This window comes from Mixophyes fleayi, chromosome 5 (genome assembly GCF_038048845.1).
Source record: "Mixophyes fleayi isolate aMixFle1 chromosome 5, aMixFle1.hap1, whole genome shotgun sequence".
Taxonomy (NCBI): Eukaryota; Metazoa; Chordata; class Amphibia; order Anura; family Limnodynastidae; genus Mixophyes; species Mixophyes fleayi.
Window position 1 is genome coordinate 160,079,380 of NC_134406.1, and position 72,089 is coordinate 160,151,468.

The window sequence follows — 72,089 nt, forward strand, 5'->3', positions numbered from 1 at the left end:
ACCTGTGAGGTGGTCAAAATTGACTGCAAATGACTTGAAATTAGTGTTATTGAGGTTAATAATAATGTAGGCACAAAAAAGAGCAAAATTATGTGATTTTAGCATATTTTAGCATAATCAAAACAAAAACACACAAGGGCGGTTTTGACAAAACCAAAACTATAACACGAAGTTAATCCAGATCCAAAACCAAAACCTCAACCAGAACACGGTGGTCAGTGAACATCTCTACAATGAGATATGGAATGGAAGGAAAATTATCAATTCTTATGCAAATGCTCCAAAATATACTTCTAACAAACAAGTTTTATATTTGAACAGGGGGTTGTGCTGCTCTGAGCCAAAGATGGGAACACCCTGTTTACTTTTTGGGGTGTGTATCTGCTGCTAACTCTTACACACAAACAGCCTTTTTTAAATATAGATTTCATTGAATGCCCTTTCAAAATAGACAAGTATTAAAAAATAGAAAAGATTAGAAAATATAGCATTTTTGGGGGGTGTGCTGCTGCATTCTAACCCTCAAAAACAGCCTTTTTTAAATATAGATTTAACTAAATGACCCTCCAAAATAGACTAGTATTGAAAAATAGAAAAGATTAGAATATATAGCGTTTTTTGGGGAAGGGTCCAGCTGCATGCTGACCCTCACAAAAAGCCTTTTTTAAATATAGATTTCACTGAATGACCCTTCTAAAATAGACAAGTATTGCAAAATAGAAAAAATTTAAAATATAATAATACATAGCTTTTTTGGGGTGTGCAACTGTTGCTGAAGCTCGCACGCAAACACCCAGTTTTTTTTCAAAATTATTTCAGTTGTCACTGCCACACACAAGATTACTTTCGCTAGAAATAAATAAAATGTTAGAATAAAGATATCTGTTTGTTTTTTTGGATTCTGCTGCTACTAGTCTGATAGCAAAAGAACTGTATTTCTCAAAGAATATTTTAGTTCAGAATGATAGCTATTTAACTCAGTCTGTATATACTTTTAGTACTATTATATATATGCAATGCAATGCTTTAACAACAACCAGTAGCCAATAGTCTGTGTAAAGTCTATTTATGATTGAAATTAAAAGTAATTGATCAGCAAACTATTGTAGCTGGTTCACCCTGAAAGCTATTTTATGAGCAGAGCACCACAGCTAACCTCCTCTCTACACGCTGTCTGTTCTAAAATGGCACTTGAGATAATGAGGGCGGACTATATATACACATTATAACAAGCCAAAACTCACAAGAGGTTTTTTTAAAAAATCATACAAATTACATTTTGCTTCGTTTTGACATCCTAGTTTGGTGGGAGAAACAGAGTCACGACTCGGTTTCCTTCAGATCCACTACATCGGATTTCAAGTAATCTAAACCGCGCATCTCTAATTTTTATGTTTATTAATTTCAATAGTGAGGGCATTTTATTTCACCTTCACTAATGGTGCCACATACCCCATACCACAGGGCAATTGATACTCTAAGTCATAATGCTCATAATGCATTACTATTTTATTTATGTGTTCTGGTCATATTGATGTCTGTTTTTGAAAATGCAAAAAAATAATTGTATTTTATGCAAGTGAAAATTTCATATAAGAGATGAAGAATTTATCTCTGCAGTGTTTAGCTATACAAGTCCAATAGTGTACAGCATTGTTGAGCATCTCAGTCTTTACATAGATGTATGTTATTGTCATTTGTATACACTTTAATTGCTTGCATTCCCATTGTTATTCATATCGTACTGATAGTGTTCTTCCTGAACCCAAATGAATTTTCATTTATCATATCTATTGCAGGTCTACCTGCGCTATTGTGCTCTTGCATTTGCAATGTATGTATAAATGTATTATTAATTGTTATATGACCTGTGTAATGCAGACCCACCTTCTAAAAGAGCATGCTCAATGGTGTTCGCCTAGATTAATACATTATTTGATTGATTTATTGATTTGTTTAAAATTCAAATGTAATGGATATTTTTAAGACCTCCAATATGTATAGTCACAGAAGTTTAAGTCATCCCTGCATCCTATGAAATATATAATGACATTCTTTGTCCCTGATACATTTACTTTACTTTCCCACAATAAAGAAAAAAATTAAATTGTAGAGAATTAACAAAGGTAAAAAATACTGTAAGATGATTGACTATCAATCATACTGTACATAGCCACACAATGATAAACGCTACTATGTTTACATATTTCTTGTTTGAATACATCCTATATTTTTTATCGTGCATGTCTCTGATTGAAGAATTTCTATACTGTGTACATTAATATTTTTTTTAATCTTGTTTGCACATTTCATATATTGAGTATATAACAGCCTTTGAGGTAACATCTATTTGTTTAATAGTACATCCATTTAATTTAAAAAAAAAATGTTTTATATTATTATTATTATTATTATTATTATTACTATTATTATTATTTCTGTTTATTAATATATTTTAGTTGTATTTGTAACTGAATGTGTAATCATTGCTGTATATATAAATTTGTGGCACAACTGTGCATTTGATGAGCACAATTCCTTGCACTAAAATGTCACTACTAACACTAAGCTACCACATTTGATGTATGTCCCTCATTAATTAAAACTTTTATTTTTCAAATACACTTCTTGCTTGACCATCATTTATGCTTCATATAACTCTTGAAAGAGGGTACATTGGGACTGTCTTTACTTCAAGTGACCAATATTTTAATCGCCTTTATAAGTATGTTGTTTTTTTATATTTATATTTATGTGCATTGTGACCTTATTTGCAACATGTTATTGAAAATCTACTTCTTTTAGCAGCTCCAAGGTGATGTGTGCTTCAGGCTGCTGTTAAACAGTCCTGAGGCAGGACATAATAAATCATATTTAAATTAGCACAAGCTCTATTTCTATCTGATAATTTACATATATTGTCTGATAAAAGGGAATGTAATATTTGTTTAGGCACATAGCTGTTGTGCTTATTCTGCTTTGGTGAGGAACTCTTCTCATAAGAGATCATATGCTGAGAGAATAAAAGAAAGAAGATTAAAACAAAAGAGCAAAAAAAGAAGCTAAGGAAATATATAGATGAAAAACAAGGGAGGTAAAAGAAAGAAGACTAAAAGGAAACAGGAATAAGATTAAAGTAATTGTGTTTAAAGCAAAAAACTTGGAGAATACATGTTTATTAAAGATTATTTTTCATTGTAAGCCACTGTAATGGTATTATAGTCACATATACTATTTTTTTTAAATGACAGAGACCAGGGACACATGTATATGCTGAAAGAACTAGGATTCTTCCCACACCCCTTGGCAGTGGGTGTGTGTAATAAAAGTGTTTTTAATACCCAATTTGTGCACTACAGGCCTTGGGTATGCACATTACTGTGTCACTGTTGGAGGTCACTTATGTCACATTAGATATTTCCCTGGCTGATGGTGTTCTGTCTCTAATCTACAGGGAGGATAAGTCTTGTGCCTTTCCTTTGCCATCTACCTGTGTCTCGAATTTTCTTCTTTCCTTCTCTCTTTTTTCTGCTCTTTGCCCTCCTGCTCTGTCTACCTTCCTCCATCTTTCCTGATTTTCATTTGCATTTTCTATCATCATCATCATCATCATCATTTATTTATATAGCGCCAACATATTCCGTAATGCTTTACAATTGGGGACAAACATAATAAACTAATAAACAAACTGGGTAAAACAGACAAAGAGGTGAGAAGGCCCTGCTCGCAAGCTTACAATCTATGTTATCCTTTCCCCTTTTCTATTTGCCTTTCCTCCCTCTGTTCATTCGTTACCACTTACCCTAAGCCCCCCCATTAACTGTCCTCTCATTGTCCAAAGTTTGCTCATCTCTAGTGACTGTGTAGGTTCAATACAGAGCCCTGGTGGTGACTCTATGGACGTGGCTTCGGTTGAAGGTACCCCCCTCCCTCTACACTCACCTGGCTTGGACACTCTGATGTGTGACCACTGTTCTGCCTCCAGATGAGTGAGTGGTTTTGTCCCTCATTTGACGGTATGGTCTGTGGTGGAAGGGCAACCTTACTTTAGGCATGCACCTAGTGGTGGGGAAGTACATCTTGCCACTCTTAGTGTACAAGTGAGCACACTAGCAGTACAAATGAGTAGGGTGCTTACGCCCCTGCTCCCCCAGCCTTGATTATTAAAGAGGGTAGGCATGTAGTGCAAAATATGGCCAAGGGGGAATGATGTTGGGATTTGGTCAGTTGTGGAGGACACCGATTTACTGGGTCGTTATGTGGACATGTTCATCATTACTGAAAAGGCTAAGAAAATTTTGTCCATGGTGCATGCTAGGGGTAGCGGTGTGAAAGCCAGTTAAAAGACCTATCATACCTGGTGCAGTGTATGTTTTTGTAACCTGCTACTTGGATGATGCCACATGGATCAGTAAATGGATGTGTTTAAATATATCCATATGATCCATGACATGTACATGATATTTAAGCCTAGGACATGGCTGGATTACAATAAGGAATTAAATTACTATCTAATCAATGGAACAAGCATCTGAGACTACCCTTTAAAAATGGACCTAACCCATACTCACTTTGTCTTTGAAAAAATTTGCCTGAGCCGACCGAAATGCATCAATAGTGAGAAGGGAGAAGGAGTGCTAATTACCAGTCTCTCGAGTCTGACGCTTTATTGACAAACTGGCTTCTTTGCTGTTAATTCCTTTTCTACTACAGGGTCCACCAGGCAGTGTTGTTTTTCCTCCAAGCCTCTATTGACACTGAACCTGCCAAATTACTTTGTTTGCGGATACGCGCTAGATTTAATTGATGGTGAACATCTATGAGGGAACATATGGTCTACAGACACATCCCTTCATCACCAGTGTCATTCCTATGACATTGGCTTCATATCACCTCCATTTTGGGATTGTGTCCAAATTTATTGGTTACTGTTGGAGGCAGGACTAATACTGCAACACAGAATTATTTTAAACAGCGGATCTGTCTATTAGCCTAAGGGCTGCTGATTACTTGGACTTTAAATGCATCAAGACTGGTCTCGTTAGTTTTATATTTACATATTTCTATGGATTATTTTATTACTTATTTTTTATTTGAGCTGTAAATGTTATTGCTATTTTAGTATTAAAATCTAAAATTTTTAAACCTTTCCCAGTTTGCACAAATGTTTTCGGCCGTAGGATAGTTCATTAGAACAGCCACTATATTTATATTTTGGCTTATCATTATATTTTCTTTTGTGTAGGGCCAAGAGCCCTTTCATGGTTGTCACTCAGTAAAACGGATTAACCGATTCAAATGGTCAGCCTGGGTAGAATGCTACCTGAAAAAGGCAGAATTTTTTCATTCTGGTTTTGTTTCTGGTTTTTGCTATTGATCAATGGGCCCATTCAGACATTGTCAGTTAAAAATTTAAACTCGCATTTTGTGTTTCCTGAGGTGCTGCTGGAGAAGGTTGACAGGGAGGTCTTGTTGGGGCTTATGTGTGGCCCTTTCTTAGATTTGCCTTTTTAGGATTTTGATATTTTCCAGATGGGGGAAGTACCTTACAAAATGGTGTGGAAGTTCAGGTTGATCCAGCATATGTCATTTCTGCTGAGTGGGTTGGTTAACTACGCTATCCCAGAATGGTTCTGTAGTGTATCTTATCATTTGTTCGATTTTGAGAAGTTTAAAGGTTTTGCTAGGGGGGCCTTGCTGGTGAAGGTGAATATCGACTCCACTTTGTGATTTCTTCCGTTGCACCCCGGGTTGTTCCTGTTCATGGCTTTTAAGTTGGATGATGGTTTTTATGTAGGTAAGTGTCTCCCAATGGGATGTGCCATTTCCTGCTTGTTTTTCAAATGCTTCAGTACTTCCTTCCTGCATAGGTGTGTTGAAGCGGGGACAGATCATTATTTGGATGATTATTTGGATGATATTCTGGTAGTGAGGACAGATCAGTCCACGACCTGTTTGGACACCTTTAGCCTGTGTCATTAAGGCAATCAACAAGATCAAAAGATGTGCGTAGTGTTCAAAAGAATGCACAGCATAAAAAAAAACAATTAATTTTATTTGTCAATAATATAGTGATTCTTGATTATACAAGGAAATTAAAAAATATATATATTTTTTTTCTATTGGAAAAACATTTATTAGACTGACCTTAATGTCTACTGTACATAACAGACATTTTTACAGTTGCTCTTGATTGTAGACACAATATAGCATGCAAACGATATTGAAATGACTAGGACTCAGGACTTCGACTAGTCCTAAAACAGGTGCAACAAAAACAAGTAACTGTGAGATGCCCAGAGCTTGATTTAGACATGGCTGCATGCACTCAAGCTTGGCATTTCACTACTGTAAAATTGAATATGGCCAAACGTCTCTCCCTAGCCCCGTTCCCTCCCCAAAATCCTAGGCTATATAAACTGTCCTTTGCACACGAAGATGGAGTGGACTGGGCTGTGCTTTCTAGCATATGGGTCGGTTGTGGGCACGCGCAGACTGATTTTGCATGTGATCCGCTCAAAATCAGCAGATACGTGTCTTAATGACTCAGGTTCTTTGTTTCTGTTATCATGCTGATTTGTTTGCTGAGGTTTCCACTTGCCTGTTTTAAGAACTAGGGTCCTACTATTCCTATGTCTTACTTGGGCATAGAGATTTGATACAGTTTTAGGGCTCTGTTGGCTGCCCAACAAAAAGATCAGTAAACTACACTCGTGATCGTGAATGCTCAGGGGTCCCCAACAGTGGTAGTGAAGTCGGAGAAATCTTTTTTTGGACTGTTCAATTTTGCCTGCGTGAAAACCCTTACTGGTAGGATTTTGTGCCATAGTTTTGAACCAGGTCTTATAAGCAGATCATCTTCTGGTGTGATAACCTAGGTGTTGTGCAGGTCATTAATAAGCATGGTGTGTTCTCCCCCGCAGTTATTAGTTTGCTGCTTTGGTTGGTTTTGTGTTGTCTGCATTTCAATATTAACTTTCTGGCAAGGCACAATACGGGTGTTGATAACGGACTGGAAAAAGCCTTATAGTGAGGGTTTCAGGCTAAGTTTAAAGCTCTGGCACCTTATGCGACCCTTATTGTTTCTCCTTGTCCTGCTTATGTCTGGAAGATTGTCAAGCCAGCATAAAAGTTTTGGTTGAGCTGTCACTTCCCCTAACTTGCCCCTAACACCCTGAGGGAGTGTCGGTTGGCCTGGTGGGAATGGGTTGAGTTTCAGGATTCTGAAGCCTGTAAATTCAGGGGTTTACACCAGAGCATGCTTTCTTTCATTTGGGCTAACTCTCAAAGTGGTAACTCCAAGGCGGCGAAGTCTGCTGCCTTGGCGTTTATGTCCGTCTTTGCTAAGCATCATGGGTAAGTGGGTGTATCTCAGAGTTTTCTCATCAGCAAAGCCTTGAGGGTCTGGTCACGGAAGCAACCGGTCCAGCCTCATTTTGCTTGTTAAGTCCATCGGTTTAATTTTACTTATACAATCAGACCTGGCTTGGTTACATTCCTTATGGCTTGACCTGGTCCTTTACTGGTTTGATACAGTTCCCTGTGGGAGGTGCTTTCCCAATGCGAGGGTTGTTAAAAAGATGTGTAGGAAAATAGATTTTGTGGTGGCCAGGAATGTGATCCCAATTGGTGGTTTGTGGATTGAGCATTGTTTAATTAAACTCCATTGTGCTCTTATAAGTTGGATGGAGTTTACTAGATGGAGAAGGGTATCGGTTTGTTCATTGGGCTGATTTATGGGAGTTAAGCGAGTTTCCGACTAGGTACAGTGGCAGTCTAAATTCCCTAACATGCACACACGCACACACACAAAGATTAGGATCGATTTGATAGCAGCCAATTAATCTACCAGTATGTTTTTGGAGTTGTGGGAGGAAACTGGAGCACCCGGAGGAAACCCACACAAACATGGAGAGAACTTTAAAACACCAAACAGATAAGGCCATGGTCAAGAATCAAACTCATGACCCCAGTGCTGTGAGGCAGAAGTGCTAACCACTAAGCCACCATGCTGATATACTGTGAGGAGAGTCACTGGAGGGCCTTCCAGATATTTGAATCTTATCCAGAAAATCTGTCATGTTTCCAGAATTGGTCAGTTTCCCCTGCATTAGTGAGTAACCTGCCTAACACTTCACTGCTCCACACACATAAAGCTATTTGCCATGTGTTAGTCTGCATGACACAGAGATATTACCTTGTATTGCCCTATACTACTGGGTCTTCTCTACCCTCAGCTATCCCTACCATATATTTAGTAATGATGGTTGTTTAATGGATTACTCCCACCTTTTACCTACACCTTTCCTTACTGAAGAACAGTATATACTCACTGTGCACTGAATCCCAAGTTGCCCCACACTTTGTGCATGCTGCCTGCTACCACAAGACCTTTCCTCTTATTAACCTAACATATGGACAACAACCCATATTCTCAGTATTTCTGACATCTTCAAGGTATGCTTCTTGAATAGACTGCCTTAAGACTGAAATACTCATCTTAACCTGAAATTGTGATAATGCTGTTATTGCACTGCATTCTTCCAAATTCGATCTCACGTTAGTTACATTTTAATGTTAACTTGTTAATTTGTGTTATTTCTGAGACACCAATGTCACATGCATTATATTGTTGATTCAAGGTGCAAATCTGTAGGTAAATACATAGGGCCTTATGCTTTTCAGCATGGGTCTGGTTATACATGAGGTGCACTCTTTTGCTGTTGCAGGCTCAATCTTCCGAGGAAATCCAGTCTCTTGCTGAGCAGCCATGGGTTAGGCATTATGGCAGGGGTACCACATGCAGTGGGATTCCCTGATATAGTGCCACCAGTCCATGCTGGCAAGACCTAGTGCTAGTACTAGGAAATTTGGGGAAGGAGCTACACTTTTTGTTCACTGATTTTGCAGGTACCACCCTAGGATGCCTGCACTATGGCTGGTTAAGCTGTTTTTGGGGGGTGGGTTCTATTTTTTTTTATTATTCATTTAATTTTTTTTAACTACAACAAGGTTTGTGCTGATGGTCATCATTATCAGCATGGATCTTGCACCAAGGGGAAAGCGGCCACAATAGATAAGCCTCCTAGAAGTGTATTTGCAGCTACTTCCTACTCTGAATATAATAAAAAGTGTTTACACCCCCTTACTTTGCTAGACTCACCCACTACCTTCCCCGTTTTTCACCTCTCAAAGTGTAGAGAGATGCAAGGGGGCGATACATTTCAGTTTGAGAGCAGACTGTGACGTATCCTTGGCTATTGCATAGGTGCAGTTTTGACAAGCACTTGTTGCATTGACAAGTTGGACCTGTGTGTTGAATCTACATCAGTCCCTCTTATTACTATGTGGTGTTAAGCACAACAAAGAGGTATTTTCAGTGTTTAATCAGAACTAATCATTACACAGAGACATCATATTTTTTATACTAATCCATACAATAACAATGAACATGGAATGACACTGTCCTTTATTCCGATGACTTTTGTGAGAAGATCCTCCCCACACCACCTAGCAGTATTGTTGACAAAGTTCAGAACATTATAAAGTACCTCAAAAGCCAAAATCCTGAGCCAGAGTCAGTTAAGGAAGAGCCAGTCATGACTTCTCAGGCACAAGGTCCCCATGCACAGCCATGTAATTGCAAAGTCAGCAGCTCTAGTCTCATTAGAGGAAGTGGAGCAGGCTGGGAAGGCATGGCTCTTCTACATCATGGAAGTTAGACCAAGATGGGCTGCATTCAGTTTCTTTTCTCTATTTTAGAGTTTGCAACAAGTCAACCCATAGCACATAGCACAAGACCTGGACTTGTAAGACAAGCTTTTTTTGAAGCTATCCCACCAGGTGCCCATTTTACGTTCCAACTCCGTTCCATAGGAGCGAAACACTAGAACTCTAATGAGACAAAGATTTCTTCCTGATATACAACAACTTGTCAGAGCAAACATGTCCAGCGGCCTCTTGGAACCCCTGTTTTGGGCAGAAAGAGTTTGCACATTTGCATGATATGAAGAAACTTCACCTTTTTATTTTTGTTTTTCTTCTCTGCTCATTTAAGAGGCACTTCTAAGTATTTCTATCATACATTTCATATATTATTAATATATAAATATTTTTTTTGTTATTGTACGACTCGAGAGCCTTCCCATGTAGTAAGTTTACCCGAACAAGATAACAAAGTTAGGAAACCATAGAAACTAAATTTAGGATTTTTTCTTATCATGCTTATTGCACATTAAGACAACACAACTCATACTACTTTGTGCCAGTGATCGTTTTATATTGAAATACCTTTTCAGTTTTCCATTTACATTTTTTATCTATTGCAACAGTGTTGTTCTCAGTCTGGCCACAGCTGCAATAAAAACATCTTCATCAAAACAGCAAGTGCAGCATTCAGAACTGTGAGCATACACAACAGATGGCTGCCGCTTTGCCCTGATTATTTTTTTTTTAAAATATATACAGTGCCGCGTGTGATACGCCTTGATTTTTACAAAAAAGAAAAAAAATAATTCAATACATTTGTTGAATATCAATCCAGTCAATTTGATCAACTGTGAAATATATTATAATATAATAAAAACCAGATTGCCTTCCTTATAGTACAGATTGATGATTATGGTATTTTTAACACCAACTTATACTGTAAACAAATGTCAATGAAAAGCTTAGTAGATACTCAAAGTGCCTAGATCATAATAACTAACACAGAGTTTTAAGGAATGGTGATATAGCTCAAAGGCCCTCATAAAGCATATACTATAGTTGTTATGGCTACCAGCTATAATCATAAAGCTTACAGAACTAGTAGCAGAGGTCTTCACCTATAGCAGCTGCCTTTCCTGTAGAGCTTGATATGCTCACAGATACTCAAATGCCCCCAAGTCTTACACTCAGCATAGTGCAAACTTATGAGTAATGCGGCAGCAGGGAAATAGGAGTGGATGATAGAAGGCAATGATGGTCAGGAACATGCCAGGGTCCAAGAAGAGTAGCAAACAGTGTGGTCAGGTACAGGCAAAGATCAGTGCCGGCAGCAAACAAGGGTATCTGAGTCACAAGCAAAGAGCAGGTCAACAGCCATGAACTCAACGCTATAACGGGCAGCGAGGCTAAGCTCTCCCTGATTTATGAAACCGGAAGTGATATAGCGACGACCGAGACATATCTAGAGGACAACAGCGAGTCGCGGCGGTTATGAACACCGCAGCGGCTCGTAACAGTAGTGTTAAGAATTGATAGAGATAGGAGCATAGGAACAAAGATTTTAATAGGGTGGCAAAAGGCCAAGGACTACTATAGGGTTTGGAGTCACCATTATGATACATATTAAACTGTCTAGATACTGCATGCAACTCAGATTTATTTTTAATAACCCTAATATGTTCTTGTATATGCAATTTCAATGTCCTTTTGGTCCTTGTATACGCAATTTCGATGTCCATTTAGTCCTTGTATATGCAATTTCAATGTCCTTTTCAATGTCCTAATGGTGATCCAAATTGCCTTAAATTTAAGGCTTTGGAGCATGTGGTTTTAAGACCTAGAGTGTCACTCACCGGACTGTGAGTGCCATTTCCCGTGTGTTCAGGAACCGTGGCCGTCCGCCATCCTGAGAGTCTGCGCATGTGCAGCCCTTATCAAACCTTCAGTACCTGTTGCTTTTAATTGATTGGATGATCAGGCAACCCTCCCTATTTAAACCACCTGTGATCATTACCTGGTTGCCTGATCTTGGAGTCTCATTCCCCATGAGCCTCTGAAGGTGTTCCTGTGTTTCCTCGTGTATTCAGCTCCTGCTGATTCCTGTTTACTGCTATTGTGGTTTCCAGACCACTTCAATTCTCCTGTGTTCATCGTGCCTGCACTCAGCTGATTCCTATCTGCTATTACTACCGGACTCCTGTTCGTTTCAACTCTCCTGTGTTCATCGTGCCTGCACTCAGCTGATTCCTATCTGCTGCCTCCGTTACTACTACAGAGTTCCTGATCGCCTCAACTCTCCTGTGTTTATCGTGTCAGCTCTCCGCTGCCTCCGTTACTACTACAGAGTTCCTGATCGTCTCAACTCTCCTGTGTTTATCGTGTCAGCTCTCCGCTGCCTCTGTTACTACTACAGGGTTCCAGACCACCTCTACTCTCCCGTGTTCAGCGTGCCTTCTCTCCGCTGCCTCCACCACTACTACTGGATACCAGACAGCCTCAACTTTACCATGTTCATCATGTTTCCAGTTTCACTTACTACTGCTTCCTGAGTATTGCTTCGTTGATTCTGGATTGCCTGCCGTGCGCTGCACCAACCTGATTACCGCTTCCACCCTCCAGTGGTCTCTCCTCCTGCCGGCCTTCAGCCGTTCAGGTATCCCTGCACGTCTCTTTGACAGCCTGCTCTCCTGAACCGCGGTATGCATACTTTCCATTGACTTTGCTTTTGTATTGCATATCCATCTGGACTGAGTTGTGTTCTCCTCCGGAGCCTCCTATCCACTGAGGCTATTGTTACCATTGACTTTGTTTCCTATTGCCTGGATAGCTAATGTGACTTTGTATACTTCAAGCAGTGCTTGCCAGTTATCGTTGTATTGTGGATATCATCGTGGGATCAAGCTCTGTGTGCCCCGTGTATACTCTGCATTCATCTCCTCGTGCCCCTCCTCACATATATATATCAGTGGTACAACTTGCTGATGCAGACCACTGACTCCTGTTCCCTGTGACACCAGTTTCAAGTATCCTCTCACATAAGCAGTGGTACAACTTGCTATACGCAGACCACTGACTTCCCCGTTACCTCCTTTCACCTGGATTCCATTCCTTCACTATAGACAGCGGTACAACTTGCTATACGCAGACCGCTGACTCTCACTACCTCCTCGCTACTCCTGGACATTCCTCCTCACTATAGCAGTGGTACAACTTGCTGTACGCAGACCACTGACTCTCCTCACATTTCCTTGTCCATCTGGTTCCTCGTGTACATTCATCTACTCATTACCAGTTGCTGCTAGTCAAAGACTTTCCTTGAGCATTCTCTCACTATCTGCTGTTTCTCCTGTTCCGTTGTCACCCTGCTACCTGAGAACCATAGTACCAGCTATATTACTCTGGTAAGTCCATCATCTGGTGATATCCTGGGCAAAGACTCCTAGTGCCCGTGACATAGAGGAGGTGACCTTAACAATAAGCTGGCCAGTAGAGAGATGTTTTGGATCTTTAAATTAAGCACCCTCACTCCGCAAGGTCTAAATGAAGCCTCTGAGTTAGCCCCTTTTATTTGATCTTGTTTTATTATTGTGAATATTAATCATATTTTTTACTGTTTTCCTTCTCCATTTTATATTATTTTCATATATTTTCATGTCCTTTTATATATTTGCATATTATGTACATTATATTCTTGTATTATTTTATATTTGCTAGTTATTTTTAGCCTGCTTTATATTATGGAGTTTTATGTGATTTTATTATGCTGCTTGATAGAATATCTTATATATATATATACTAAATCGTTAGATCTACGTATACATTCAGCGGTATATTACTGTATATGGTATATGTATGTATAATAGCAGTGTAACTATTTTCGTTTGGGCATCATGATAACAGGACTGGAAGTGATGTTATGGATTATCGTTTGGGCGGAAGTACCATCGCTAGTGAGGGTGGAAATACACTTTGATGTGTGCAGTTACCTGATTGGATCATTATCACCATACACATTATTAAAACATGGAACATCACGCTACTCCATACCCCTTTTGATAAAGTCTTTGAGACAAAATGCGTTAAGGGAAGGACTTACCTGGCACTCCTCTGCTCCTCTTCTTGATGTGTTTCTTTCATGGCCAGAAGGCTTTCATCATTGGGACACTTGTAGGAGACTTTGCGGCTACCAGATAAGCTGTCTCTTATTGTACTTTATGTACAGTCTTTTCAATGTCTTTCATATTAAATATTAAATATTCATAATTTTTCGATGTTCCTGTTCGGTGACTTTGTCTGAATATATTACACTATGGGATTTCCTGTTTTTTGAGCTTGCATATCTTTCTCTGGATCATCTGACAGATGCATATGATATCGCTGTGGAGGAGGTGCATAATTATTCCTACAGATAAGCTTCATTAAATGTAGGTACAGATGATGGTGCAATGCATACTCTGTCCTACCTGCACTGTAATTCAGGTGCAAGTGGCAGGATGCATGAGTGGAAAGAAAAAAAATCAGCCCAAAACTGATTCACGACACTTGTTATAAGATGGGAGGGAAGGACCCAATCTGCACAGTCCCTTGCCTAGTAGTGGCCAGCCTTAATCCACCCCTGGATCTATCTGTGATGGATAGTGTGTAGCTATTTGTTTGTCAGCTCCATTGCTAATGTGACTCCGTATGCATTTTGGTGCTTGAAAGGGATATGCTCACCCCAGGCTGTATGGCTCCTTGCTACACCCTGCCTCTACTGTCCATAAATCAGTCACCTACACCTCAAACATTGATTACAGGATAAAGTGCAGTCACCTATCACACATGCTTTATTCTGCAGAAATTGTACTAGCAACTTGGTAACTTACAGCATGAGTAGAGGAGCTACAGTAAAGGAGGAAAACTTCATCTTTACTTACTTTGGGTAAGGCTGGCAAGAGAGGAGAGATGATTTAATAAGTGAGGGCTTCAGAAATGTATTTTCATACTAGACCCTTACCTATAGAAAAAGCCCAATTATCCAATCATTATCGTGTTAATTTAGTCCAAGTGATAGTAAAGGGGTTAAAATGTTTTATTATGATGCAGTAATTTGTAATAAATAATATTATTTACTTTACAAACTTTACCCTGGAATCTTTTATAATCATTTTAATAAAATTGCATAAAATCATATGCAATATTTAAATAGCTTAAATAGTTATTAGGCTAGTTTCACTTTATATACAGGTTTTCCTTTCAGATGGGCAATAGATGATAAGAGATAGCTGTGTCTCTTGGCTTTACCAAGCATTAGCGACATAATTGACAGAAGTCCTGGAGGGTTTTGTCATTTGTCAAACTAATTAATGGCCAACTAAAATTTAAATTAACAGTAAAGGTCATAGATGTTATTTAATAATAATGAGTGCAAGGGAAGTAATTGCCAACTGAAAGCCCAAAAACTAAACTGTTCCATACAAACTGCAGTTTCCATGGACAGAATATGTTATGATACTGAAGAAAGTAATACAATTCTGGTAAATTCAGCTGAAACTCCAATCCATTTAAATGACTATACTTCCCACCAACAATATGGTGGTAAGTGTATTATTGAGTTTTGCTATTCTAACCCATCACCCATTGTAAATGTGTTCAGAATGCAAACCAATCTCTGTGTTCTCTCATACTACAGAGAAATAAGTACTTTATTTAATTCTGTCTTGTCATGTTGCAGAAAAAAATGTAATAAACCATGTCAGACCGGTTTTACTTTATTTTTTAGATTAAATAAATTGATTAAAATAACTGTTCCATTCCTTCAGTGACAACAGGACAATATTTTACTATTTGATATTGTCTTTTGTCAAGTAGGAGTGCTAAGCTAGTAAGACCTTAATAGAATTGCCTGCTAATGTTCACACTGTACGTGCCATGAAATTAAATTGGGACAAGCCTTAGTGGGGCTATTGGATTCATAGATACTAATTTGTTTTGATATGATTTATTCTGGGTTCACTTAAAAAAATGAAAACAGCAATGCCTATTTTAATAAAGGTCAATATTAAGATTTGCTGTAAAATTGGATCAAGAGGAACGTAATACTGTCAAAAGCTTTGCTGCTGTATTTGGTGAGACAATGGGGTTTTTCTGAAAGAATAAAATAAAATGCATTGTGTCCCAAGGGACACAAGGTCAGAGGCAGGATTAGAAATCAAATGGAAAACAATTATACAGTTCTGTATTGGGGGTTATTTAGTGAGGACTGCACAGTTTCTCACATTTTGTGGTTCTTATACAATTACAGTTATAGTTTGTGGATATCCCTTGTCACTTGTAAAGTCCAAGGTGTCATAAATAGATGTTTAAAACTGTATCCCATATTCAAGATGTAGTTAACAATTCATTTAGGCAATAGTAAAATTACATTTGTTTTATGCAGCAGAGGACTTTATTAACCCTTGCAGCAGCTGTATGACACTGGGTGCTGCTACTCAGGTTATCTACCCTAAGTAATTTTCCATCTCAGATATCCCTAATTTTATCCCATTTAGTACAGAGTTAGCCCATTTATTTTCTGCAATCTAAATGTATAAGCCTACATTTTAATATTTTGACTCTCTTAATTTACTCTTCTTAACTTAATGTCCTGCTCAAAGTTTAAAAATGTTCAACTATACAATCTATGAGATCACTAATACCCCTTTTCACACTGCTGCAAAAACCCAGGTTTTTTGCCAGGTTGTGGGTTGTCAGAGCGTGAAAGGTGGTCAGTACATACTCAGTGTGAAAGGGGGTCAGTACAAACTCCCGGGTCATTAGACCCATCATCATCATCAGCTATTTATATAACGCTACTAATTCCGCAGCGCCGTACAGAGAACTCACTCACATCAGTCCCTGCCACATTGGAGCTTACAGTCTAAATTCCCTAACATCCACTCACACACACACATAGACAGACTAGGGTCAATTTGATAGCATCCAATTAACCTACTAGTAGGTTTTTGGAATGTGGGAGGAAACCGGAGCACCCGGAGGAAACCCGCGCAAACAAGGTGAGAATATACAAACATCACACACCATAAGGCCATTGTCATGAATAGAACTCATGACCCCAGTGTTGTGAGGCAGAATTGCTAGTCACTACGCCACAGTGCTGCCCGGACTTTTGGAGGGTTATTCCCGTGTCAGTCCCAGGTCACATGCAGTGTGAATGGTGAGACCAGGGTATTCAACCTGGGTCTCACAGAAAGAAGCTGATTGGATGTCTGGGAAGATGGAGGATGACGTTATATCAATGCTGCAGAGAAGACAGATAGGAGAAAGCATGGCACACTGGCTGGATGATGAGGTGAGGGAGCTGTTGGCCGTCAAAGGACAGGAGGAGATCAAGAAACAAATAACAGGCACTGTTAAGGATGCAAAAGTGTACAATAATATCACTAAAATACTTATCATAGGATAAACGCAGCCAGCAGCAGGTGGTCAATAAATTGAAATTGCTGCAAAAACATTATTCCAAACTTCATGCCAAAAAATGGAGAAAGAGTGGAGCTGTCCGCATGGAACGGCAATTCTATGAGCAATGTAATATAGTGTTTGGGAACTCTGCCCTGGCAAAACCGATCGCATTGTCATCATCAAGCTGCTGTGATACACCAGAAAGCAGTAACTCAAGCATGCCCTCACTGCTCATTAGCGATGATTCGCTTGAAGAACATGCAGAATTGCAGTGTTCAAACACAACAGAAGACAGCATCATGTCAGCCGAGGAAATGCCAGACTCGCAACTTTTGCCAGCTGCACATGCTTAAGCACATACGCAGGGGACAGAACCTTAGGAAGTGACACAATCTTCAACATCAATGCAGAACCTAACGTTACAGTCAAACAGTAAGTTTATTCATGTTAAAATTTGTAAAGTAATAATGCAATAAATATATGAAAGTTTAACATTACTAAACTAATAACTAAACAAAATTACAAAATTAACCGTAAAAACATATTAAAAAATGAACATATATTTGTTGCAGCATGAAGCTAGTGTGCAGGAGGGAGGAGGCCTCAAGTACATATCAGCTTACAACCAGGCGCGGGCTGGGAGATGTCAGCCCGGGGTGCGCACAGGCAGCTGCATCACATGACACGGGATGCGGCAATGATGCGGCCTCCAGGCCGGCCCTAATAGCGGTGAGTCTAAGCGGCCCAGGGGGGAGGGGGGCGATGCCCCCCTGCCCCCCGGCCCAGCCCGCCCCTGCTTACAACACTTGTCATTTTGTAGCAATATTCATTAATCCTCTTCCTCCCCGTATTTCCTTTCTTTTCCCCTTTTTTAGTTTACAATGTTTCTATAAGGAATAAGAAGTTGAATAAAATGGGACAAGCAACAAAATCCATGACCACAGTATTGATTGAACACCTGAAGCAAATGGCTATGACTATGGCGGACCAAGAAGACGCACGTCTCCAACGGTTCATGGACAATGAGCGTGAGTTGCAGGACTAATTCATAACTCAAATAATGGCTATGCAGGAGCTGATTCTCAGGGAGAATCATGAATTCATGATGTTTACCTAGAACGCGTCATGCCAAGAATTCAAGGACCTGCACTATCTCAACCATAACCTCCATACCATGTAGAGGGGCCTTACCACATGTACAGAGGTCAACAAATGTATCCTCCAAATACTGGTACAATCAAAAACACCCCATATCACCCCCCACAAATGGCTTCCCATAACCATGAGCACCCGGCTACTCCCCATAATCCGGAGTACCCGATTGCTGCCCCCAACCCAGAGTGCCAGGCTAGTTCACATAACCCCAAGTACCCACATTACCGACAAATATATGTAATGTTATACGTAATGTTTTCTAAAGTTATGTTTATAATGCCTGTGTTTGAGGCTACAATATTTTAAATGTTATTTATATTTTATAATATGTGTGTTGTAAGTACTGACTAAAAATTTTGTTTTGCACTACTGTTTTGGCACATGTGTGTCTAAGGTGTCATTATTCAAAAGAAGAAAAATACTACTACATTATTATAACATTTTTGATACAAAAAAACAAGCACTTTTTAATTAAAATTGGATTTGTATTGTTAGATATGAGGTAATATTTACCGGTTAACAAAGAAATTAAAGAATAAAAATATTTTGTTAAGCTAAAGGTTTGTCTGCTCTACTCAATAATGGATGACAGATTGGCTGCAGAGGTATTTGTACATTCTCCCTCACAAGTTGTAGAATCCACAAACATGATATATAGTTCAGACTCCTGCACGTTCCACTCTGGTAGAAACTGCTCTTACTGTGTTTCACAAATATTGTGTAAAGTACAGCAAGCAGCATCTACATGGGGCATAAGGCTGGTGTCAATGTCATTGCACTTCAATAAACACCACCAAAATCCTTTCAAGTGTCCAAAGACATTTTCTACCACCATCCGAGCTGAGGTAAGGTTATGGGTGAAGCGAATTTGTTCCGCAGACAATTGATGTTGCTGTGTGAAGCCCTTCGTCATCCATCGCTGCAAAGAGAAAGCTGCATCCCCGGTGATGTGTATTGGGATCTCCATACCATTCGCGAACTTGGATTTCTGTAAAGAAATACAACAGATTCAATTTCTGTAGTGCTTTCCAGAGAATATTGGAACTTTGATAACAATCACTACTACAATACATAATGTCTAGCTTAAAAAAATAAACAAACCATATACACGCTACACAAATGTTGGTTACAGAACACAATACACCTGCTTGCTGGTATATGTTTTAATTGAATTTGGATAGCAGAACATCTACAGATGGACAGGATTAGTAAACAAATGGCACAAAATACATGAATATATTAGCTAGATGAGGAAAACACCCTGAAAAAAAATATAGATGTTAACCTCTCTAGGGAACAACCAGCCATCTTGCCTCTCCTCTGCAATCTGGTACAGATCCGAATTGGCCAGAACTCTGGCATCATGGGAATGTCCAGTCCAGCCAATAAAGACATCTGTGAAACTGAAAATAAAATATATTTAACTTTGTATTACAGTATACATCATATGACACAATCACATTTCAATAAAAAATTATGCTTACCAATAGTTGTGGTCAACTACAGCCTGCAGAATTATGGAATGCCAACCTTTGTGGTAATAGTAATCTGCAGGGTTGTCTGTGGGAGAAATGATAAGGATGTGTGTCTAGTCGATTGCTCCAGCACATTGTGGATATCCATGTCACATGAATCCAGTGATGGTGCCATCCAGTCGCTGTCCTTGAGGTAAGGAGATGAAGCGATAGTAAAGATCTTCCAGAAATGCCTTAGTGACATGCACTAGAGTGAAAACTGTGGATATCCCCACTCCAAATAAACAGGAGATTGTGCGGTATTTGCTAGGGGTAGCATACCACCACAACACAGTAGCTTGTCTCCTCTTTGGTGCACTCGGTTTTGTGAAGTTATTGGTCTGTCTAGAAAGTGCTGGTTTGAAAAGGTCCAGCAGATACTGAAATGTCCCACGTGACATACGGAAGTGTGTCATCCACTGCTGGTCCTCAAAATCTTCCAAAGTGGACCAGAAAGTTTCTCTGTGACTGCATTCTCTGGCCTACATTGTTTGGTTACTTGCCGCGTTGAATCTCAATATGGAGGGAATGCTGGCTCTGACAAAAGCTTTACTCCTGTGCAAAAAAAGACATTGAGTATTCTCCCTCTGTGCCATAAATTGCTCCTTTCTCCTTATTGCCAGCTGCATCAAGCTTCCATTTGCTATATGAAACAGAAAAATAACGCAGTTAAACAGAAACTCTGGGGTACACAATAGTGACTCATTAGCCATGATTAAAGCAATGCTGTGAACAACCACCACTAACTTTGGCCTCATCTTTGTGTGCAAAAATAACAGTCGTCTTTAAATGACCTCACCATTTTTCAGCCAATCAAAGTTCCTCTTGAGATGACTGACACTTATTGCCAGCGCAGACCCGTGTTCAGTATGAATGGGGTTGACCCGGAAAATTCCCGGGTCCAAGGTGCTGTGAGAACCGGGTCTCTGAGCTGGGGTGCTCTGTGACTCGGCAAAAACCAGGCTTGAAATACCCGGGATATTGCAGGGTTGGCAATCTGAAAGTGGTATAATAGAAAGAGAAACAGAAGAGAATCTTGAGGAAGCCCAACCAAACATTTAAACCAATCTGAAAACGTTCAGTTCATCCCAAACTATGCTTCATATCCCTCAGACAGTTATGTACCCATATACATATTTTTTTTGTTTTTATTTTATGCAACTATTTGCATATGATTTGCATGTGATAAATTTTGTCCTTTTACCAGCTTGGTATGTTCATATGCATATTGCCACAGTTTTCTAGTTAAACTTTGTCACCTTCTTGACATCCTGGGGACGATAAGTGAATCATACACTTTTGTAGTTGTGCCCTCTTCTTAATCCTTCTGGGGGTCTCTCTGAGCTGACCCCTCATCTGACCAGTTGTATATTGCCAGCGATAGCATTTACATTCCAGTTACTTCATGGCTCTGCATAACAGTGACTTCTGGCTTAGAGACCCTTCTGCATGACCAGTGACTGTCTACTGACAGACATTTTCTCCTACACCATGTATCTCAATATTTATCTTGATATTCCTGTTTCTTGTTCTGCACTGTGTTACTGTGGTGCTTCAGCCATTATCCTGTGTATCATTATTGTCAAATCAGTACTGTCACTTCGTGGTTATTCACTGTGTGCTTCTGTGTCTCAATAAACCACCTTTAACCGCAAAAAACAATCTCATTCTTCTTGCCAGTGTATTCGTAATAGTACCAATATGTTAGTAGAGTTACAGAATCTGAAAAACTCATATTAACTGCATGGCCAATATCCAGTTTACAGCCTATCTCCTTGTAAAAATTGATAAAAACTACTTTAGCTTGACAGGTCTCTTAAAATATATTGATCCCCTGTTATTAGTTTATTTTCAGTACTTTATTTCTGTATGTTATCTCTTTAAATTTTTTACCCTTTAAATATTTTACCCACCACTGATGAGAGGCTCGCAGGTCTGTAATTTATTTTTTTAAATATTTGAATTTTACATTCATCTTCTGCCATTCTTGTGATACTGATCCTGTTATGTAGAAGTAATGTAGAAGTCCATACATATAATAAATAATAATGTATCTATAGCTTAACATTGGTCTTCAGTACACATGGGTTGATATCATCTGGGTCAGGGGCTAAGTCAAACTTTTTTTTTTATCCTAAGATAGGCTAATAAAATTGAATTATATAGATAGGTTACTGTTACGTTTCCTAGAATTGTTTCTTCTTTCGTAGACACAGAAAATAGTGGATATTTAATAAGCCAGAATGCTATGTTATTCACTCTAATCCAAATATTTAAATAATATTTAAGTGGCCTAATTCTTCCAACTTTTCATGTTTTGCTAATTATATATATGAAAACCATTTGGGGTTTGTGCTATTTTGCAATTAATTTTGCTGGTTTTATTTTTGCTAGCCAGATTTGTCTTTCATAATTATTTTTATATTTAAGTAGTGGCCTGGCCTCTACTATTAAGAACAAAAATGTTCTCTTATTTCCATGTATAACCTTTACCAGTGCTTTTTTTCCCATTGAACAATGGGAACGGTGTTCCGGCACCTTTTTTTTTAAACTTTTTTTTAACTTTTTTTTTTCTCTGTGGTGCTGCTACAGTGCAGCACCGCATCTGTGTGTGTGTGTGTGTCCTGCTTCCGTCGGCTGGAAGCAGGGCAGCGGGAGCAGCAGCGATCGAACTAAGAAGAGTGAAAAGAAGTATGCAAAGAAGGTAAGTAATACTGACTACAGAAAGCGGGAAGGGGCGAAAGTAGAAGAGGGCTACAGAAAAACAAAGGCCAAGCAGAAATAAGGCTACAGAATAGAGGGGGAGCAGAAAGAAGGCTACAGAATAGAGGGGGAGCAGAAAGAGGGCTACAGAATAGAGGGGGAGCAGAAAGAAGGCTACAGAATAGAGGGGGAGCAGAAAGAGGGCTACAGAATAGAGGGGGAGCAGAAAGAAGGCTACAGAATAGAGGAGGAGCAGAAAGAAGGCTACAGAATAGAGGGGGAGCAGAAATAAGGCTACAGAATAGAGGGGGAGCAGAAAGAAGGCTACAGAATAAAGGGGGAGCAGAAAGAAGGCTACAGAATAGAGGGGGAGTAGAAAGAAGGCTACAGAATAAAGGGGGAGCAGAAAGAGGGCTACAGAATAAAGGGGGAGCAGAAAGAGGGCTGCAGAATAAAGAAGGGGAGCAGAAAGAGGTCTACAGAAAAAGGAGGGAGGTGGAAAGAGAGGGTCACAAAAAAACCAGGGTGCAGAATAGGGGTGAGAATAGCTAGCGGCCATATGTGAGAAAAGTTGGTAGGCAGCCGCAGCAGGGGACATGTCAGTGTGTAACAGGTGAGTGATGTCCAGTTGTTATGTTTGTTTTATTAAATTAACATATGGGGCCTCCCCTCTAGATATCCTGCATTCACTCCATCAGTCATCTGGACTGCAGCCTTGCCAGCCAACCAGGAGGAGGTAGGAGTTATTATTTTTATTTTACAATTGTCAAGTGTGTGAGGGGCAAGGAAGGGAGTAAATTTTTGTGTATATATATATATATATATATATATATATATATATATATATATATAATTTTTTATTTTTTTTCATAAAAGATTAATAAGACGTGAGTTCCGGCACCTTTTTTTTTTTACAAAAAAAGCACTGACCTTTACTACTTAGTACTAATTAGACATATGTGTCTCTTTTTATTTCTCTTATTTTTATTAAATATTTACTTGCAATAATTGTTCAAAATATTTTTAATATAATTCCATTTAGGCTTTTCATTAGAAGAATGCTATCTCAGTCAAACTGCTTTAAATCCTGTCTGAGCTGTTCACAATCGACCTTTCTACAGTTTGTTTTTTATGCAGTCTACAAAAGATTTTATGAAAATACAAATTAAAAAATGATCACGTTATGATCTCTATTTCCTAAATGCTCCCTTAATTGTACTTTAGACATAAAATCTGATTTATTAGATTGTATTAAATCCAAATTAATCTCTCACTTTCTACTTGTTTTTTCTACCACTTAGGAAAAGTAGTTGTCTTTTGAGAGTTGACAAAAATCCAGATGACCCACTGGTTTCAGTATTTCAATTTATATCTGGATAATTACATACATTATATAATTTTCATAGCTTGCAAAAAAAAGAAAACAACTATGAAGGTCAAGCTATTTTTCTATGTGCTATCTATGGGAACATAGATTTTATTCCCTTAAATGGCCATCACCTCCTCCCTATGTATAGAGTTCCATAGACTGACTATCCTACTGTGAAGAACCCTTTTTTGTGCCGATAGAAAAATGCATTTATTACAGTTAACAGGGATGTCCCTTGTCACCTGCGTAGCTCTAGTTTTGAAAAAGCTCATTAGACTGGTTTTGAACTTGGATATATTTATGCAGACTAAATAGATCACCTCTAAGGAGCCTTTTTCCTATGTAAACTTGTCCAATGTGTCTAATATTGCTTCATGCCTCCATTCCCGTAATTAATAATGTTGTTATTATGTACTTAATATTTTTTTTATAGCAGCAGCATCCTCCACAGCACTTTATAATTTGGAACACAGTAATAAACCAAGACTTGGCATTAACAGACTAAGTGGTAATAGGAAATGGGAGTTTGAAAAAATAGGTTAAGTGCAACAGATTGCATATTGGTTCAGTCTGATTGTTATGGGAAAAGGTGTGTAGTGGAGCCATTTGATTCAGTCGTACATTATCGTTAGTTTGAAGGTCAGCAGGTTATTGAGTGTAGAAAGAGAATAAAACAAGATTATCATGAACTGTGTAGAAATTATAAGGTTATTTATGAAATTAATCACCTTGCCAGAAGAGGTGTGTTTTCTGGAAGTGTTTGAAGGCTAGGGGAAAGTATTGTGAGAGGGAATTCCACAGAGTGAGTGCAGCCCAAAACAGTCCTGTAACATAGAATGGGAGCAAGTAACTTGAACTGCTTGAGACTGACCTTCAGAATCCTTAATAGAAACCAGATGGCCTCAGCCTCAGCCTCAGTCAAGAGGTGACATAACACCTCTCTCAAGTGTTACCACTAATCACCAATCAGCCAGTCATAATAAGAACCTGCTCATTTCATGAAATACAAGTGCCTGAGTATCACTTGTGTGCTACATGAAAAAACAACCAGTATTTCACTTATGTGCAAAATAGAAATCTAATTTTCACCCCTTGCAACATGGTTTTGTCCAGGAGACTTAAGTAAGAAATTTCTTGCCTAAGTTCTTTAATGAATCAGGTCCACTGACATTCTGAACCAGCCCATAAAGTCTTAACAGACCTCAAACGTAACCACAAGACATTCAGAACATGTTCAATGAGATTACACAACATAAAGCCATGTGTATCAAATTATTGCAATCAGTGATTTGAAATAGCTTCAGTTTACTGCACATTGACAGCAATTTTAATAGTCAAACTGTCAGATGTATTATACTGCTATTTTGAGGGTAAAAAGTTAAATTGCTGTCGATGTTTGGTGATCTGTGACAGCTTTCATACCATCACAAAAGCATAAATTCACTATCAGTTTTAAGGAAAAGTGCCACATTTGAATCAATAATCCCTTCTCATTGGTTGCAAACTAAATACACTAATCTCTCACAATTTTGACTAGACTAAGAATAGAAAAGCCTGTCTATTTCCTTATACTAGTCAATATGAGTTACAGAAGTTAGAGTGAGAATAGTGGATAGAGTAGTAGGTTGGTGAGTGGTATTATTGGAGTTTAAAAAAATACTGATAATTGTATTTTGTGTACCTGTGGCATAGTTTTTTTGCATCTTCTTGTTTTTATTTTTGGCAGTCTATTTTGATTTTAGTTGAAATTTGTGTGTGAGTGTGGTGGGACTGTAGTGTGTCAGTATGTTTTGTGTTCTTTTTCATTTGCTTATCAGTTCTATGTTATTTGTGATGGTGAGATGAAGATAAGGGGATCAGTCTAGGGTCAGTGTGCAGGAACAGAGGGATATAGTGGAGCATGATGTTAACAGCTCCAAATCAGCTCTCACCTGCTCTCCTGGTCTTCTGCTCATGCAGCTGCTCTGGTAAATCTAAACATTTGCATAATCTCCGTCTCTGAGAGTCAACAAGCTGATTTTCAGCTAACAAAATTTCAAAATAATAACCTAATAACTCCATCTTTATACACTCAGGGCCAAAGTCATCAAGGGACGTATGTTCCTTTTCAGCGCGTTGCGAACGCCAAAGTTTAGTGCGCATGCTCGGTTGCCGGGTCAGTTTACTTTCGCGAACGCAAAAACTGTACGGCCACGCGATCGCAAAACCCATTTGCAACGAGCTACGAGTTCTGGGCGGGAACAGGGAGGTTGAGGGGCGTGGTGACGTAGTCAATTTCTCATAGGGGTGTTCCCGTCTAACTACGTCCAAGTCATAGTGGTGCGAACGCAGCTGATCGCGTTTGTGGTGGCGTACGCTGTGCGCCTGCCAAGGGTCTAGTTTATCTCTCAGATCTAAACCACGAGCACACACAACTTATCCGAAGGAACGCCCATTTGATCAGGACGCATGCAGACCCTCATCTGCATACTCTCTGCTAATTAACCACTGCTATAAAGCTCGGCGTAGATGATGTGCCCTGTTCACTGCTGATTCATTTACTGGTATGTTTGCATGATATATTTTAAGATATTACTATGGTTTCTTTGGTTGATTTGTTTTAATATTTTATTGTTTGAATTGTCTTGGACTTTTTTGTTATTTTGGGTGTTATACTTTGTTTCAGATAATAGTTACAGATAATAGTTTGCTTGTATTGGGCTGTGTAGTACTTTGTAGATTATTTTTATCTTTTGTTTACATTTTTTAATCTTTTTTAGTTTCCCATTGACAATTGTTTGCAAGTGACCAGGATAATCCTGCTCCATTTTGAGGTAAGTAACATGGGTCTACGTCTGCAACCTGACATAGCATAGAAGCAGATGGAATAATTGTATTTTTTATCTTTTTTAGTTTCCCATTGACAATTGTTTGCAAGTGACCAGGATAATCCTGCTCCATTTTGAGGTAAGTAACATGGGTCTACGTCTGCAACCTGACATAGCATAGAAGCAGATGGAATAATTGTATTTTTTATCTTTTTTAGTTTCCCATTGACAATTGTTTGCAAGTGACCAGGATAATCCTGCTCCATTTTGAGGTAAGTAACATGGGTCTAGGTCTACAACCTGACATAGCATAGAAGCAGCTGGAATAACTTCTTATTCACCCTCTGACAATTTTTTGTTTTGTTTTTTTAGCCACATTATGAGTTTGGCCAACCCACTTGTTGGTGTAAGTATATTGTCAATGTTTCCTGTGCAAATAGGAGTGACATTTTCCAAACTATGAGTTAATTGTATTTTTTTCACATTCTTCTCTTTTCAAATATAGCGTTTCTTAGAAATGGCCGAGGCACATGTGGCAGCACAGGAGGGCAACCAGCATCGCCGCCCCAAAATCAGCAAGTAACCCATCGTCGCCGACCAAGGGAGCGTGTGTTCAGGCCACGTGTCAGCCTCTTTGGCATGTCTGATGCTGAGGTGGTGCGGTGTTATCGGCTCCCGCCTCGTGTCATCCTGGACACCCTGCGCATAGTGCAGATTGACCTGGAGCCCAAGCGCAACAGCCCAACAGCAATACCACCATTGACTTAACTGTTGGCGGTATTGCACTTTTGCGCGACAGGGTCATTTCAGACCACTGTGGGAGTCGCTTCAGGGATGTCCCAGAAGTCCTTCAGTCGTGTGCTAAAGGTTGTTCTGGGGGCGTTTGTGTCGCGTCTAAGGCAATTCATACATCTGCCACTCGATGAGGAATCCCTGGTGCCGATAAAACTGCAGTTTTCCCACATAGCCGGTTTCCCGCATGTCATAGGGGCAGTCGATGGGACTCATGTAGCCTTGGTCCCCTCCGGTGGGAATGCTGCTAATTTTTTTAAATCGCAAGCATTTCCATTCTATAAATGTCCAAGCTATATGTGAAGCCTCTCTCCAGATTCGTAACCTGGTAGCTATGTGGCCAGGGAGTACACATGACTCCTTTGCCTTCCGGCAATCAGGGATGTGGGAAAGATTGCAACTGAGGCAAGGTGGTGCAAGGCCGAATGGTGATGCGTGGCTATTAGGTATTTTTATTATTTAACAAACATGTCATGTATGTAGTAGTTTAAAGTGGAAATAGTAATGTCTTAAGTTTGGTAGCTGAGTAGATATATTACAAAGGCACATTGCAATATCATTCAAAAGTACATTTAATTGTGATGTTTACCTTAAAATCCAACATGGATAGCTGCCCATATGAAAAGTTGTTCAAAAACTTAAACCTTGGTTACAAATACATTGAATATGTTATGTGTCTGATTGCTTCTTTTGCCATTATTTCTCATCCATGTTGCCTGTCTTGTTGGCATAGATATAGTTATTTGTGTCTACAATTATGACACTCGCTCATATTTTTAAACTTTTTCATTCTTGTCACCCCTTATAGGAGATAACACATTCCCTTTTCGCCCTTGGCTCCTCACTCCTCTATTAAACCCACGTACGGAGCAGGAGATGGCATACAACTCCGCACATACAGCCACTAGATCGGTTGTGGAGCGGGCATTTGGTCTTTTAAAGGCCAGATTCCGGTGCCTAGATCGGTCTGGTGGTGTTCTAATGTATGCTCCATCCACTGTGTGTGATATCATAGCTCTGTGCGTGGTGTTCCATAACATCGCCATTAGGAGTGGGGTTCCTTGGGTGGAGGAGGCCGAGGTTGCTGTCCATGAGGTGTTAGATGCTGACCCCAGCCCTCCAGAATCAGTTGATGCTGTGTCTTTCAAGCAATATGTCCTGGACACCTACTTCTCTTGTAAGTGTTTTTGTAATGTTTTTTAAAAATACAACATACATAGCTAATAAGTTTATAATTATACAATTTATTTACACAATAGCAAAAACACATCAAACAAACAATTATTTTTTTTTACGGGCCCTCTTTGCTGGTATAATGGTTGCATCACATCGAGGATGAGTCTGGCTTCTGGTAACCCGTGACATAGAAGGCAACAGTGGTGAGGAAGCAGAGGCCAGTGGAGCAGCAGTGAGTGACTGTGCAGCAGCCGACGATTGTGTGGCACGGGGTGCACGGGGGGCACGGGGTGCACGGGTGGCAGATGAGGCAGAGATGGCAGATGGGGCAGAGATGGCAGATATGGCGGATATGGCAGATGGGGCAGAGATGGCAGATGGGGCAGATATGGCAGATGGGGCAGAGATGGCAGATGGGGCAGATATGGCAGATGTGGCAAATGGGGCAGATATGGCAGATGGGGCAGATGGGGCAGATATGGCAGATATGGCAGATGGGGCAGATATGGCAGATATGGCAGATGGGGCAGAGATTGCAGATGGGGCAGATATGGCAGATGGGGCAGATATGGCAGATGGGGCAGATATGGCAGATGGGGCAGAGATGGCAGATGGGGCAGAGATGGCAGATGGGGCAGATGGTGGTAAATAATAGTTGTATTGCTGATTAGAATGGGAATATGGTTCAATGTCAACATATGGGTTGGTTTGAAAATGATGGCGATGCATTTGGGGTCTTAGACTAGAACCAATAGAACCTTGAGAGTGGAGTTGTTCAATATGTGAAGACGGGTGCGCGCGATAAGGGTTACTTGTGGAATGATATTTGGGTGAAGTGTAGTATGATTGATACATGGGACTAAGAGATGGAGAGAAAGAAGTAGGAGAAGATCCCTGTGATATGCGTGATTGTGGATTGGTGATATACACTGCAATAAGGTCAGTAACACGGGTAAGGGTAGTGTTGATAGATGAAAGGTTTAAGTCCATAGTGCTCTCTATACGGGTGAGGCTACTGTGTAAAGTGTGCTCCATACGGGTGAGGGTTGTGGCAATATCTGTGGTATTGGACTCAATAGTGGCATTTGTGTCTCTAATACTGTGATAGCATGCGTGCAGTGATTCCCGTTCACTGACGTCTGGCTCCTCACTCATCTGATGCTCTTCCACATCACGTGGCTCCTCCACCAGCTCATCCTCTGAAATTTCTTCCGCTGTATTGGGCCCTACAAGGGGAAAAAATGAAATAAATAATGCCGTCCTTAGGTAATTAGTGTGAATTGATATATTTATATATATGTGTGTGTATATACCTGTAGCTGTGATAGGCTCGATGGCGGCTGGGCTACGTCCGGTGTCAATGCGGCCCACACCTTGAACCATCTCCGCATCCAAAGAGGCCAATGCCCTGGTCTCCAATGGAGTCAATTCCAGCGTTGCTGGAGGTCCACCACCTGTCATTCTTGCATGTCTTCTGTGTTCAGAAATTTTATCTTTTAGGCGGCGTTTAAAGTCTTGCCACCTGTGTGCACAATATACACATTAGCAGGAAAATATTATCCACAAAATCTGGACACATTTAACCAATTTTTGTACGCTTAAATATTTACCTTTTCTGTACCTCATTAACCTTGCGTCTGATTGGAGCCACGGTATTGACCTCATTTGTAATTTCTTCCCATATTCTTGCTTTTGATGGTGCAGAGAGTGGACGCGGAGTGGAGTGGAGCCTATCAACAGCCAATTCGACCAAAATGTTGATTTCATTTTTTGTGAAATTAGGCTGTCGTGTTTTTTTAGCTGCAGCAGCAGCAGATGATGAGCCGGATGGCTCATTGGAGTCTTGTTCAGACATGTTCAGGTTCTCCTGTAGAAAAGAAAGTGCAATTATTTCATTTTCTACCACGCTATCTATGTCAGGTAGCAGACCTAAGCCCATGTTACTTACCCCAAAATGGAGCAAGGTTCTCCTGTTTTTGAAGGTTTTTTTTGGGCAAAGTGAGTACAATCTAAAAAAGGAAAAAAGAAAGTGCAATTATTTCATTTCCTACCACGCTATCTATGTCAGGTAGCAGACCTAGGCCCATGTTACTTACCCCAAAATGGAGCAAGGTTCTCCTGTTTTTGAAGGGTTTTTTTGGGCAAAGTGAGTACAATCTAAAAAAGGAAAAAAGAAAGTGCAATTATTTCATTTCCTACCACGCTATCTATGTCAGGTAGCAGACCTAGGCCCATGTTACTTACCCCAAAATGGAGCAAGGTTCTCCAGTTTTTGAAGGTTTTTTTGGGCAAAGTGAGTACAATCTAAAAAAGGAAAAAAGAAAGTGCAATTATTTCATTTCCTACCACGCTATGTCGGGTAGCAGACCTAGGCCCATGTTACTTACCTCAATATGTGGCAATATTAACCATTTCCTGACAGCAACAACTTAGAAAAGCCATGCAGAAATTGTCAGGGCGAACTATCGCATGCTGTATGCGATTTTATAGTGGTGCGTTCAGTTGCGTACGCGCCAGAACGCTAGGCACGCTTGAGCAGTGATTGACAGGTCAGTCAGCCATCTTAGTACAGGTTCCGCGATGGACATGCAGACGCACCGACGTGCACTGAGAACCAATCGGTAAGCAGGATATTAAACTGTCATTTCTGAGACAAAATGAGGTCTGCAGTATTCTCACGTACCAAACTGCGGGTGCTGACAGCAACAATGGACCGTTGTTTTGAGCCCGCAGGGAGGTATGTGGGAAATGATGAGAAACTGCAGGCATACAGAGCCGTGCGCAGGCGTCTGCGTATGCAGGTTGGTACCCGCCGCTCCATCGTGCAGTTGCAACGCCGATGGAGTGATCTGCGGAGACGGCAGCCCGACCTTCTTGCAGATTTGAGGGCTGAAATTATTGCTAGTAAGTCGTGCTCAAACACTAAATAATATGGGAATGAAATATTTTCTTCTCACAGGAAATATGGACAGAAAAGGCCTATTTTCTGACCATTCTCATACTAAACGTATGAATAATGTTAGTCTTATTTGCGATTATTCTGATTATGTCCTATTATATATATGTTAAAAATTTAAGTGTACATTTTTCTACAAATTTAATGTTATTGACATGAGTACCATTTTAGCATTCCAAGCTACCATTCGCTGCATGTATTGATGTATTCGCTGTGTATGGTGAATACATTACAAAAATACACATAAGATAACACATAATGGTCTCCAACAGGACGCCAACGCAGCTCCGAACACCACCCCCAACATCAACAGGTGGTCACACCGGAGGCGCCAGGTGGTAGACAACAGCAACAGGTGCAGTCAGCGGTGGAGGATTCGCCGCAGTCCGCTGACCTGGCAACATCACCTCTGCTATTCCAGAGCCAACCAGAATCCACCTCTCAGCAACCACAAGTGCTGGTTGAGGAAAGTAAGTACATTACATGGTAATTTTCGTATACTTTAGTTGTGTTTTTTTTTTTTTCAATATATGATGTTTGGATTTTTTGGGTAGAACATGACAAACAGTTTTCACTGGCCATTCACAGTACAAGGCATCCTAAGTTCCCACAATGGGAAAAATGTCCTCCCAGCAATTCTTGTCTTGTGCGCAGGCCAACTCAGCTGGCAGGCTTTAAAAAAATGCACCCTAGAGGGTGAGATTCTCCTTGGCTAAATTTTGCAGAAAGTTAATGTATACAACAAAACAATATAATAGTAATATAATACTTTGTATTACTTGTGTCTCCCCCTTCCCTTTAGGTTGTAAGCTCTCATGCGCATGACCCTCTTTTGTTGTGTGCTCCTTCTACAGTACCTTCACCCTCTTGTCCTTTTTCGATAGGCCTGTTTTCCCTGTTTTCTTAAGCTTAGGCCTTCTTCTTGCTGATTTCTACCATCACTATCTGTCAGAGATAATCTGATTTATGGTTTACCCTGTCACCTGTCTTTGTATCATGTTGTGTCTTGGTTCTGTTTTCAGTATATGTTATGTACTTCTACATTTATCAAAATTTAATGAATGGGGCCAGTGTTTGGTTAACATTCATTTATGTAGTATACCGAGCTTACAAAATGCAAAGGTACAAGAACCGACAGCTAGCATTTCACCACATTGAAATGTATTAAGAGTGCATTTACTAAATTGTTGTCTTTCATTTTTTGCAGCTGATGAGGAGTCGATGGGTCCTCCAAGGCACAGCCAGAGGCTTCTGGATGAATTAAAAAAACAAGAAAAAAAATATAAAAAGCATAAAGAAAAAGCAAAAAAATGTAAAAAAAAAATAAAATATCTCAAAAAAATGTTAAATACCTTTTATTGATTATTTTTTTCCTGTTTCTTACTTATCATTTGTTAATAGTTTTAGTATATAAATTAAAATATTTTTGTTACAAGAAAAACTGGTATATGTGTGATTTCATTGAACTAATTTACGTATTAGCATTATACACTTTAGTAAAGCTGTTGTTTAAAAGCCAATAGAGAAGAGGCTAACCAATAGGGTCACACCTCACATCCGGGATATAATGTGATAAGGCCCAAAGAAATAACAGTTTGGTACGACATAACCTCTTTCTAAAACATATACTGAAAACAGAACCAAGACACAACCTGATACACATGGAAAACAGGGCTAGCGGCATAACCTCATTGGTGTTATATAGGTTAATAAAGTCATAAAAAAATTCCTTCAGCAAAAGACACTTAACGAATAAAATTGGATCATTGTTTCTTTACAAAATAATAAGCTTCCACTCTTTTTCTATGCTGAAAACTCTGATCTTAAATGACCAGAGATGTACTTTGTGTTTCAACAAAAGAAGGTTATACTATAATTTACACCTATCATATAACAATTGGATGAGAAAGTATTTAGGCGTATCCTGATCCTTTTGAGTCTCCTGGATGCAATGGACAAGTCGAAGAAGTCTGTGCAAGTCTTTGTTGAAAATTTCTGGATTGAAAACATAGGTTCTTTGAATAACTACTTAATTTCTGTTAATATCCCTTTCCTTCCAGCTGACACCAAAGGCTTATATAATATAATAATAATATAATACATATGACATTATAAAAACACATCAAATATACATGATATACTGATATATGATATACGATAAAACACTGTAAATATTTCAATATTACGACATTTTAATCATCAGAAGTAAAACATCTTGACAGGGTAAACAAAGTAGCATAACAAGGAGAATATATATTTTTACGGTTATTTGCAACCAGCACCATTATTCAACAATTGAGAGATACACCAATGATGTTACTATGCACTAAACAGCGTAGCATTTGCTTCTGCACGTAATGCAAGTATGTGCCGGCTTGTATGGACGTGAACGGGTAGAATAGGAAGACTTGCGCCGCAAGTCATGAAGCTGCGTATGTGAGAATACGCAGCTTAATGACTTCGGCCGTTCGCAGCCACAAAGTACGTACATTAGTGCACGTACGTACGCTGCGCTCATTTTGCGTCCCGTAATGACTCAGGCCCTCAGAGTATAATAAAGATTTTTTTTTACCCTTTCATATATATCTTAGGTCTGCATTGATTAATGTCTGTTGTTTTTAATAATCTTGCCTACCAAAAGCAGCGTTATTCATCTTGCATTTTTCACATTGAGATGGTGGTGATTTGCAAAACTGTTGCCTCATACATCTAACAATTTTTATTTTTATAATGGCATAACACCAAAAACTGGTGATTTGGGCTAATTGCATCTTGACTTTTTGTGTCTGTATTTTTCCAGCAATTCAGTCACTACTTCAGCAGAGCATCTACAAAAGAGGAGTCAATAAGGCAAATTATCTGATATACACTAGGAAGAAATTGGGTGGTAGAGATTGAAGACTGGTTCAGGACCTAAGGCGGTGAACTTCATGTACAGTCACTTTCCAGTGGTCCCTAACCCAGCCACCATCCTAATACAAATTCCACAGGACAGTGTTAGGAACCCCTGCAGCCAGTACAACAAAACCCGGAGTCTGCTCCAAAAGTCTGGTGTTCACAGAAGGGAAGAGGGGCCCTGCTCGTAAGAGCTTACATTCTAAAGATATATATAAGATATATATATATATATATATCTATATATATATATATATAGATACATATATATATATATATATATATATATATATATATATATAGATATATATATATATATCTATATATATATATATATATATATATATATATATATATATATATATATATATACACAGTAACATCATGCTACAAAATTGCCCATTTTTTAATCCTAATATCCTCTTGTCCATTCCCCAAGGTGGGTTCCAAGAAGGTGGTCGGGGAGGCATGATTGTTTGAAGATAGCAGAGCAAAACTTCTCACACAGTACAGATCTCAAAGAAATTCCACTTGAAAATATAGTGCTCACATTTTATGCAGATGGGAGCTGTCACTGGTAAAGTGGGGATGGTACTTTATTTTCTGGCTAAGCTGTAGTTGATGATAAAAAAACAAACTATAAAGGTCCACTCTGCGTTGCTCCAGGCTTCCTTCATATCCAAGTCTTTGCCGGATCAGCACCATAGTGCTTGTTTCTTTAAATTCGGTGATGAAGTTTGGCTCTCTACGTGGAACATCAAGCTCAGGCAGCCCTGTAGGAAACTGGGGCCCAGGTTCATAGGATCTTTTACTTTCACCAAAAAGATCAATCCTGTGGCTTTTTAGACTTAAACTTCCTCCCTCTTTAAAAATTCCGAACACATTCTATTGTACTCTTGAAACTGGTTGTGTCTTCTAACAAGTTCAATTGCCCCAGGTCACACAGACCGTGGAAAGTCAATATGGATGGAGGCCACAAATTCGTTGTGGAAAAAATTCTTGACACTGGAAAGCCTACAGCCCGGAAGAACGATTTTGGGTTCCGCAGAGACGCCTCAACGCTGAAAAACTCCTCAAGGAGTTCTTTAGAATGTTTCCTGGGAAACCTGGATGTCGGGATGCCTCAGCACCTTCTCAAGGGGGTTGAACTGTTAAGAGCCTGCATCTAGCTGATGCAGCTTACTGTCCCAGTCTGCCTGCTTCCCGACCATCTCCATGATGACTGGGACATCACCTCCAGTTTCGCCACGGCCGTTGCTAAGGCAACAGTCAGGATGCTCTGCTGACAATCGCCAAATTTCAGCATGAGGGGTTGCCAGGCGCATGCATAATCTGTTTAAATGAATTGTTAGCCTCCTAAGTTTTTCTCCTCCTGTTGTGCCTCCTGCTTTGTGATTGGTCCTTATGTGTATTTAAGGCAGGGAGGGTTTAGCCTCCCTGCCAGTTATGATGTTCAGTTCCTGGCTGCTGACCTTCTCCTGTGTATTGTGCTGATTACTGGATTGATTTTCTGTGCATGACTTTTGGCTTGTTTCCTGGATTTTGAATTATTTCTGGTGACCCTGACCTTTTGCTTGTTACTCGTATATCCTTGTTTTCTGCCGGCCCTGACCTTTGTCTGAACCTTACTTCGCTGTGTCCTTGGGTCCTGGCTTGTTCCTAACCACGATTATCTCCTGTCATCACCTCCTACATCTTGCTGTGGTGATAGTCATAACCTTACACTACTCTGAGTTTAAGACCTGGGGGTATCTGAGTACGTGTGAGCATAGCGAGTTCTACGGGAAAGGCAGCTGCTATAGGTGAAAACCTCTACATCCTGTTCTGCAAGCTTATGATAATCAGTCATTAGCCATAACAAAAAGTCCAGGACCAAAACCAAAATAATAAAAAGTAGATCAGAGTATGTATCCCTAAGGGTAATGAAATGGAGATATTAGAACTCAAAAGAAAGTTCCAGTGTATGGGCCAATGTTGCTTAAGGATACATGCAGTAAAAATCCATTCATAAAGTCATGTGAAGATAAGGATACAATCACCAAAGAAGTTGATTGTGTTTGCGTGTTGACTGATAGAACCAAACGTTTTTCCTAGGTCTGATAGCAGAGCAGGGTATTAATTCAAACCCCCTGTTGGTCGTGAAAACTGGATTCCTGGTCCTGGTGTGCCCCATTCACAAATCTATTGGCTTGCCTCTGTTGTAAGTGTGCCCAGATCCACTTCCGGTTTTCAAAAAAATGGCTTCTCCAACTATTGCTTAATGTCAGGAAGCCTGTGCATGTGCAGAAGCGAGTGAGCTGTGCCAGCAGGCTTTTCAGCGGGCAGAAACGGCACGGTTAGTTAGTATAAGCAAATGTGGATTACTACGTGTTTCGCCTGACAGGGTTTCTTCAGGAAATGATTAAAGTGTGGAAAGTATAATTTGCAGCTATCCTTGAAATTTCAATAATTTACCTGTTTGGTAAATTTAGCTTAGGCTCTTTCATTGAGGGAGAGATGGTTTGGGTAACGTGAGCTGCATCTTCTTGCATTGACATGCTCGTGAATAAGTCTTGTAGTATCTGAGATAAGGCTTGTACTTTACTGGCCTGAATAAGAGCAGGAGATGGTTGACTAGCCTCCAAGTATTGGTTCAGAGAGCAGGATCATGACAATCCACTACACCTTGAAAGTTGATAACAGGTAAAGTATAATAACATGTTGCAATATTGTGGTTTATATGCTGATTAATTTTTCTAAAATATCTTGTGCAAACTATGTATTGTTTTCCATGCCCAAAAAGTAGCTGTAAGCACAACATTCTACATGTCCCAATTCACTACGGCCTAGATTTTAAGGACACAACCCATAATGTCACTGTAAAAGAGCCACTGTTCCGACTATACACTCCGTCCTCCTGCAATAAGGTCATCGCAGTGGGGGGGGGGGGGCTGTTTTCAGGCAATGCATTTGCCAATCCGGCACATGCACAAACATGTGCATTCTGTAGATGTGCTGATCCTGGTTTGTGCACAGTGATATTGTCAGACTACAGTAACATCAGGGCTCTCCATAAATTGTAAGACTAAAGTTGACATGAACACAATGGAGATTCTGTACAGTGTCCACACACACCTGGTCGCTTGGGGAGCTGGGAGTTTCCGGGTCTGAACTATAAAAGCCAGACCTGGGACCCCCACTCTCGCTCTCTTCTACTGCCTGCCTCCTGGACAATAAGCATCTCCCTGCACTACAGAAAATGAACATCATCATTCATCATCATTTATTTATATAGCGCCAGCAAATTCTGTAGCGCTTTACAATTGGGAACAAACATTGATAAGACAATACTGGGTAATACATACAGGCAGAGAGGTAAGAGAACCCTGCTCGCAAGCTTACAATCTATAGGATGAATGATTGGATAGAGGTTACAAGAATCTCATTGCACTACAGAAAATCCAGTACACTACAGAAAAGGATTTGCTAAGTATCCTAAATATACAGTGTAAATAAATAAATAAATATATATATATATATATATATATATATATATATATATATTTTTTATATATATATATATATATATATATATATATATATATATATATACATATATGTATATACATACAGTAGCAATTTAACTATTGCTCTACATTTATATCTTGTCTTACTCTAACTATTGAATATATAGATAAAGTAGAGTGTAAGAGCCTGAGTCATTAGGCAAATTACATTATTATTTTGAATGTAAGAAAAATATTAGCTGCTTTTTTGATGTAGCACACAAATACTTGATAGCTTTATTTTTGCACTGAAATGTAAAATTGATTTAGGACATGCCCTGACCCTATTATAAATCTGCCATCACATATTAAATGTACATCCCCCTCCACTGCAACATGGTGTTGCCAAGGTGCAAAGTTAGTCCTTTTATCTGTTTTACTTTCCTTAATGAATCAGGCCAATAGTGATTACATGTGGTCATATTCAAATCCAAGTAGAACTCAAGATATATTTTCATTTGAATCTGGGTATAAGTATGCTCTGCCTAAACAGTATGGGCCTGATTCATTAAGGAAAGTAAAGGAAATAAATTAGTAACTTTTAACTTTGGCAACACCACTAGATCACTAGATCAACTTTAAGTTTCAGTGTAAAAATAAAGCTATCAAGTATTTTTGTGCTACATGAAAAAAGCAGCCAGTATTTAATTTATGTGCAAAATAAAAAACTAATATGCACCCCTTACAGGGTTTTGTCCAAGAGACATTTTTTTTTACTTACTTTCCTTAATGATTTAGGCCTTATATGTCATTTGCTAACAGACAGAGCAAACTGCAGAATATGCACAAGCATATGAGCAATATCAAGTCCCATGAAAAAGTGAAATAATAAGTTGCAAAAGAAATTACTAATATAATACTATAATCATTAATTCAAAATGTATTACAAAAAGTTGTTTTACACTAAATAATAAATTATAATGTCCTTAATGCCTACTGTACATACAATGCATTTTCGTAGTTTATCTCGCTTGCATATACATGTTCTGTGCTATCTAGTGACATTTATGTTTTTTAATAGAAAGATGATGCCGTGACTGTCATTACTATCAGCTGGGACAAATGATACGGCTAAAAAACACGCACTTAAGAAAACCCTAGAACCTGAATCATCTGTGTTGACATGCCCCCAGCACGCACTTACTGTACACTGCATCAATTCATTCATCCCTTCCCTCGCCCGTTCCACCCTTCAAGTCGGAGGCAGTAGTAAGCATGCAGATGCGTTCATTGGCTTAAAGTCCATTTCTGAGCATGCACAGAGCTATTTCACGCAATATACAGCATGCAGAGGGACTTACCTCTGAAGATGAATCAGGCCCTAAATGTTTCTGTGTCCCCCCAGCAGAAATGTTCATTTTAAAATTGATATATTATTGTACAAGTGTTGTTTTTTACTGTTCCCTTAAGAAGTGCCCAGGATGACAAACTTGCTTGGTCACTGATAGGTTGCTTATTTTTCCCTTTTAAGTTGTGAGAAACATATTTACATGTTATAAGAATAAACAGTAAGGGGCCAATTCATTTCGGCCACGTTATTCTAGGACTAACGTGGTGCTAATACTATTACCTTTAATATGGTAATGTTAACCCTGATTTTTGCTCACGGCCCAGAGGGTTGCGAGCAAAAATCAACATTAAAATAACCGTAATAAGGTAATTCTGCACACTATTACTGTAGTAACTGTAATAGTGTTCAGGCCGTGTTATTAATAACGTGGCCAATTTAAATCAGCCCCTAAATGTTGATATTTTAATTGCTCGTTAGCGTTTAGATTTTATTCTTATTATTTGTGCTCTCATTTTTTTTGCATTTATCATACAGCAATAGAATTTCCACTTGTGCCTAAATTTTGTGGCCTCATTGACTTAAAGTATTCATGTACATGTCCTCCGATCCACTCCAATAAATCAAATAATATAACAGGGTTTGGTTTGCTCAATGCTTTTTGGTCATACAATTGTTAAATAAGACTATGCCCGTGTTCCATGTTTCATTTTTTATTTCCTTATAATGCTTACAGAAAGGCCAGCAATTAATTGGTGGGGTAGCTGGCAAATAAGGAAAACTCATAAGAGGGGTATTTACAGTAGTAAATAAAGTACCTATGGAGCCTCTCATTCTAGTGAGCTCCTAGATGCTGAGCTCAGATCTACTATTACTGCAGCTTGTTATGTACATATAACTTGAGGGGGAGATTTTTGAAAAGGGACGTGTTGCACATAACAACCAATTGTTCCCTTTTATTTTCTTAAGTGCAAAAAAAAAATTACAGAATATGGTTGGTTCATATGTTTAAAATTACTTTGGTCTAACTAAATATGCTACTTCCTGCACTTGCTTCACTTATGTTGCAGCTAAAAGCTAACATGGGTTTGTAATGTAATTTTATTACTTTATCACAGGTTGGTGTAGTCATCTTATTGATAAGAGACATCAAGGAATAAAAGTCTAATTTTCCTTGTAAAATAATATTATTGCAGTGAAAGGAGGATTTATCTGCTGATCATTGATCATTGTAATTAGCTCCTATCTAAAGCAGATAAATTGCCATTCAGTGATATTACTAGTAGAGGCAAGTGTTGAGCCACATCTTTTTAAGATTAATCGTAACTATGTAAGAGAGTCTGACACAATCCTAGGGAGAACAATAAATGATGAACAGCAACTGTTTGCCCTGTTTTAACCTCTTTCATGTACGTATACTGTGAAACAGCTCCTGAAGCTCCAAACTTCCTCACTGTGGGAGGGGGTAACTGGCCAAAAACTAGTACATTAGACATGATGTAGTCCAAATAAGGCACATGCAGACCAACTTGCTTTATTCAAGAATCTGGAGTTTTAGTCTATCAACTCTAAGTTCAGAACCATATTAGAAAAATCATATACTTCAAGCAAACAAACTCATAGGGCTAGATTTACTAAGCTGCGGGTTTGAAAAAGTGGGGATGTTGCCTATAGCAACCAATCAGATTCTAGGTTTCATTTATTTAGAACCTTCTACAAAATGACAGCTAGAATCTGATTGGTTGCTATAGGCAACATCCCCACTTTTTCAAACCCGCAGCTTAGTAAATCTAGCCCATAGAGTCTTCCCATGTGTCATGTGGGGTTAAATATTGTGTCTATCCAAATACTTAGTGACCAGATACAGTCTTTTGTCCCTGGCGACAGATGGGGAATAGTAACTGTAAACCCATTTTGTCACAGTGGGCTATATTAATATATTGCTGAGTCCAATATTTGTAAGTTTAACAGATGGGGCAGCATGGTGGCTTAGCGGTTAGCAATTATGCCTTTCAGCACTGGGGTCATAAGTTTGATTCCTAACCATGGCCTTATCTGTGTGGAGTATGTATGTGCTCCCTGTGTTTGCGTGGGTTTCCTCTGGGTGCTCTGGTTTCCTCCCACACTCCCAAAACATGTTTGTAGGTTAAATGTCTGCTATTAAATTGACCATAGGGAATTTAGACCGTAAGCTCCAATGGAGCAGGGACTGATATGAGTGAATTCTCTGTACAGCGCTGTGGAATTAGTGGCGCTATATAAATAAATGATAATGATATACTTCTAACTATTATACAAACCTCCTTTCACCTCTCTTCTACCCATCTCACCTACTTCAGTCTTCCTTCATCCCCTATTTGATTCTCTGGTCTCTATTGTTCTTCCTCTGTCTTTTGAATCACCCATTGTCTTTCTTTTATTTGCACTAATTTTTTTCATGCCTTTTTCTTTTCCTTACTTCCTTTTCTCTTTTATTCCCTTTTCATTTTCCTTTGCTTACTCCTTTTTCCCATAAGGTAATATGAGTAAGAATAAGTTATACACTTCCTTCAACTCTTAGCATTTGATTATTTTGTCTTCTTCAAGTGACACCTCCAAAATCTCAATCCTCTTCCTCAAATGAAAACACAATGACCCTTGACTCCAGTGCAACACAGCTCCTGTCATCAATTTATAAGGCATCAAGGCACTCAAGATAGCACACAATGATAATTAGTTGGAGAAAACTGTGTTTGTAGCGCACACAGAGGTCAAAGTGGAATTTTAAAAGTGGTGATATTGAAATTTAGAAGTGGTTGTATGGGAAATGCAAGTTAATGGAATTTGATCATTTTACAATCAAATCCATAGAAGAAGTAGTGGTATAGCATACCACAGTATACCAGTCGACTTTAGCCACTGAATGCACAAACATATCACCTCCCACTGCAGCTAAACGCATCAGTGAACTTTCCATTGTTTCTATTTTCTATCAGTGAACTTTCCACCATGATTGCTTAGTCCTTGTTAATTTTCATTATACTGAAGATTTGCTATTTATAAATGCTGGAAACTATGTGCTAAAGCATTTATGGAGAAAGAGTGGTGAATTTTCACTCATTCCATCATGTTTACTTCCTCTCTGGCACTTTGCAGGGTCATCCACAATGGGGAATATCCAGAGGAGGGGTTAGGTTTCAGCTACAATATGCATGCTTAATAATTAGATTTTTCTTTGTCTTACAACATGTTCATCACTCTCACCCCTACTTTGTGCAGCAAAATCCTCTGCCACATCAGAGGTGGCATATGTCAGCTCTACTGCATTTTTTTTAGCAGAGATGCAATGTATGTAAGAAACAATTCTTACATATAGTGCTGCTCTGCTTCAAAAAAGAACACTGTGGTGGCTCAAGGCATATACATAGATGTTGCATTGCAGGACATTCATGCACTCCCTGAACCTATGCCGATATGTCCACTGCCCCTTCTGCATCACAAGAAGGGAAACAGCACAGCATAGTTTTTGGGACTGCCCCACTGCACAGGCACTGTTGGATGCCTTGGAACATGAACATAAGGACAGTGTGCCCAGAACTTGCCTTTAATACCATTCAGTATTTTATGGATTATTTCCTGGGACCCATATCATTGGGGCAATCCAGGAGACCTGGAAACTAATAAACTGCTTTAAGGACACTATTTGGCTTGCCAGAAATCGCCTCATCTTGAAAAGGGAGAAGATGACCATGCAGGACTGTCATAGGCTGATTCACAGCCTACTAAGATACTATAACACCATTGACAGTCCTGAGGAAGATGATTAATTTTCTGTCTCTTCTGCTTCTCCCTCTATGTGTCTATTTATTCAATATAACACTGTTGCATTTGCCTGCAAATTATGAAGACAAGCCTGCTAGCCCTCTTATTTGTAGTTCAGCAATGACTCTTAGCAATGGAGCACTCCTTTTTGTCTGTTACCTATATAATGCAGTAGAATTTGCCAGCAAATTCAGAAGACAAGCCTGCTAGCCCTCCTATTTGTATTTCAGCAATGACTCTTAGCAATGGAGCACTCCTCTTTGTCTGTTACTTATATAACACTACTGAATTTGCTGCAAATTCAGAAGAAAAGCCTGCAATGACTAGTGTTTGCATTTCAGCAATGAGAATTAGCAACGCAGCTCTCCTTTTTGTGTAACCTATATAACCCACTTTTTGAGTCAGAATGGCAAGGTCTTGCATCATCACGACTGACCTTCCAAGAAGATGCCCCACTGACAGTTGCAGAACTAGCACTCATAGAAAAAGGCGAAGGCCTGATTCTTCTTTACCACTGCATGTGTAGAATGGCATGTTGGCAATTTTATTTTTTTCGGCACATAACTATGCCTTGGCTACAGGTGTTTTTTTCTTGACCAAGGTAAAACGTGTTTTTTTTACCATTTTTGTTTGCCAGACTTAAAAAGACTATGCACCTTTACATAGGCTTTACCAGATGACGTACAGGGATTACTATCATCATGACTGGTGGCAGCAACTGCCTGGTGCTCCTGCTCTTCTGTGTACTGCTGTGAATCCATTTTGATAACACCATGAACTTTTTGGAGCAAATTCAGAAGAAAAGCCTGCAAGGACTAGTATATTATATTTGTATTTCAGCAATGACAAATTCAGCAATGGAGCTCTTGTCTTTGGGTTTATATAACAACCTACACTTTTTGGTGCAAATTCAGAAAAAAAGCCTGCAAGGACTAGTATATTATATTTGAATTTCAGCAATGACAAACTCAGAAATGGAGCTTTTGAAAGGAGAGCTACCATGGCCATCATAACAACATCATGGGCCCCTGGGCAAAGCAGTGCACCGGGGCCCCTATATATATATATATATATATATATATCACTTTTTTTTTAAATCCCCCTTAACTTACCTTTCAATTGCCTTCTTTTCTTCGCCGCTGTCGCTGTGGCTGTCCTGCGCTGATCCATGCTGTGCTCACAGTAAATGTCAGGTCATCACGCCCGACACTCACTAAGAGCGCAGCACGGAAGAGGGAGCCGGATCGCCATCTGACCTGAACGGTCAGGTGACCGCAAAAGGTAAGTTTTTTTGTTTTGTTTTTTTCTTTACAGGAGTCCCTGCCTCAGGCCCCTTGTCCGACTGGGCCCCCGGGGCACCTGCCCATCGTGCCCAGTTGGAAAGACGGCCCTGAGAGCTACCTATCTCTCCTTTCAAAAGCTGATTTGTCTCCCATGGGATCTGCTATACTAGCTGCTCTGTTTATAGGTCATTTGCCACTGCTTACAGATGGACTATTTACCCCTCATATGTTCAGCTTTTTAGATGAATACGTTTTAAACTGGACCTATTTGCAAACAGAAACATAATGTTACAATTGTATGCATTTTGAAAAATAAATTTACAGTAGTAAGTGGATTTATTTCTTTTAAAATATTAAAATTAATCTGTCTCCTTCTGTTTTGTAGGCACCATTAATGTAATATAATGGAATTTAGGTTTTCAAATGAGTTTTATGAAAAAAAAAATATTTGGGAATGGGGCATAGTGATGTATTATAAATCAGTTCATGCAATTCCTGGTAAATGGGAAATATATTGACTGATGAAAGATTCTATGGCATACTGGTTATCAACCCCTCTCTTGCCAACAATGTCATTGCCATGGGGGTTTTTTATTTTTTATTAACACTGTAGGGTGCGGAATCACGAGTAAATTGTCCATTTTCGTTTATTTACCTTTGCAGAGTTTTTTTTGTTATTAAAGTCACACATCAAAAATACCACAATTTTACAATTAGTAGAGACTATACATTTGAAAGTTTCATATCAATTTTTAACCTATGATGTGGATGCGCTGTAATGTAATATTCCTCATGATCAAGGACTTGAGGCAGTATATTCTTTTATAAAAAAAGACTGTAATCTGGATTCCAAGTTGTATGACTTTATATTGTTGACTATTAATTTAATTCTGTTGTCACACGCCGGTCCCAAAGCGAGGTGCCGGCATTGTGACTTTCCTTTTAAGAACTATGATTGTGCTTGCTTTTGCTTCAGAGACATTACTTTTTCGCAGGTGTTACTTGCTACCTTGATTGGGACCTCCTCCTGAAGCTTATTGGTTCTAGAGTACTATTTTAACCTCCTGTGATTATGGACTCATTGCCTGTTCTTCATGTTACTCATGCTGCAGTGGGTTCTGGCTGTATACCTGGACTTTACGTTGTTCATTGCCTGCTTTCTGGATATTACCTGCTGCCGAAGTTACCTGTTATCGTTACTCTTGATCGGCTCAGCTGTATTCCTCTCTGCGGTTCATCTACAAGCCGAAGTTACTTTCTACTGTTCGATTGCACACTGAACTGTTTCGTGAGTTGTCTACTACACCTGTGCTTATATCTATTGGCTCAAGTACAATTCTATCCGGCTGACTATATTGCTGCACTACGCTATTGAACTACAATCAAGTTGTTTGTCATCTGTAGTTCTATGTCTGGCACAGCTTACTATTAATCTGCTGTTTACTTGTTGCTGGACTTTTGCTGTGAACTGTTTGTCAAGCCTGTAGCCATTTCTTCAGCTCAAGTTGTGTGCTCCTGTTCAGTTGCTGCATATTCTAGTGAACTCACCTTGTACCTGAGAACCAGATCACCTGTGACCTGTAGTTCCACGCACGGTTCAGATACTCTTCACCTCGCTGTTACTTCTAGGCAACATCTCATCGCATGTCTTTATCTACACCCAAGTGCTTGGATGTCGCATAACGTTTACTTTTCTGCTAGATAAGACCTATTGTGATACCCGTAACCACTTGCTAGTTGAATCATACTGTTTTCCCGGATCAGCCAAGGTCTTCATACTATTCTAATTGGACTTTAGCTGTATCAGTGGTTCACGATCATCTGCTGTGTGTTTCGTATTGGATCCAAGTGTTCTATTCATCATCTCTGCGTTGAACTGTTATACTATTTATTTCATGCTGTTGCCAATGGTTACCAACTGTGAAGTACACCTGTGATTATTCCTGTGATCTGATGAACTGCCGTGTGCTCAGCTTGACTAAGATGTATATATATGTTTATATTTTAATTCCTGTTGTATCATCAATTAATATACTATGTTGCAACAGTACCATCATCTCCTGTGTTATTGTTATTCGTGATGCTTATGAACTTTCTTCTGTGATTACCACCATTTGCATACCATCATGCTCTATCTCCACCATCCTCTACTGATATCATCTAAAATAGAGGCAGAGGATCCACAAATTATTCTGAGCCGTGACATCTGTACACAATTATTTTTATTTGATTCACAATATTATTTACAGAAGTGTGGAACTGTCATGGGAACTAGGTTCGCCCTGAGCTTTGCGAACATCTATATGGGATTGTTTTAGGAGATATATATATAATGTTTGACATTTGGGACAAACCTATTTCTCTATGGCAAGTATATAGATGATGTTTTTTGTGTGATGGGGTTACTGTACTGTTTCTTCCTGTGTTTCTCACTTGAAGATCAATGATTTTGGTTTTCAGTTTACTAGTGATCATAGTTACTCCCACATTAATTACTTGGATATCATATTGTTGGTGAGGATGAATAGAATTGTTACAGAGATTTTTACAAAGGAAATGGATTCCCACAACTATCGTCAACATAAAAGTAGCCATGCTAAAAGGTGGAAAAATAATATCCCTAAGCGACAACACCTTCCTATCTGGAAGAATTGTTCTAAGATTAAGGATTTTAAGAGACACGTTATTTTATTATATCAATCCTTTATGAGACAAGGGTATCCTGAATTTTTATTAAACAAAGACTTAAAATAAATTGAAACAGTAGATCAAAATTACATTTTGGTCCACAAAAGCAAGTGTGATAAGATAGTAGAAAATAGATCAATGCGTTTTGTCACAGAATATAATTTTTGTGCAGCAGATATTAGAAGAAATATTAACAGAATATCTGCTTTATTTGAGTAGAATGAATTAATAGGTACTCGTATTAAAAAGGGAAAGAATACTATAATTAGGGCCATGAATTTAAAGAAGAGGTTAGCTCCTAGTTTCTTTAGGAAAAAGAGTTGTAGGGATGAAACTACTAAAAGTAGGTAAGAAACATCTAAGAATTGTTTGGGCGCTAGTTTGTTGAGTGTAAGATAAAATGAGTTCTATAAATGTGGGAAAACCATATGCCTTAAATATAAGTTTGTAGATAATAAGTGTAATGAATATTATTTGTTTCTAAAGAGAAATTTCCAATTGATAAATGTTTGGATTGTCGGTCTAATTTTGTAATATACCTTTTACATTGTGATTGCGAGATTCAGTATGCGGAACTAACAGCTAGACCATTATATGTGAAACATTATTAAAAAAGTGAAAACCCATAGGCTATCTCTCCATGCTAATATGTGTCAAAATGGTGATCCAAAGAATTTGAAAATAAAAATAATTGAACACATATGCATGACAAAGGGGAGATCAGTTTAAGCTTCTATGCAAGAGAGAAGCTTACTGGATTTTTAGGCTAAAGACATTTCTACCTTAATGCCACAATGACATGATAGAGTTGAATAAAATCTAATGATCCTATTCCACTGTATAATGCATCCAGCTAGTAATATCAGGATGGGTATTATGTAATTTTTCCATCAAGTGAGGAATAATTTCTTCATCAAGCGTGAATATTTTAGACATGGTAAGCTTTTGATGGATTATTAGGAGACCCCAGGATATATAGTTATATTTAATAGGTGTACCTGTTTGTGTGTGGGTTAACATGCTATAAATATTTATTATAATATGAACTGATATATTTTGGGGGGGAATAAATAATATGTTTTGAAATACAGGTCTGCCACACATCTTTAGTGCTATAGTACAAATTGTTGATAATAATAGACCTATTTATATTTCTTTTTTAATATGTATATTAACTGTTTATTACAGGTTTACTTTAGACCTTCAGATAAATGCATTCTTTATTAGATATATTTAGTCTATGCATTTTATGTTTTATCAAAATTACTAGATTTGTTTTACTAACAATGCAAAGCCAACAAATAAAGGGATGGGTTGTACCACTTTCATATAACTAGTAATATGTTGTGTTAGTAGTTTACCACAATGTTCATTTGTGATCGATTGGCTGTTAAAGATATGTAACTAGCCATAGGATTAATAAATGGTGCCTTTTTATGCATGTTGAACTTACCTCTTACCCTTTTTCAAATGAGAAAAAGGATGTAGAAACGCATCAATGACGCTGATGTTCTGACAGAGTTCTAATTGCCCAGTATACTCAAATGAGTTGTTTCACACTACTACTCAAACAAGTTATTCCACACTGCTGGTAACTTTTTTGGCTTGTGCAGATCAGATCACAGCTCGGATGGTCTACGCAATATGTTGTCCTACCATACAGATGCAGAGGGAGACTAATTAATAATGCAGACATGAGTTACATATTGCATTGCAACTGTGCTTGTGGTCTGTTCCTTCACTTGAGGACATCTATTGCAGATAAGTACCTCTAAAATTGTCAACGCCACGACCCAGATTGGGAAGTGATTTCATTAGGGCCAATATGTGTGTGGTCTAATTATCCCATTATTTGGGTTTTCTAACGGACATTAGTCCCTTCCTTGGTAGGATATATTCAATTTATTTTGTATATTGATATCTAAGCGAAGTAGCTATTAATGAAATTTCAGGCTTTATTGTCAAATGTCAGTTATGCCTAAAATTATGAATGATCAATTTTAATGTTTTTTAAAAAATATATATTTTATTATTTGATGTCAGTGCTATCATAACTTTATTATTCAATATTGATAAAGATCTTTTTTTTTATTTGTTGTCTCTTTTACAATGGAGCCATTCCTGGACACTGTATGGATGTATGTGTATGCTGAAAGTATGGAATAGATCCGTTTGGCTTTTAATTTCAACATTTCAGCCTACCTTGGCACTTATTATTTTTTCAGTCACACTTTATCGAGAATTTTGGTCCAGATCCTCAAGGCCCTCAAAAAGCACACTGCACATTTTATAAAATTCCTGCAGAGTGACAATTAGTGGCATGATCTTAAAGCAGATTCAAATGCCGTATGTTCTGGGTGTAATAGCACTAGTACCACCACATACGATATAAGAATGTTTTTGCAACCAAAAACACTTCCACTCAATAAATGTACAGATGGTGTGTTATGCTAGACAAAGGATTTCTAATGTTCTGGTTGGTTTCCCAGGGTCATCACATGATTTGTTTATTCTGCCACAGGCAGAGCTGTCCAACATTTTTGAAGAAGGCTCTTTGCCGCAAAATAGTGATATGTCTGTTTAATTTTTTATTTATTTTATTTAATAATAAAATTATGCAAATTAGTACAAAAGAGGATGGACAGGTTAGCCAAAAAAGTTAACATGTTTACAATGCAAAAGCAATATTATATAAATGTATAATTTGTGATAAAAACATTGAAAAAGTGTTTTTGGGCAGGTATGTTTGTCCCAGTTTTCTGCCATAGATGATTTAAAAACCCCAGGGAGATTGTCTTGTGTGGGGTGGAGCTTCCTAAAGAGAGTGTTCAACCTTAGGAAACAAATCTGGAAAGCATCCCTGGGTATAAATGGAGAGGGAAGGGTGGGCTTTATTTATAAAGCCCAGTCCTAGTCTTCTGATCTTCCAGTCTAACAGTAGACTGATTAATGGTTGCCCCTGTAAGCTGTGTTTAAAAAATGTCAGTGTGACGAGTCACAGGCCCTGCTTTGTCTGGGGGAATGGATTGCAGAGTCTCTATAAAAGGAAGCCTGGTATTTGTTTTGAGTACACTACTTATATACATATATCTTTTTATAGTTTAAGGTTGCTCACCTCAGGACATCCATTTACCATACCAAGACTGATGAGTTGGTAACCAGGATCACCTGTTCCACTAACCTGACTACAACTTGGTGAGAATGCAAACATAAGATCTGCGCATATTGAGAGCAGCAGCAGTCTTGAGAAACCTGCAGTGCTTTGCAGGTTTGTGTGTGCTTGGAAAACAAAGTTTCAGTAGTGATACTCTGCAAAGACTTGTTAAAGCTTGACACATGCTGGGAGCTGCAGTGCCACACATCCAAAAACAAGTCCAAATGGTGTTTGGTTTGCCCAATTATGGAAACTGTTATGTTTACACTTCCGGGTTTGTGACCTCACCGGATAGCGATGTCCATCCGACGTACATTTCGCCTATTGGCTTTCTCAAAGGAGTGACCAATTTGTAAACATCGGGTCTCTTTTCTGGTGACATCACAAACTCAGAAGTGGGGACCTGCTTGTTTTATAAAATCATCCTTGGCTGTAATTAACAACGATATTTAGATTATTAATAAGACTTTAGAATTGCATCACAGGAAGCAAAGCAGATATTTTCCATTAATACTTTGCCTCATTTGAAAGAAACATACAGTGTGAATATGGGCACATAGACAGTGATGCATGTGATACATGTAGTGGTGTATGGGTAGAGTTGCATACAAAGAGATTAAATTAAGATGCAACCAGCTTCAAATCATGTGCAAGTCCTTAAGACATTCTGGTCTATATTGATACCTGGTGATGAAACTCTAATATACATTAAATTGAGGAGGACCAGGAAAGGGATTCCCCTAAATAGAGATTATAAATTATCAATCATTAGATAGCCTAGGACTTAAAGATGGTTGCTATGCAGTGTGGAACAGGTATGACATATGATGTCAATATAGGGTCAGTGTAAAATATTGTGAGAAATCAATAAAGTTTGATAATTAAGGGATTATTACATTGATCCTTTTTCAAATATATTTTGGTCCCCACGAAAGGGTTTGATTCTTTTAATTTTGCACCAGATTTTCCTCACTATACTTCTATCATTCTATGGGGTTTGTTTACTAAACTGTGGTTTTGATAAAGTGGAGATGTTGCCTACGGCAACCAATCAGATTCTAGCTGTCATTTTGTAGAATGTACTAAATAAATGATAACTAGAATCTGATTGGTTGCCGTAAGCAACATCTCCACTTTTTCAAACCCTTAGTTTAGTAATTATACCCCAAATGTTTTCAATATTTGGCCAGTACATATCTGAAATATAGAGCATAAATAATGTAACAAGATCTAATAAAGAATTTTGGTTTGTAATGAACACAATAACATAAATTGCATGTTAGTGGACTGGAGTGCCTTTTTTGCCTCATTTTAATCCAACTCTAGTCTTTACATTGTATCTGCTCTCTTTCTCTGTCAGATCTTGGGCCTGATTCATTAAGGAGAGCAAAGGAAAAAAAAATGTAGATTTGATCCTAGACAAAACCATGTAACAATGCAAGGGTTGCAAATTAGTTAATTATTTTTCACATAAGTTAAATATTGACTGTTTTTTCATGTAGCACACAAATACTTGATAGTTTTATTTTTACACTGAATTTTAAAGTTGATCTACGACATGCTTAACCCCAGCTATAGACCTGTCCCCACATTTTAAATTTGCATCCCCCTCAAATGCAACATGGACTTGCCAAGGTGCAAAGTTATTTTTTGCTTTACTTTCCTTAATGAGTCAGGTTCCTTGTGACTATTTCACCCTGTGTGGACGTGACTTTCCCTGGCTCTTGTTTCCATTACCTGCTTGCTACCTGGACCCTGGTCTACACCTGTCGCAGTCTCTTGCTGCCGCTGCCTGGATCCTGGTGTACACCTGCAACAGTACATTGCACCTTCTAATCCAGTCTCTTGCTGCTGCTATCTGGACCCTGCTTTATACCTGCTGCAGAGCATCGCACCTTCTGCTCCAGTCTCCTGCAGCTGATACCTAAACCCTGGCGTATACCTGCCGCAGAACATTGTACCTTCAATCTAGTCTCCTGCTGCTGCTACCTGGACCCTGGTATATACATAATGCAGCTTATGGAATATACCTGCTGCAGATTATCTCTACGGTTGATCCAGTCTTCTGCTTGCTGCCACCTGGACCTCCGTGTATATTTTCTGCAGCTCTTCCATCCTGCACTCCCAAACTACCTTGTGGTGGTTACTGGGGAAAAACTTTTCACTGTCCTGTTAGACTATGCACCTCCCTGTAGGCAGGTTCTAAGAGTCCCACAGGCACCCATTGATCATGACAATGTGTGGTATGCCAGGAAATGTTATTGCTAATTGTCCAGCTATTCAAGAAAACATGCAATGTGATGCTGCCTTGGAACATCAAAGAATGTCTTTCTTTACCAGGTTAGCCTGTACTGCTGTACCTCTGGCTGTGCCAGAAAAATAAATGTGTGTAATTTTTATTGAGTGCAACCAGATAGAAGCATTGTTAGACTAAGGAAGTTTAATTACCCTTGTGAAAGTGGGGTTAGTAAACTCCTCAAAATTCCAGTGAACAATTGTTGGTGAAACTTGCATACATGGTGACACCCAGCATTACGTCACTGCTGAAGTGAATTTTGAGACCTCTTGTGATTCATCTGTTAAGGTCAGATTGGTCCCTTACTCGGTGCATGATACAATAATAGGGATAGATTTTGCCTAGTTTATGAAATTATAGGAATCCCATATGGTCTCAGTTGTGAGTGGTATCGAGCCGTTTGACTGCAGTGATGGTCTGATGGAAGTGGGTGTGTTCTGTGAACTCCTAGAGCCATTTCTGTTTGCTAGTATGGCTGGGGAAATAGCAAAGGATGGAGGTCAAAATAAAGAACCGCCTACAGGGGAAGGAGAAGCCGTAGACAGACCCGAAAGTATGCCTAACCTACTGGTGAGGAAGGAACAGTCTGTGTCAGAACAGTTATAAGTCCCCACCCTAAAAAAAGCTAGAGAAAATTTGAAAGTTATTAATGGGGAGCCAGTATAACCTGGTGACAGGCTTGCATACCTACACATGGCCATTTGTAATCAGCTTTTGTACTAAATAACAAAAAGGGGTGATGATGTGATAGAACAGCTGAAAGTTCCCTAGTCATATAGGAGAACTTTATTAGACCTAGCTCATTGTCACATCATTGCAGGACACTTAGGGGAAAAAAAGACCACTGAGAGGATTTTACAGTTGTTTTTTTGACCAGGGGTGCATAAAAGGGGTAAGAATATTTTTTTTTCCTGTCCTGAGTGCCAGTATCATGTCCCTAGGGTTCCTGTTTGGCACTGTAGTCATGGATTTTGTTGGGCCCGTGTTAAAGTCTGCTCTGGGGCATCATTATATCCTAGTGATAATGGATTATACTACCCAATATACCGAGGTCATCCATTTGCACAATATCTCAACCAAGACGATAGCTAGAGAGCTGGTGCATGTCTTTAGCAGAGTGGGAATACCTAAAGAAATCCTGACTGACCAAGGTATTGCCTTTATGTCCAGAATCATAAAGGAAATGTGCAAGTTGTTTAAGTTCATTCACCTCAGGACATCCATTTCCCATCCCCAGACCGATGGGTTGGTAGTGTGAAAGAAATAATGATGCCTTTAATTAAGTAATGTAACTTGTAATCAATATTTGGTATCAGAATGAGATTAGTTACACTAGCTTACATGCAGAAGTGCACAGTTGCAGTTATTGTGATTAGAATGGCAAATTCTTCTCTGACCTGAGAGAAGAATTGTAAAACTGAGATAACAGGGTGTACATACTACAGGCTACAAGACAAGATAAAATGGGTTGTCATGAGCAGAAGTTTTTGCAGAGATGTTTAAAAGACATAGTATACAAAACGTAATGTGCTAACTATTACACAATGTAAGCATAAAAATAAGTTGAGAATGCAATATTCTTTGTAGAAATACTAGTGCTTAAAGCTTCAATAAACAGAATTGGTTTGACAGACTTCTGTGTGACTGATCAATTCTCCAGCATTGACCAAATCAGTAGGGATCTTTAAAGGTGACAACATCTGGTTCTGTCATCAGTAGAAAGGTTCAACAAAACCTTAAAAAGCATGCTAAAAAATGTTGCAGAAAAAGAATGGAAAAACTGGGATTATTTATTGCCATATTTAATACTGACCATTAAAGGAGGTCCTCATTACTCTACAGGATTCTGTCCATTTGATTTGTTGCATAGGTGACACCCTAGAGTGTTGATGGAAATGGCAAAAGAGACCCATTCCTTACAAAACTGTTATTGATCAAGTTGTTTCTTTGTTTTTTCCGTGGCGCGACCTGTGGGGAGATAGGAGGGGGATAGGGAGGGAGAGAGAGGGGGGGCGAAGATGGGGGGGGAAGAACAGGCGATACAGTATACACGAATTCGGCCGTCAGGTGGCTCTTCTAGAGTGGGAGATGTTTATAGCTCCTTTTGCAGTATGTTTATAGCTGTTTTGTCTTGTTTATAGCTCTAGTGCAGTGTATACTGGGATGACTATGTGGGTATGCAGAGTAGTAAACTCTTAGGGGTGGGCCGGGCAGTGGGATTACGGTGCCCGGTTCCAAGTGCTTCGGTAAAAGCTATGCAGTAAATCTGCTAATTGGTATATAAGCTTGCTTTCCCTAAAATAATGTAGTGTGTGGCTGGATGGTGGGGGGGTGGAGCAAGCTTTGGTTTAAATATAAATTTGGTAGTGTTCCCTTCTAAAAGGGAGAAGCGTTGTGTGTAATTATGTTCAGATAGATAGGGGTAGAGATATGTGGGGAGTTTAAAGGTAACAGGAAAGTGTTATGATGTGGGTGCTATGTAGATGCTTAGGTTACAATGTAATAGCGTTCTGCTGCCAAGCTCTAAAAAGAGCAGTTTAGTGTACAGGTTACCTTGGGTGAGCGGGTTGGCTGCTGTTCTGGATACTGGATCGTGGCACTGGATGGGCGGTCGGGGTGGTTATCCCCCTCCTATCTCCCCACAGGTCGCGCCACGGAAAAAACAAAGAAACAACCAACAAAAACCGGAACTGGAACATCCGGAACATCCGGAACATCCGTCAAGGCAGCACCAACCCTCTTAACCACGAAACAAAGCGCAGACGCCCCAGGTAAGCCCTTCCATAAGGGTCCCTACCACCCACTCCAGTTATTGATCAAGTGTCTCAGATGCAGTAAAGGATTGCTGGCGTGGTACCCAATGTCATGAGTACATGGAGCAGGCCTTACAAGCTCAACAGTGGATGTATATTCAGAATGCCTGTGTATGTAAGTTGTCCTTGGGGACAGAGTTCTTATATTGGTACTCATGGTAAAAATCAAGTTGTTTGCTAAATGACTGGGTCCATTTGATATCAGGGACAAATTGCATGAGATTAACTATAAAGTTACCAGCCAGAGAAAAGAAAGCCTGAACAAATGTACCAAGTTAACCTAATAAAATTGACGGCTTAGCCCTGTCAGCTGAACCTGGCTCACCAGTAATCCAACTCCTTTTATTTTAAGGACTAAAAGTGTCAAAGACACTGTCACCTGTTCAAAAGTATGAGGCTAAGGTGTTTCTCATAAGAAATAGAGATATATTTTCAGAGATACACGACCGAGCATAATAAAGCATGACACTATCACTGAACCAGGGGTCAAAGCCAATCTGAAACCATATAAAATACCTAAAGCCCAGCAATAGGCTATTTTTAAGGAGGTTAAAAAAATGTTTGGTGTTTTAGAAGAGTCTAACAGTGAGTGGCCCAACCCCATTGTTCTAATCCCGAAACCAGATGGAAGCCTACATTTCTGTAACGATTTCTGTATTCTGTATGCAGTATCCAAGCTTGATGCATTCCCCATGCCTCGAGTGGATGAGCTGATAGAAAGGATAGGAAAAGACAGATATTTCACCACACTGGATCTGACAGATGGTTATTGTATAATATATATATATATATTTATATATACACATTTACTGTCCGCTTAGAGTTACCTGTAAACCTGCTGGTTAATGCGAATATCTAATCAGCCGTTCATGTGGAGGAAGCTTAAAGCATAAAGCATGCAGACATGGTCAAAAATTGCAATATTGTTCAGACTAAGCACTAGAATAAACTAGACCTATTGATCTGAGTGACTGTTGCTGTGGAATGATTGTTGGTGCCATATAGGTTGTTTCAGTGCCTCAGAAACTGTTGATTTTTAGAAAAACAACAGTCTCTAGAATTTACAGAGAACGATGCTCAAAACCAAAACCAAAAACATCCAGTGAGCGACAGTTCTGTGGGTGGAAAGATATCGGAAGAGAATGGCCAGCCTGATTCCAACTGACAGGAAGGCAACAGTAACTCAATTAAATATGAGTAGTATGCAGAAGGTTTTCTCTGAATACACAGCACATCCCACCTTGAAGTGGATGTGCTTCACCAGCACACAGAACCATTGTGACTGCCACACAATACATAGCACTCTTGGGTCCGCCACACAATACACAAGCTTGAAAATGTCTTTGTTTTCTTATATTGCTCTATCTTAATGAATACCAACTTTAATTGCTCCCTAAAATCATTATCATGATTAGATTTGAGACTTTAGGACTTTATTTCAAATGTACTTTACTTAATGTACCATATTATTTGTAAGCAAAAGCGTGTTTCATTTTTATCATAGTCCCAAGAGTTTATTGATATGCCAAAGAATGTAATTTTGAGCTGGTCACTAATAAATCTTTTATATATGTTTATTAATTTTATTCAATAATATTTTAATATAAAATATATTATTATAAATTTAATATTTGATATCTTTATTTTAAATTTAATTTCCTTTTCATTGTGTTAAAATTAACAATTATAACCATAACTTTTTCAAAATTAAAAAAGATGCAAATATGCACTTGAATTGCGTGGCAACATTCAAACTTTTTCATAAGAGTTCTATACTAATCAACAAATTGTTAAAAATTTAAAAATGCCTTGATCTAGTGTAATGTATACTGGTCATTCCACATCAGATCACCCAAAAAACATGATTTGTCCACCACCCGTCTCAGATTTTTTTGAATTTTTTTTAGTTAAGAGAGGATGTCAAAACAACAATTTCTGCCAAATATCTCGACTGTCTGACAATTAGTTAATTATATATAGATTTTTCAATTTATTAAATAATTTACTAATCGCTGCTTCTTTATCCAGTTTATTTGAAGTATTACAGGTGTTTATTAAGGAATTGACACAAAATTTGGACCCCTTAGGTAACTCTTCCTCCCAAATCCAAAAATTCCCATTTTTTGGGGGGTGTTTAAAAAAGGTATAAATTACTACCACAAAAAAAATCAGCCAGGTACTCTCTTTCATAGTGGAGAAAAAAAATAATGAAGTTGATGCTCGATTACTATTACACATTGCTAAAAACCATACCAAAAAAGTGAATTAAACTGAGGCAATGGAATAAAACTCCCATACAAGGAAATGAAACAAACAGAAACTGATGGGAAGGGGATTCCCTTTAGAGAGACCAAAACTGAAACTTTCCAGAGAGAGAGAGGGAGACACAGAAAGAGTCAATCATGGCAGCTGCTCATTTGGTAGTCTTTTAAATACGGACTGCCATATTACTATTTACTCAAAAACCATTGGATTACATAGCTGAGACCACTTTACATTTGACATTAGGGATCCCATTTTTTGGGGGGTGTTTATAAAAGGTATATATTACTACCACAAAAAAAAATCAGCAGGGTACTCTGTTTCATAGTGGAGAAAAAAAATAATGAAGTTGATGCTGATGTTCGATTGCTGTTGTACCGCATACATAATTAACACAAGAAATCATGAAATTTTAAACCTTTAACATAACTTAAGCACTTAACTGTAGTTGAGTCAACAATCTCATTATTTTTCCCTTGTTTGAAACGGTCTGTAATTTTCCTTAAAGTGTCAGCAGAAAGTGTATACTGCCTTCCAGTACTTCCTTGGATAGTAGGCACTTCCGTTACACAGAGGACGTGAATAAAAGGAACAAAACACTTATCTCTTGAAGGCCAGGACAGCACATTTGTTGATTGGTTTCATTAAGTGTATCAGCACATCTTGGGCCTGATTCATTAAGGATCTTAACTTGAGAAACTTCTTATTTCAGTCTCCTGGACAAAACCATGTTACAATGCAAGGGGTGCAAATTAGCATTCTGTTTTGCACATAAGTTAAATACTGACTGCTTTTTCATATAGCACACAAATACTTGATAACTTATTTGTACACTGAAATTTAAAGTTGATATTTGTGTGCTACATGAAAAAACAGTCAGGCTTGAAAAAGCTATAGAGTGAAACGCACTTTGGCATTTTGTCTCGCTATCCTCATCATCCAGCCTGCACCTTTCTCCCTATGATCGCTCCCCAGTTACCTACTTAGGCAGGGATTTTCACATATACTCGCGATCATAGGGGACTTAATAATACTTCGTCTCTTCATTCATTTTTTGATGCCAATGCTACCTAATAATACTAGAAATACCTTGGGTTTTTCAAACTTTATATGGCAACCATCCTAATTTTTTGAGTATCTACTCGATTTTTGCACTTATTATGGGGCAGTTTGATAGGTAGTATAATATCTCTCCCTGATCGCTCTAAGTTACCTATTCAGGCAGGGATTTCCCTTATATTTGCGATCGTAGGGAACTTATTTATGCCACTATTATTGGGCTACACTACCTAATAATATTATTAGAATCACCTTTTGGCTCTTGTGGCCTCATATGATAATAATTCCAACTTTGGAGCATTTATTCAGGCAGGGATCTTTGTACTTATAAAGGCACATTCTGATAGATAGCAGAGGCAATGCAAATTGTATTTGCATTTTAATTCACCTCCACACTTGTTTGTCCTTTATGTGTATTTTTAAATATTTCGCTCCTGTTTAACCAGAACATTTTTTAATGCATATCCAATAAAGATTTATTTTATTATAGACCTAATCAGAGTGCCCCTTCTATACACTTCTTTTCTTTCCTTCTGGTCCAAAAAAGGATTACAGCATGTTTTCTGAAATTCTTCATATCTTAGCAGCAAAAGCTTTTCATGATGGTAGCAGACTGAGGTTTCAGGATCATTGGTTACTGCATTTGAAACTTCAGTTCTCAGAATCAAAAGTTCTTTTTCTTCATCTGTAGAGTGGTCCCAGCTATGAAATCCAATGGTTTTTGAGTATATAGTAATATGGCAGTCCGTATTTAAAAGACTACCAAATGAGCAGCTGCCATGATTGACTCTTTCTGTGTCTTCCTCTCTCTTTCTCTGGAAAGTTTCAGTTTTGGTCTCTCTAAAGGGAATCCCCTTCCCATCAGTTTGTTTGTTTCATTTCCTTTATGGGAGGTTTATTCCATTGCCTCAGTTTAGTTCACTTTTTTGGTATGGTTTTTAACAATGTGTAAATTATGTATGCTGTACAGCAGTAATCGAGCATCAGCTTCATTATTTTTTTTCTCCACTATGAAAGAGAGTACCTGGCTGATTTTTTTTGTGGTAGTAATTTATACCTTTTTTAAACACCCCCCAAAAAATGGGATCCCTAATGTCAATTGAATCTAGCGTTTTTAATGATATTCAAAAAACGTGCGTTTTTGCCGTAACGCAAAACATGAGGCAGATACAGTAATTTGGTTTGGATTTTTGGATTCACGAGGATGAGTTACTTTAGGGGTCCAATTTTTGTGTCGATTCCTTAATAAACACCCGTAATACTTCAAATAAACTGGATAAAGAAGCCGCGATTCGTAAATTATTTAATAAATTGAAAAATCAATATATAATCAACTAATTGTCAGACAGTCAAGATACTTGGCAGAAATAGTTGTTTTGACATCCTCTCTTAACTAAAAAATATTCGTAGAAATCTGAGACGGGTGGTGGACAACCCTGGTTGAACTGACATGGAATGACCCATACATTAGTTCGATACAAAGGAACAGGTACAGACGTGACTAAATAACATTCTGGACGACCCAGGTGTACATCAAAAAGGGAATATAATTACATTACTGTAATGAGTAAATGAAACCAAAGACTCAAAGCAACTGCAATCAAAGAAGAAATCAATAATTAAAAAAACTTCAGTATCAGTTGATAGATTTAAAAGACTTCTGCATAATATATGCTTAAATGGTCGCATTGCTTGCAGAAAACCATTGTTGAGGTCTGTAAATAAAGTAAAACGCTTTCAATGGACCAAAGAACATTGGTATTGGACACTGGGGGGTAAATGTATGAATCTCCGGATTCTTCATCTCCGGCGTGTTCAGCCTCTTCAGTGCTTAAATTTAAAGCGGCACTGCATTGTAAAGGGATGTTTCCCTTTACAATGCAGCGCCGCTTTAAATTTAAGCGCTGAAGAGGCTGAACACGCCGGAGATGAAGAATCCGGAGATTCATACATTTACCCCATGATCAGTGGAAAAAAGTATTTTGGACAGACTAGTCCAAGTTTGAAAATTTTGGAACCAGATGAGGTCAGTAAGTTCAATGAATGGGCGGAGAATATGTGTTAGATAATAGTATAAATCATACAGTTAAACATGGTGGTGATCATGTCATGGTTTTTAGTGGTTTTGGTGGAGGAAAGGTTGGGGATTTAGTTCAAATAATGTCAACTATGGATAAGAAACGATACCACAGTATTTTAGTACAGCACTCTGTATCAAGTTTAACTCAAAATATTGGAAAGTAGTTTATCATGCAACAAGATAACAACCCTAACCACACATCTAAACTGTGTATCAATTATTTGAAAGTGAAGAGAAGCAGAAAGTTCTACAAATTATGACATGGCCTCTTTAGTCACCTTATCTCAATCCCATTGAGAAACTCTGGGATGAATTAGAAAAGTTCATATAATCGCTCCAACAAATAATGAAAACTTATGGGAATGTCTGAACAAGGCATGGAAAAACATAACTTACGAATCTTTAGTAAAGTTGGTGTCTTGAATGCCCAAATGATTTGAAGCAGTGATTCATGCAAAAGGAAGACACATTGATGAAAGCCAAATGTAATCTGAAATTTATATTATACTATAGAATTATAAATAATTTTGACAATGCTTAGTTACAATATCATGTAAAACATTATTATGAATACATATTTTCATTATTTCACTATATTTTGCCTTTTATTAACAATTATTTTCCTTGGCCAAAGTCTTTTTCATGTTAGTGTACATAGCACCCTTGTGACCACCACAAAATGCATAGTACCCTTGTGAACACCATACAACACCTAACACCCTTGTCACCGCCACACAATACAAAGGGCAACCTTGTGACAGCCAAACAATACATAGGGCAGCCATGAGACCTCCACCCAATACAGAGAGGAAATTATGATTTTTATTGATACAAACTGTGCATTTAATGTGTGAGAATGTGATTATCAGCTGTTGGTCATTTTCATGCCGCCTAACACCTCAAATGGCCAAAGGGGAATGTATGAGATTTGATATATATAACCATTCTTTCTTCAAGTGTTCTTACATCTGAGCAGACTTCAAAATAGAAATAGTCAAACACTGTTACCTGTCAGTGGCACCAGGGTATAATCTCCATTGAAATAGTTGTTAACTTTGTTGTAAGGAAAGAAACTGATCCCTATGTTAATGCACATGGGCCATTCGCACATGTATATCATATTTTAACATTTCCCTTGTTGGGTCTGTTGTCACATATCCCTTGTTGTCACATATCCCCTGTTAAAAATAAATTGTTCCTACCTGTTATGTCTAGTGCCACTAACCTCCGTTTGGAACTGGATGGAGGTTGGTACAGCATGAGTCACACAGCATGAGTCACACACAGCCTCTGTAGGTGCAACCCCCACTCCACTCTGCAACATGCATTCTCGCAATTGGTTGTCTGTTGCTCTTTAACAAAAGGACCACCCTGTGGCAACCAGGGAAGCCTCACTACCATGATTCTACCTCCCCATGCCGGATGCCTTCCCAATTTTTTATTTTTGTTTTTGCTCATGGCTTGCCTGTGCCTAGTTCTGTGGAGTGGCCTGGGGCTGCAGCCCTATCAGGCTCGTTGTTAATCTCGCCCTGTGCTCCATGGAGGCGGAAACTTTTCCACATTAATTTGCTAATTTTTTCTCCTTGGCAGCTAAAAACATGGCTTACTTTTTTTTATTTCAGAATAATGTGGTGGGAAAAAAGGTCTCACGGAGAATTGAATTCCACCCAGGGAAGTTTATTAATTACATGAACAAATAAAAAGGCACAAATTTGCATTTTATTTGCTGTTTTAAGGACAAAAATTAAAAGATATTTACGCAGCTATAAAACCAAAATAAACCACAGCTGCCCCAAAAAGTAAGTGGTAGAGTAAAACAGTAAACATCATTTCCAACTATACTGACAATATTAAATATAAGTTTTTGTACATGTACACAAAAGTGCAAAAATTGGGCTTTCCTTCTGAGTTGCATTTTTAACACAGACTAGTTAAATGGTTTACGATATAATTCTTCATGCATCAATCTTAACTGTGTTTCCAATTAATCTATTAATTTAATTGAGTAATATTAACCCTTTCCCTGCATTGTTTTTCATTATTTTTGTTTAATTTTTAACCTTACTTCCCATTTATTTATGTATCAGTTTATGTATCTAATGGTAATTGTTATATGATGCGTTAATGTGACACTAAATAGGCTAAGATGCAATGTCTCCTTGGGCAATTGCTGTCAAATGTAGTGATCAGCCCCTTTAATCTATTGTCTAGTTTTCCTGCTTGCATTTCTTTCCTAATGCTAGTCACTTTAGTTTGAAAATAAATTGAATGAGATTTTGTAATCTCAGCAGCATTCAGAGAGTGTAAAAAGACAAATAACTCTTGTCCCTGTGCTCTGAATAGACAAGATAATTACAACAATTCTTTTCCGATTGTACCATACAGGCAACTAAATAAATGTGTTTAATGTTTTAAGTGTACCACAATGGTTGTCTGTTGGGATGACAAGCCTACTATAACTGTAAGTAGAACTAAATACAAAGGTTAGAGCCTAATAGTACATAAGACAATTGTTAACTATGCTGTACAGATACTTGAACCTGACCTATTCCATCCGTCAGTTGACTTTCTGCTGAGTTACCCTTAGTTTAAATAAATGATGTAAAATAATTGTTTTATATTAACAGATCAACATTCCAATGGCCAGCATTAAAATTGCTTATAATGTGTCTTAAAATGAAGGTGTTATTGTGGAAAAATGACATGATAACACACTTGTAATTGATTTTTTGCTCTATTCAAACAAATGAGTGATGTAAACAAGTAAAAAAAAGAAAAGTATCCACTAGCATTGGTTGCTGTTTTATCCAAGTCAGTGACTTAGGTTATTTGGACAGACTTTCTCAGAAAGATATATGAATGTATATAGTGAAAATATAATGTGATTTTGATATGAATAAAGCTGTTCTAACAATCAAGTCAAGGTAAGACAGTGACTTGTATACTATATATAAACTTTTAAGCTATTGAAGCTGTATTACTTACCTAAAAAACAGCCCCATAGAACACTAACCTATGATAAGAATTTATTTCACATTTAAGACAGTACAAATGGAAACCTGGGCACCCACCCAACGTTGCCAAACATTTAATAATTAATGACAGCAGAGCTACAGCAAAGACGTTTTATAGTTTGCCAGTGCTCTGATGAAAAATGAAAAGCTTAAAAAACTAAAGATAAATTGACTTAACAGAAGGAGGTTTTTGTTCAAATACAGAGTGCTAAAAATATATTATTGCAACTTCAAGTTTATTATGCAAGAAGTAAGATTACAGCTCTAGGAATAACAATAATAGGCAATAGAAATTATTAATGTCTACATGATTTGTGTGGGCTCCAAAAGACAATTATAATAACTTACCTCATTTCAGTCTATTTAAAATGCTAATTTGGCATACAGTAGTTATAATAAGTCTCCTTCCTCAAACATACATATACTAAACTATATATGGCAAATTCTTTGTATTACAGGACAACATTCAGAAATAAATTGTCAGCTATGTTTCTATATTTTTAGCAGCTATACAACAGGGGCATGAGGGACTACACAAGCCAGCTGGACCAGCTTTAGCTTTCTTTAATTTATGTATGTTGATTAAAACAATTAAATTTACATTCCTGATTTACTGACTACTTATAATCTGTAATCACAGTACATACTAACAAAAATGCTAGTTTAAAAGGCAAGGAGTGTTTGTCCTCCCTGCAGAGACCATGTGAATGCTGAAAAGCTCTTATTTACATTTGATTACCTGTTGATGACCCTTTGCCTGTTCTTTTAATTCCCCTGTTTGCTACCCATCTTGACCTTTGGCATGTTTCTATATTTCCTTGTAAACTCCCCGTCTTCACCTGGCCTATCTGCTATTACCTTCCTGGTTAGCTCCACTATTTCGAGTCTCCAAACCTTTTTGCTAGCTGGCATTCAGATTATTATTATTATCGTAGATTTTTAAGGTGCCACAGTGCTCTGTAGAGCTGTACAGTAGAGAAAACAATACATACATAAAACAGAAACATACTAGCTGGACAAAATAAATGTGGACATGCAAAAAATTTACATTCTAAGTGAAATATGCCACAGCTGAAACAAGAGGAGCGAGTGTGGCATACAGTGGAGACTGGGACAGCTGTGAGGGTGTATTACTGTGAATAGTGTTATTGGGGATAATGTCACCTTTAAAAAAGAGATGGGTTTTCAAAGAGCGTCTGCAGATTGGAAGACTGTGGGAAAGACTGATTGAGCATGATAGGGAATTCCAGTGGCGAGCAGCACGGGAGACGTCCTGTAGACGGGAATCAGAGGTGGGTGCCAGAGATGAGACAAGGCACAGGCCAGAGGTAGATCTAAGAGGGTGGGAGGGAGAGTATTTTGATATGAGATTTGAGATGTATGAAATGTAGTGTTGTTCAGGGCTTTGTAGGTAAGGGTGAGTCATTTCAATTTGATTCTGGAGGACACAGGGAGCCATTGTAGGGATGTGCAAAGTGGTGCAGCAGATGAGTGGTGAGAGAGGAAGTTCAGTCTTGCAGCAGTGTTTATGATATATTGTAGTGTGGATATATGGGTGTCAGGAATTTCAAATAGAAAGAGATTGCAATAGTCAAGACGGGAGAATATGAGAGAATGGATAAGATTTTTGGCAGCATGTTGAATAAGAAAAGAGCATATTCTGTTTTTAAGGTGGAGTTGACAGTACTGGGAGAAAGTCTGGATGTGAGAAATAAAGCAGAGGATGGAGTCAAGTGTGACACCAAGACTGTGTGCTTGGGATAAGTCTCTATTACCTTGAGATGGGTCCTGAGTCATGGGAGTACCTATGAGTAAATTAACTCTGTGGAAAGGTGGTTTAGAATAGGTGAAGACCTCATTATTGTTTTTTTTTCTTTTTCTAGACATTTTATTATTATTATTATTTTTTTTTTTTATTTATAGGGCGCCACTAGGTGTCTGCGGCGCCGTACAGGGACAAACAAAATTACAATACGAGGTGAGACAGCACAGTACAGTAAACAATAATCACAATAACTCAGTGAGCTCAGGGCACAGCTAGAGGGGGGAAGAGGAGAGGGGATGGTCTGCCAACAACAGCACCTAGGAGGGAGGGCACAGATGAGAGGGAGACCCCCAGGGGGAAGAGGAGGGAGCGAGAGGGGGCGGGGGAAGAGGGTCCTCGAGGAGGAAGCAGGGAAGCTGGCGAGCAGATTTGAAAGTGAAGAAGACAGGAGGAGAGAAGACCCTGCTCAAAGGAGCGTACAATCTAAGGGGTGGGGTAGACTGACAGAGACACACAGGGGAGAGAGGGAGAGAAGGAGGAATAGAGAGGGGGAGGGGAATGAAGGAAAGGGGAATGAAGGGGAAGAGTCAGAAGAGCAGGTAGGGAGTTAAGTAGGAGACTGAAAGGCTTTAAGAAAAAGGTGGGTTTTTAAACACCGTTTGAAACTGGACAGATTGGGGAAAGTTCTGATGGAGGGAGGGAGCTTGTTCCAGTGGAGGGGGGCAGCGCGGGCGAAGTCTTGGATACGCGCGTGGGAGGAGGTGATCAGGGGAGAAAAGAGGCGACGGTCATTGGCCGATCTGAGAGGGCGGGATGGAGCATGAATAGAGAGGAGGGAGGAGATGTAGGGTGCTGTGGAGTTGGCGAGGGCCTTGTATGTAAGAGTGAGGAGCTTGAACAGGATTCTGTAGGGTAAGGGGAGCCAATGAAGGGATTGGTAGAGGGGGGAGACAGAAGAGGAGCGGTGAGAAAGGAAGATAAGCCTAGCGGCAGCGTTAAGTACAGATCGGAGGGGAGCAAGGTGAGAGTGGGGGAGGCCAGTGAGGAGGAGGTTACAGTAGTCCAAGCGGGAGATGATCAGGGAGTGAATGAGGCATTTAGTGGCATCTTGGGAAAGGAAGGGCCAGTTGCGAGTGATGTTCCGCAGCTGGAAGCGGCAGGATTTAGCAAGAGAGAGAATGTGGGGGCCAAAGGAGAGAGAGGAGTGGAGGATGACCCGCCGAGGCAGCGAAGTTGGGGGACAGGGGAGATAGAGGTGTTGTCGACAGTGATAGAAAGGTCCGAATGGGGCGGGGAGCGAGGGGGAGGGAAGACTATGAGTTCGGTTTTGATGAGGTTAAGTTTGAGGAATCGAGAGGACATCAGACATCCATCTGATATTATAAATAGCACGTTACTTGTGAAGAAAGAAACTCTATATAGGTACTTACAACAAGTGGAACTTTCAGAACATACATTAAAAGAAAAAGCTAAGAAAGTGCATATTCAGGAGGACCTTCTAAATTAGCATTTTGAAGTGAGTACAATTATATAGGAGGGCGCATCCGCATCACCCTCCAGAGACACATTATGGGCCTGATTGATTAAGGCATGCAAAACAAATGTAGTGTGTGCTTTTTTAAAAAAATGCACAGAAATCGGGAACACGCACATCCATAATTAACTACAAGCTGATTTTAAGAAAAGTCTCTTGTTACATACACGTCTAGGTATGCTTTGTATATACGGCACTTGTTAGTGAGACACAACACACTGCAGAAAATGTACAATAATTATGTGCAATATAAAGTCCCAGCAGAAGACACAGAAAAGATATTAAATTATTGCCACCTGTTAATAATATAGTAATTAATGGAAAAAAAATTAAAAGAAGTCTACACTTTTTCCCAATTAAATACATTTATAAGGATGTTACAAACAGAGACTGGCCTCAAAGGAATTATTTGGGTTGTTTGTTGTCCTGGCCTGTCTCTTTTAGCTTTTAATAGCAGAAAGTACTGTCTAGGAGTCCTATCAGACTGCTTAGAATACGTTTTCAAAGGCCTTTAAGTACGAGCTTCCATAAACTGTTGTCTCGAAGAAAAATAAGGAAAATGTCTTGCTCTTCTATTTTAGGGCAGATAATTAAAACTCCTTCAGTAGTCTTCTGTATCATTGAATCCAGTTTTTGACCAAAGAAAAGGTACGTTTGAATGTAAACATGGGAAGGCAATTCTTTGGTTGTGGATCTGCAATCCATGGATGTAGTCAAAGAGTCCTTCTCCCTTCTACTGCTGCAGTCATGTTTCTGGAAGGAAAAACAATATAATCCAGTAAGGGTTCATAAATTCAATCAATAATTTTCTGCATAATTTTCACACATTTTAGTAGGTATTGCCTACTAATCTTCTCTTCAATTTCAGTATGTAAGGTATAAGTGCCTTAATCTGAGTGCTCTAAAGACTGAGACTAGCGCTATTCCAGATTTTAGTGCATAACCTGAAGAAATACTTTATACTTTTTGAAACCAATTCCCATTTTGCTATTCCTAGGATGTTTATAAGGACCTCCATAATCCAATGATATAATGGTCCTTAACGAGAAACTTGCTATGGCTGAAATACATTTTGGGCACAAGATTCCAAGACATAGAAGATCTCTGATGTGGCTGTCATTAAATCTGAATGCACAAAATCACAACAATTCACATTTATGTCACTTAATAGAGCGACTTAGTAATTTGTCATCTAAGGGTTAGGGATAGTGTTAGGGTTAGGGTTAGGGCTAGGCGCTGTGACCTGCTATAGCCGCTTTAAATATTTATGCTGCTGTATAAGTTACATCAATGTGAACTGACAGGATTTTCTGTATTCAAAATTTCTTGACAGCCACGTCGGAGATCTTCTGTGTCTTTGTAATAGTAAGTCTATATTTTATTTATGTTGTAATGATAATATTCTGAATTATTTTGGTAATATATAGTTGTCAGGGTGATCAGCATTATAATATTGTGTAACCCACCCGGCAAACATTAGGCCCCTTAATAACAATTTGTTTAAATGCCACAGCCTACTTGAGTATTTTTTCTTACCATGTGCATCTCTTTATGGCCAAAGCCTGCTCATTGTCTAACGGCTATTTCCGACAGGATACCGTGCAATGGCATACACCACACATCATCATTATCAAGCTGCTTCCACGAATGAGTTCCATGGTCTCTAATAGATTGCACAGCATCCAGATTTCAATGCAACTTTGGGATGTGGTGTAGCAGAAGGGTACAACAACTAATGTGAATGTACAACTAACTAATCTGAGCAACTGCATGATGCTATCAGATGCCATCATGGACCTGAATATCTAAGGAATATTTCCAGCACCTTGTTGTATCCATACCATGAAGATATCATATTGTTTTGGATCTACAGATTCTACACCTGAAATTCAGTAAAAGCTAGTAAATAGAGCACGCAGCATCTGTTAAATACAATTATGACACCACTGCTCTTGACCACAAACATAAGTAGAAATGGGTATGGAGTTATTGAAACTAATAGATTCCATCTAAATATTACTTGCATTCTTTTACTGACGTTAACATTTTTTAGAAAAAGCATGCTTATCAAGGCCAGTTGGAAATCAGCATTAAGCAGTAGAAACTCATGAAAGTCATGTACTCATATGATGTAAGTGAAAATTAGGACCACATGTCTCTTGGTATTGTCTTAAATATTTCAACAATCTACAACGCATATATGTATGGTCAATTAGTAGTACACATAAAATCACATCAGTTAAAATGTATTTTTGACATACAACAGTTATAAAACATTTTTAAGAGAGAGAGAAGGAGAGAGAGAAATAGTGAGGAAGAGAGATAGACAGATATTTTTATACCATGTGCAAAATATGTTGTTATAATTACTATTATATAAAGTCGTTAAACTATATATCATCCTGAGTAAATGTGAATTTTTATTATTGTTGGTTTGCCGAATGCACTTTAGTCATATACACAGCAGTATGATGAGAGAGAACATAAGATGTATTTCTGCAAAAACTGCATTTCTTGGATGAATGCCCCCTCCTCACTTGTTATTCATCTTTACAATACCTTACTATGTTGAACTGATGAAATAATTTCCTTCATGACACGTCAGTATGTATTTTTTGTCCCCTTGCTGTGTCTAGTGCTGAGGAAGGACAGCGGGGAGTATGCACAATAGATCAAAAGAAAACTGGTCCTAAATAGCTATAGTTTTTACTATCTAACTTTTCTGTACTTTAAAAAAATTATTTTTTCTTGACTGTTCACATTTCAAAAACATAACCTGGTTTGACATATATTTTCCTTAGACTATCAAATAGATATGTGTATAATATATGTGTATAATATATATATTTATATATATATATATATATATATATATATATATATATATATATATATATATATATATAGTGGCACTGAGACCAGACAGATACCAGACATAAACAACTATAAACAACATCTTGCTGATAAACGGTGATTTTATTGTTGACATCACAGAAGAAGAGGACACTTTCCACCAAAGAGACATCAGGCGACCCTAACTCTCTCACTAGGACACTGTCTTCCTGCCTGTTAATAATTTGTTAGCACTCACATTATACTGGACTTTGTTTGCTTTTAGAACAAAAAAACATTGTTTCCTTAAAAACATACGTAGATCCTCTGGACTCTCCATGTACAGACTGGGGTGCAAGAGGGGGTTGCCCACATTGTATAGACAAAAAACAGGGATGCTCTGCACTCTCCAAACACATAATTAATGCTGTACAAAATACTTTTCTATATTAAAAATAGTGAATGTTAGTTCCACATATTTCAATACTGTATATGTTAAGCTGACAAACTCACGCCAAAGTCTCCCCATTCTGGTCAGTCCTAACTAGAGATGATCACTGACCCCTGTAAAGGGGTTTTGGTTTTCGATCTGGATTAGCTTTGTGTTTTGGTTTTGGTTTTGGCAAAACCACCCTCGTGTGTTTTGGCTTTGGTTTTCGTTTTGGACCTGTATTTTTTTTAAAAAAAAGTTGCTAAAATATGCTAAAATCACATAATGTTGCTCTTTTTTTGATCCTACATTATTATTATTAACCTCAATAACACTAATTTCAATTCATTGGAAGTCAATTTTGACCACCTCACAGGTCACAATATTATTTTCATACATTTTCAAGCAAAGATTGGAGCAGTTCTTGCTAGTGATAAGAAAAAGGCCATTGTCATGCCTGGGCATAAGACCAAAAATCCACCTCTTAAGTGTGGAATTATTTTTACGCAAATCCTGACAACAGTTATCTAGCCATTTGTTTTTAAAGCCACACTCAGTAAAGGTAGGGACCTTAACCATCTAGGATCCTCATCCATGTTACGGCATTTGAAGCGAGGTCATGGAAAGCTGTTGGGAAAATCAGAAACTTATGTTAAAAAAATAACAACAAGCAGTCCAGCACCATCTGCCTCTCTGCTCTCATCTACATTCCAGCACCTGCACTCTACACCCCCAATACGTTCACTATCAATATTCCCAGAAGTGATGGGAGTTAGTCCTGCATCCAAGTTCCTAATTCTAGATGACTCCTCCACTAACCATGATTCCTCTGAAGAATTATTCAGCGTTAGTCCCGCTGCTGCTGCTGGGGGTTGATCTTCAACCCAGATGAAGACTAGCAGTAGTTTACAACAATTTACTGTTAAACAATCCTTTGCTAAAGGAAGAAAGTAAGAAAGCTGTCCCCCATTTGCAAAGCGGATCACAGACGCCATGGGGACTATGCTAGTATTAGATCTGCGTCCAATATCCACTATTAATGCAGCTGGTTTTAGGCAGTTACTTGAGGTCTTCTGTCCCTATTACCAAATTCCATCACAACACCATTTTATTAGAAAAGCTATTCCTCACCTCTACCAGAAAGTTCGTAAAAATTTAATTATTGGGCTGCAAAATGCCATTCTACCCACTGTACACTTAACCACAGATATGGGACAAGCGGAACTGGGCAAACTAAAGATTATTTGACTGTGACAGCCCACTGGGATGGTGATTCGCCTTCACCAGCAGGAATAGCAGCAGCATGTATCCAAGTACGACACATTTTTCAGAAGTAGGCTACTCTGTGTATCAGCGGCTACACTAAAAGGCATGCAGCTGACAATCTGTTACAAAAAATAAGAGATGTCAATGCTACATGGCTAATCCTGCTTGGACTCTCCTGAGGATATGTGATTTCTGATAACGCCACCAATATTGTTAGAGCATCACAGCGGGGGGGGGGGGGGGGGGGGGGATTTATCACATTTTCTGTTTTGCTCACACATTCAGCTTGGTGTTACAGAACTTTTAAAAAATGACAGTGATATGCAGGAGATGCTGTCTGTGTCCCGAAAAATTTAGGGTCATTTTCGGGATTCTGCAACAGCATGTAGGAGAATGCAGCAGCTGCAAGAAGACAAGAATTTGAGGGGAATGTACTCTAGTCCAGCATAGTAATCACCTGTGAA

General features: G+C 38.7%; 1 protein-coding gene across 1 annotated transcript; it reads right to left on the bottom strand.

Annotated features, from left to right (window-relative positions):
• Positions 1-20,366: 20,366 nt before the first annotated feature.
• Positions 20,367-37,052, bottom strand: LOC142159489 (uncharacterized). Its single transcript, XM_075214389.1, has 4 exons — positions 36,970-37,052; positions 29,978-30,186; positions 29,593-29,890; positions 20,367-20,460 (listed from the first exon to the last, which is right to left on the bottom strand). Exons 1-4 carry the CDS (start codon positions 37,050-37,052, stop codon positions 20,367-20,369), a joined length of 684 nt encoding a protein of 227 aa, XP_075070490.1.
• Positions 37,053-72,089: the final 35,037 nt, after the last annotated feature.

Bases quoted from the DNA above. Each gene is read 5' to 3' on its own strand.
- LOC142159489 (XM_075214389.1), bottom strand. From the start codon at position 37,052: ATGTCAATGCAAGAAGATGCAGCTCACGTTACCCAAACCATCTCTCCC. The intron at 30,187-36,969 runs GTAAATTATTGA...TTGTGCACACAG, and splicing joins AAGCTAAATTTACCAAACAG to GTGGCAAGACTTTAAACGCC. The intron at 20,461-29,592 runs GTATATCACCAA...TGTTTCATATAG, and splicing joins GTTACTGACCTTATTGCAGT to CAAATGGAAGCTTGATGCAG.